The sequence below is a fragment of the Scomber japonicus genome, chromosome 5, assembly GCF_027409825.1.
Source record: "Scomber japonicus isolate fScoJap1 chromosome 5, fScoJap1.pri, whole genome shotgun sequence".
Lineage (NCBI taxonomy): Eukaryota > Metazoa > Chordata > Actinopteri > Scombriformes > Scombridae > Scomber > Scomber japonicus.
Window position 1 is genome coordinate 8644954 of NC_070582.1, and position 71425 is coordinate 8716378.

Here is a 71425-nt window from a genome sequence, read left to right on the forward strand (position 1 = left end):
TTTTTTTTTTAAGTCAACAACTTTCTATTCTTGAATTGTCAGCTCTGAAAAATACAAAATCAACAACTGGCAACAACTTTCTGTGTATGAGCCGTATGTACACATCCATCAGACCTGCCATGTGTACACATAAAACACACACTCATTGTGATTCCTCTCTCTCTCTCTCTCTCTCTCTCTCTCTCTCTCTCTCTCTCTCTCTCTCTCTCTCTCTCTCTCTCTCTCTCTCTCTCTCTCTCTCTGTCTCTCTCTCTCTCTCTTAAGGTGGAGCATCTGATCCAGGAGAGAGGCTGGGAGTTCATGTGGAACGAGAGGCTCGGTTACGTCCTCACCTGCCCCTCCAACCTGGGCACAGGACTCAGGGCCGGGGTCCACGTCAAACTGCCCCTGCTGAGCAAGGTAACAGAGGAGCTGTAATAAAATGAGCATAATTCCATATTCATACTTAATTATTATAAATATTTATAAGCTGTGGTGGATTTATTGCCCTGAAAAAGCATCAAAGTATTCTGCTCAGTCTGTTATTTAATCCCAGGAGAGGAAAAAAAAATAAAAACATGCAATGAAAAAATGCAACAAAATTAATATTTTCTTCAAATGATGATGCACCAGCAGCAATTTCAGCTTTGGTTTCTTATCATTTATACACTCACTACACTTAAACTATTACACTTGTATGAATGTCACTATATCCCAAAGAGGCTCTATTCTTTGAATCTACTTCAGTAACACTTTATACCACCAAATACTTTAACAATATTTAACTTTAGTAATATTTTCTGAATGTTTAATCATTTTCACTAGAAGAAAAATTATTTCTTAAGTGTTGATAGTAAAATTAAAATAAGCAAGATATTCCTTTATTAGTCCCACAGTGGGGAAATTTACGGTATTGCAGCAGCAAGTGGATAGCAAAAATAGAAAGAGCAAAGAATAAAGAACAATAAATAATAGGTGAGTACACAAGTAATTAAAACAGTCATTGTGAAAAATATAGTAAAAATATAGCAACATTATGCACAAGAGTAATATTGGTGTTAAAAATTGGCTGTGAATTTCAAAAGCACATATTGAGTAACAGTGATTGAAGTGCATCTCCCACATTCTTCCAGGATTCCCGTTTCAGTAAGATCCTGGACAACCTGCGCCTGCAGAAGCGCGGCACAGGCGGCGTGGACACCGCCGCTGTGGGCGGGACCTTCGACATCTCCAACCTGGACCGCCTGGGACACTCTGAGGTAGGAACACCTGAATGGAGAAGCACAGAAATTTAGATTGAGTGAACATAAATGGTGTAAGTGACTCTCTATGATTGATCGCCTGCTGATGTGCTTCCCTGGAGTTGGTAATTAGCCAATAGTACAAATACAGTGTGTGGAGTTATCAGTGAAAAGCCGGGCATTGTGGGAATACTGCAAGCCTGCCCAGCGAGTCCTCCCTGAGTAAATAAAACTATTAACTATGCCAACCTGTAAGCCCTTTTCCTTTGAGAAGCTCACATATGTCGAGGACCGAATGAAGGTAAAGCTGTTTGCTTTTTTCACAGCTGTGCACGAGGAGCAGAGACGGACAGTAATCTGTCTTTGTTATGTCCTCTGTCACGCCTGCTGCGTTAAACAGACTCACGCAGCACAATGCAGCCGTTCTCTATTGTAGTGAGTGTGTGTGATCATGTATGTTATTCAGATTACATAAAGAGCACAAACAAGTATTCACTGTTTCTGTGTCGAGTGCCAAGTACAAATTAGCAGATTGAGATTAACTCATCTGGTTTTCTTACAGTTACGTAATTTAGACATTTTGTTATCGACAGAACAGAAAGCTCGTTGTTTCTGTGCTGCAGAAACAAATCCTGGACTTTGACATTGAGACTGAATTTAGGTGTGCTCATGTGGAGCATTGCTGCAGTCTGACTCCTACACTCCCTCTTCTTGTTTTGAGCTTCTTTTTTTTTTGTAAACTGTGTGGGCTGCTCAGTTCTCCATCACTCAGACAGATGAGCACTCAGGAGAGGAGCAGTCTGAGGGTGGAGTCGAGTGGTTAAAAGATGGAGGGATGCGGAAAGTAAAGGAGGGGCTGCTGGAACAAAGTTCAGGAGGACAGTGATAAAAATGTTTTTCCTCTTCTGGACAACAAGAGCAAATACACTAAATATCATATGTGGATCTTATAAATGTTTCATGATGCTTTAACTCAATATTCAGCTTAAATTGAATACATTTTGATATCAAAAGCAACACACATCCTGTCTCAGGCTGTGTGTTTCTAAGATATTGCATACTGTTATCTGATCTGAGCTGGTTATTAATGTGTGTATGCATCTGAGTGTTTGATCTCATTTTCTATCACACACATCAACCTGAAACTGAATCCCTATTTTATAATCCAGACAGCTTTTAAGGATATAATTGTCTTCGTATATCAGGGTGTGACAGTGTTGCTAATGAAAGATATAAGATTATGTGCTTCTTCTACTGTTCAAATGTGCAACAAAAAAAATCCTGTTTCTTGTGACTTATATGTAGAAACTCTGCAACTGTAGTTCACAAACCTCACAGCTAACTCACCAGATGTTTTAGAGAGTGTTTTTTTTTTAACATAATGTTTAAAGAAGCCATTCCATACTGAGATTATCATCCTCTACACGCTGCTGCCTCCCAACTTGGCAGTCTGACAGTGTTTATATTTTTCCATCTCTTTAGCATCCATAGTTTGAAAGGTCAGGGTTTCTAAATGTCAGAGAAGGCAGATGGCTCAGTGTCTGCTGTACACTTCAAGACGGCTAAAAGATTGCATCATGAACATTTAAGTTCATGAAATATTCAAGTATTTTCTGCTTTTTATGTTCTGCTGATGACTGGAGAGCTAAAAATCTGACACGGTCTCGCCCCTCCAGGTCCAGCTGGTGCAGACAGTGGTCGATGGCGTCAACTACCTGGTCGAGTGCGAGAAGAGGCTGGAGAAAGGCCAGGACATCAAGGTGCCCGCTCCCATAAAGCAGTTCAAGTAGACACTGATCCCTGACCTCCTTTCACAACCCCTCTGGGCACACAAACACATGCACAACCCCCCCTCCCGCCTCCCTCTACCCACCCCTTCCTCCTCTTCCCCACTCTGTGCCCATCATTACGACAAAATATCTATGTCATCGCCTCGTTTCATTACTACCACTTATCTAATCATCCCTCCCTGCCCCACAATATGACTCTCTATAATATAATCAACCTATATTATACGCAGCTATCTGGCTAAACCCAGTCAGAGTCCTCAAGAATACTGCTTTGGGCTTAAGTGCGGTACGGATGCATTTGAAGGTTTTTATCTAACGACTGAAATTCAAACGATGGCAAACATTACTGTCGGCTGTCATAGTGGAGCAAAGATGGCCGCCAGTTTGCCCCCTCTTCGCTGCATGTCCCAAACAGTATCTATGTCTCTGCTCCCAAGGCACTATTCAGCCCAAATCCTCCTGCCGCATGTCCTATACTCAGCCTGCCCCCCCTCCCCCTCCCCCTTCCCCTTTCATTCCCGTGTGTTGATTGGTCATATTATCTGGTGCTTGTATAGTTCATCCATTTGTGCTTTTACTCACCATCGTGGATTGTGTGTACATAGTTTATTTTCGCCGTTTCGAGTGGATTCGAATGTGACTTAAATTACAGAAGACTGAAGAGACTCCAGAGGATTTTCGATACGTTTTCGATGACGCACAGGTGTCAAAATGTTATAACACACACTGGCCGGGCTGGGTTCTGTACTGTAAAAGCTCCTGAAGCAATATCATTCCAGCTCATCACTGAATGTCACACTGTTATGTCTTTTATTAAAGAGAATCATCTATTTAACAGTAACTCTTCCTCCTTTGTCTGTCTCACATTTGTCGATGGAGTTTATTAAGTTACCATGTATAATAATAATAATAATGATAATAGACTTTATTTCGATCAATCAGTCTTTATTTATATAGGCACCAAATCACTACAAAAGTCATCTCAATGCACTTTTCACACACAGAGCAGGTCTACACTGTACTCTAATTTAATTTATACAGACCCAACATTCCCACATGAGCAGCACTTGGCAACAGCAGCAAGAAAAAACTCCACTTTAATGGGAAGAAACCTCAAGCAGAACCGGACTCTAGGTGGGCGGCCATCTGGTTGAAAGGGGGGGGGGGGGGGGGGGGGGGGGTGAGAGGGACAGTAATGGCAACATTTTTGTAGAGCATCTTTCAAACAAGGGAAGTAGCTCAAAGTGGTTTACAGAGAAAAATAAAAAAAATACAATATAATGAAACAACAGCAAATAAACAAATAAAATAATCTGACATTTATTTAAAATAAGTTAAAATGACACTACTTAAATACGTTTTCAGCTGTTGTTTAAAAAGAACATTTTTAAGTCACATTCTCTGACATTAAAAAGTCATAAATGTACCATAAAAAAAGTTGGATATTCTCTGACATTATAAAGTTGCAAATTTACAAGAAAAAAAGTTGGAAAAAAGGTTTTATTCTGCCAAGCAGTCACATTGCATCACTTTGCAACACTGAGACGTTGCTTGTCGTGCATTATGCCTGCCATGGAAGAACTGATCAAAATGTACTTTTCACTTGGGTTTAGCGATAAGGAGATACTTGTGTCACCAACTGTTATAGACATCCATACTTACATAGGTTATAAAATAGAAACACAGGAGGGCCACACATTTATTACTCTTCATTTTTCTGACCACACGTCAATCTCTGCACATCTACATACACTCACTTCCTTCTACTGTGCTATCATCAATTTATTTCTCTTTATTTTGAAGGAGTAGAACGGAAGTGAGTGGATGTGGATGTGCAGAGATTGATGTGTGATCCACCCGAGTTTTTTCTTTTTGTTACTATACTTCCACTGCAGCACAACAGGGAAACACTGATGCTAAAAAAAAAGACTGTAAATGTGGCAGATATCCACTTGGCTAACTCTGAATGCAGAAGATAATCTTGCATTTTTGTATGTGGTTATGAACAGGAATGATGATTACAGTGAGGAAAACCTCTTTCTCCTGTTTTAAGGCAGTCTTGAAAAATTGTGTTTAATTCTTCGGTAATTAATTGGATTTTGCTCAAGCATGGAGCGCCAAGCTTGAAGTAAGTAACCATGGTGACCAAGCCTGAGGAGCATGATTGCGATCAGCGTGGTTGCAGAGCGTCATGTGACAATGTTTAGTCAGAGGAATAAAAAATAAAAAAAGTATGACGCTAGAAATGGCTGCAGGGCTGTGTTCTCGTTTTCACACTGAGCCTTAAAATCTGGAAAACGACCCAATTTCTTTAACTACAGATTTTTTTAGGATCCATTTATAAGGAAGTCCATAAAGGTATAAGTTAGTCTGATCACAAGAACAGCAAAAAAAAAAGGCAAAATTAATTTAATACATGTGAATAAGGGTGAATAAAAACTTTAAAATGTCTGTTTTCTGTTTGGAAAGCAAACGCTCAGATTTCAGTGTTTTCTCTACAGTTCAGGAAACAAATGCTTTGTCCCACTGGGAATGAATGAATGGGCATTTATTGTCTCCGGTGATGAAATGGACAACAATTTTTCCAGTGTTTTGGTCTGGATGTTGACAGGACAACAAGGCGCTCAGTGTTCAGTGAAGACGCAGCTGAGATGTGAAGTGTTGGTGTGGCAAGGCGTCAGGAATCCATCGCTGCTTCTCTCTCCTTCGACGATTTGGAGGAAGGTTTCTGACGTCCTGAATACAGACACACACATCCTACTTCCCTCCTCCCTTTAGAGCATGTCGCTGGCATAATGCTGCAGACCTCTCCTTTCCTCTCCTCCTCCTTGTTCCAGATATGGTTGAGGAGCAGGGTTGCTGTGGCAACTACTTCACAGTGGCAATTGGGGCTCTGATGGGGGAGGGTGATGGGAGCTTTGTGGGTAACAGAAAACAAATCTCTACAGTGCTGCAGAGCTGACAGCAGAATACCAAAAAGAAAGCAGGATCCTTGGATGAAATAGTGGGAAAATAGTGATGAAAATACTGTCAAACACAATATTTTGTAGAATATAACTGACTACATCCTTTAGTCCACAATATTTAGTGTAATGTGTATATGAGGTAGGCTAAGATGTCGCTGAGTTTCCATCCACTGACCTTGAAACAGTGCAGATGTTTTACAAATTGCTGTATGGTGCATTTAGGATATTCAACTGTTTCTGGACTCACACAGCTCTACTGACACTGACCGACAGTCCATCTTCTACTCGAGCAGATACTCTAACCTCATTTGATCCTTGAATGATTTCTGTCTAATTCTCGCATTTCTAACTCAGCGGTAAGTTTACAGTAAACGGTGGCTGGTCTGGAAGAAAAGCAGCTGAGCTTTAAAGGATTAGTGCAACTCACCAGTCAGCCGTGGGTATTCAGGTCTGAGCCACAGACACGAGGGCAGCTCCTGAAGTGTTACTGAAAGAGGCAGGTCTGTTTGGGAATCAAGGTCTGTACAAGTACGCCTCTTTGAACAAAAGCCCCTGTCAAATAAATAAATGTGAGGAAGACATGTTTTTACATTAAATAGTGGGGCTTCGGTGGAATTAAAGAGTCATGAAAGTTCATCATTTTAAACCTTTAACTTGTAGAATGTGATTTTCCTGCTCTGTGCTGTATCTGAGAAGCTTAACAGTGCAGGCAGATACTGTTCACTGAATGACCAATATACATTATTATAAAGTCCTCATACATGTTTAAATATCACACTATATGTTCTTTATATGCAAGTATATATTTCCAATGGCAAGTATCAACCGTGTTAGGTTCTACAGTAGACTGTAAAGGCATAGTATGTGATTTATAAATATAGAAAATACTGTATGACTGTAGATTTTCTCAATGCTGACACTAAAATAAATGAGGATTTATGTTCAAATAACTTTAAAATGAAACACAAAATCCATCTACACTCATTAAGGTGATCTGCTACTTAATAAAATTACTAATTTGAATGAATTAAATACTTTAAATACTTTTTTAAACTAACATCTGATTATGGAGAGTACAGAGATCTTGCAGTGTCTGTCAGATAGCGCTCTCTGGTGGTTCCTTAATACACCTGCAGCTCTGTGAAGGAGGAGGAGGTTTATCTCATATTGACTGTTACTGTCACTGAGCCTGAAGGGAGTTTCTTTATCATCTGTTCTGTCTGAATGTGATAAATAATATAAAATAACAAGAAAAAAATCCTGCTTGAGGTGCTTTCAGGGTAAAAAGTCCATCCACCTGAGCAGAGTCATTTCAATTTAACTGTTCATCATTTTCATGTTGTCACAAACCGGGCCAGTTAGTGGCAAAAAGGGAGTCCACACATGAAATAACGAATCAAAATTAATTTATTATTGAATCATTTTAACTTGAAAGTAAATAATGGTTAAATTATTTCAGTAGAAATTAGGCCATACTAAACAACTTAAATAAAAATAAACCAAAAGTATGTATGAAATGTTATGTTAAGGGTCAGTCATGTATGCCGTGTATGGATGAGTGGAGTATGGATGTGTGAAGTGTTGAATGCAGGAAGAAATATTACTTAGTTCCACATAGCTGGTGGAAAGCCTGAAAACAAGTTTCAGTCTGGAGGCAGCAAGAGTCTGAAGAAGTGGTCATACAGCCCTTAAATCCCCAGTTTCCCATACACCCACAGGTGAGGCAAAATGGCCCGACGACCTGTCCCAACCTCCACCCAGGGAAGTCATACAGCCAATGAGCAGACAGAGGGGCAGGCCGTCACAATATGTTTCAGTTTGTGGCCTTCATCAGGGTTATCCAAGACCACAAACTGAAACACGTTGGTCTATTAATAAAGTTCTCCCATACTACACGTGTTGCGAGAGCTTGGGCTTTCTTCTTCTAACCCTAACCCTAACCCCACTTCTCCATGCACCTTGGAAGTAGGTAACGTTGTGCCAGAAACCTCCATCCTGTGTCTTCATATGTTTTAAATCATGTCATCCATCTAAGAAATGTTCCCCTGATGGACCTTTTACCTGAATTTCATCCCAGGACATTAGAAATAGCAAAATATTCCAATTATTTAATAAGACAAGCAACCATAGCCTACGTAGATATCACATAATCATGATTAACCTTCACCTCAATTTTGTATTTATTTTACTGTTACTGTACATTTCCACTCCACTACATTTCAGAGGCTAATATTGTACTTCCTGTTTCACTACAGCAGCAGTTCTGCATATGGAAACACTTTGTTGATAAGAGAGGTCACTGACAGTCACTCAGATAGCTACTTTTTAGAGCTGTGGTGAGCATAAAAAGCAGAAGACTGAAAAAAATGGCCCGGTCTGATGAACTTTGATTTTTGCTGAGGCACATAGATGGTAGGCTCATAATTTGGTGTCAAAAGCACAAATCCACAGACCCAAACTGCTTCATATCGACAGTCCAGGCTGGTGGTGCTGGAATGTTCTCTTAGCTAACTTTTGGTCCCTTCAATCAATCATCGTTTGGACGTCAAAGCCTATCTGAGTATTGTTGCTGACCATCTGCTTCCCTAATGTTCACTTCCAGCGTGATAATGAACCATGTCACAAAGGAAACTGGTTTCACGGACATGACAATGAGTTCAGTGTACTTCAGTGGCCTCCCCAGTCACCAGATCTGAATCCAATAGAAAACCTTTGAGATGTGGTAGATCAGGGGATTTACAGCATGAATGTACAGCTGACAAACTGTATCAACATGGACCAGAATCTCAAAGGAAAGGGTCCAACATCTTGTGGAATCCATGCCACGAAGAAATAAAGCTGATTTAATAGCAAAGTGAGACCCTACCCAGTATTATTATGGTGTTTTTAACCCTTGTGTCGTCCTCCTGGGTCAAATTGACCCTGTCCATTTTTATTGTTCCTTCTTTCCTCCGTTCCTTCTTTCCTTCCTTCTCTCTTTCTTTCCTCCCTCCTTCCTTCTTCCCCCCCTTTCCTTCCTTACCTCCTTCTCTCTTTCTTTCCTCCCTCCTTCCTTCTTTCCTCCCTCCTTTCCTTCCTCCCTCCCTCCTTTCCTTCCTCCCTCTCTCCCTCCTTTCCTTCCTTACCTCCTTCTCTCTTTCTTTCCTCCCTCCTTCCTTCCTCCTTTCCTTCCTCCCTCCCTCCTTTCCTTTCTTACCTCCTTCTCTCTTTCTTTCCTCCCTCCTTTCCTTCCTCCCTCCCTCCTTTCCTTCCTTACCTCCTTCTCTCTTTCTTTCCTCCCTCCTTCCTTCTTTCCTCCCTCCTTTCCTTCCTCCCTCCCTCCCTCCTTTCCTTCCTTACCTCCTTCTCTCTTTCTTTCCTCCCTCCTTTCCTTCCTTACCTCCTTCTCTCTTTCTTTCCTCCCTCCTTTCCTCCCTCCTTTCCTTCCTTACCTCCTTCTCTCTTTCTTTCCTCCCTCCTTTCCTTCCTTCCTTCCTTCTTCCTCCCTCCCTTCCGTCCTTGACTCAAGGACAACAGGAGGGTTAATAGTGTTATACCCTTTACAACAGAGGGCCTTAAGTGAGTGAGTGGTGTATGTTCCCTTACAAATCCACAACTCTTCAAATTACCAAAACCAATGGACACTTGCCCAGGTGGAAATCCAGCCTTGCTTATATAGGACGAGGATTGTGCTTTCTTACGATCATCTCAACACACAATCATCTCTTGTGGCTGTAATAATAGTTTTTCTACCTGCTGTTTAGAAAAACCCTCACAGTCATTTTCTGATCCAGTTGCAAAACATCAACAGAGAAGATACACATAGCTGCCTTTTTACTGCAGGAAGTCTCCCTCGACTCAATTCCTCTACCTGTGTTTCCACCTCAGGGATCAGGGTCTAGATTACGTTCCAAAGAGATTGTTTTACCCCCCAAAAAATCCCTGCTTGACTGATTGTACTTTCCAAAAGGACAAGAATGAAAAGTTGCTGATTGGTTAAATATACACATGGCCACTGCTTCACCTTGTGTGTTGCGTCATTCATAAAACAAGGAAGTACTTTTATATTGATTTAGGACATTTTTCATTGTTTGTAACTTTATAAATAGAGCAAGGCATTAATGTTAGCTTCCTGACTGGTTTTATAAAAGAGCGAGAGAAAAAAGATAGAGAGTAGCAGTGATGGAGCAAGGAGATGGAGCGGCTGTAAAGAGAACAAAGACTAATAAGAGAAATAAAATGTTCTTTTCTGATTATTTCACAATGGTTAAGTTAAGTAGAAATAGATAACATATGTTTACCAGTGGAGACACACACACACACACACATGCAGCAATAAAAACAAAGAACAGGACAAACCTTAATACTGCATCTCTATATATATGCTGCTATCATTTTTAAATTCTTGATGAATCTAATTGGTATGATCTACCTGCTTCCTCAGATGTTGTGGAAACACAAACAAGACTGTATAACAGGGACGTTATAGTTGAGTCCATTAGATTAGTTCATCCAGGTCCAAAGTAGCTGGAACATTTGGTGGAAATTAGGCCTTTTGTTGGTGGATCAGGGAAAATTAACAGAGAAAAAAATGAATAAAAACAAATTCAGTGTTTGTTATATCACTGATGGGTCCAGCACACTAAATCCTGGAAGCTTAGTTTTTCCACAGAAGGTACGTGACACACAGAAACCTGCAGATCCACACGCTTAACCTTCCTTCTGTTATCTGAGCCACGGTTTTAGGATAATTACTTTAAGTGCTCTTGGGATTGATTTATCAGAAGAACTATCAGTTGTAAAAATTGTTGCCCATTGGCCAATACAGGGTTTGAATATTGTGGTTGGGGACTCATAACCACCAGACTGAGACCAGTATTGCTGACTCATGCTTACTGAGGTTTAATACCAACATGGATACTTTGTTGTTTCAGCCTCTGGGAATTACAATAACTTACCTTTGCACATAAAAATAAGGTTTATGGCTTTTGAATATTATGGCCTCTGGTAAACTTACAATATTAAATCCATAATAATGGTAACAATAATAATAATAATGGTAATAATTGTAATAATAATACATTTTATTACAGAATCAAAAACAATTAAAACAATAAAACCATACAGGATAAGTGAAAACACAATCAATAAAAGCAATGCAAAAAAGAAAATAGAAAATCGAAAAACAAAACAAATAAAAGAAAACAAACAAAAACAATCAAACATTAAAAGCAGATTTGCAATCCATCCAAATCCTGTTGTCCACGAGTCAAGGAAGGAAAGGAGGGAGGAAGAAGGAAGGAAAGGAGGGAGGAAGGAAGGAGGGAGGGAGGGAGGAAGGAAGAAGGAAGGAAAGGAGGGAAGGAAAGGGGGGAGGAAGGAAGGAAAGGAGGGAGGAAGGAGGAAGGAAAGGAGGGAGGAAAGAAAGAGAGAAGGAGGTAAAGAAGGAAAGGAGGGAGGGAGGAAGGAAAGAAGGAGGTAAGGAAGGAAAGGAGGGAGGGAGGAAGGAAGGGAGGAAAGAAGGAACAAGTCAAAACAGACAGGGTCAATTTGACCTAGGAGGACGACAGGAGGGTTAATTATGTGTATGTGAACATGTTTTGAGGATTCAGTTTTCAAGTTGTTATCATTCAAATTTCCATGTAACTTATAATCATTTGTTTATTAGATGTTGGACTTGAGTCATTTTACTGATGTTGATTTAGATATTTATTGTGTTGGTTGGTTGATGTTGCTCGTGGTCAGCTGGACTCTTTTTATACATCCTACATCACAGTGGAAAATAAGTCTCATAGTTTAATGTGTCATCCTTGACGTGGTGGACATGGGCTAGATGGTTTTAGTGATAATAACAATGGAGATGTTGGAATTAACCTTTGTGTACTTTTTCCTCTATTTAATGTTGTTTTAATTCACCACTGTACTTTTCTGTATTTGTAATTAGAGACTGATACCTGAGAGACAAATTGTGAAACAGACAAACAGGGATTGTCCTTAACTCACCAACGTGTAGGTGCAGGGCAGGAAGCTGAATCATCGTCTGTTATCCAATGAGAGAGAGACACATTGATGGTTTGATGGTCAGCCTCTAAGGAATGTTGTAATGCAGAACATGATAAACCTCAAACTCATGGACACAAATCAGTCAGAGGGATAACACAGATACTTTTACTTTAACACTTGAACTGCATTTTTCTTTTAATACTTGTTTTACTTGTTTAATGCATGTTTAGTTAAATCTGACTTTTCATGACAGAGTTCTGCTTGTACTGCAGTATTTTAACATTGTACTGATACTTTTACTGCAGAAATGGATCTAAATACTTCTCTCACCACTGTTTTACTGTAATGCTATATTGTATATATGAGACTTTATGTAAACTACCACCATGACTGTGTCCTTTTTTTAGAGCAACTTTACTTTTGTAAGTTATGTGATACTGTCTGAGTAATGTTTGACTATTGCATCAGTATAGTTGGTGTCTTATAAGTGTGTGTGGGATAGGGGGGGGGGCGGTCACAGTGTGTCCACACAGTCATTTAAAAGTAGATGTGAAGCTTATATGAGGTTTCAGTCTGAGTCTGAGTTAGTCATATCAAGTGGATATCTGTCACATTTACAGTCTTTTTTAGCATTCCCTCTTTGAGTTTGAGTGTCCTTGATGAACTGTGGAAGTATAGTAACACAAAGAGAGACTTTGGCTCTAAAACGTCTGTAAAAACACTGTTGAAAGATATCTACTTCATTTGTCTAGTTTGGACGGCCGAAGCTTCATATTAGCTACAAGTGAACTTTTAAATACATTTTTGTTTTTGCTTGTGGACTTTGGCCACCCATCACTGACATATGTAAGCTATTCCAACTTCTCACCTCTGGTGGGCGCTACGGAGCACTTTACACCAAAACTATTAGACACAGGAGCAACTCTTCCTCCTTGCTGTCAAACTTATGAACAGTTACCTCAGTCGCTGTGCAATAGCCCTGTAACACTACAAAACCTGCTGTATCTTCAAATGATATGTATTTATTTTAGTTTAAATCATAACATGTGCAAAGACAAATATACATTTCATTCAATAATGTATATTTGAGCTGATTTTATATACTGTGCATGTACTGTATGTATGTATATAAAGTAGTGTATGACTTTAAACATTTAATATTCATTTTAACATTCTTTGTTCACACCATTTGTACCCGATTTACGGTACAGTTTCACCTGTGTATAGACAATTGATGTTGTTTTCCACTTGTTTCTATAGGTATGCATGTATTTTTTCAGCCATTTGCTTGCACATAATAGTGATATGTTTATGTTTCATTATCTTTGTTTGACTTCTTGTCCATGTGTATCTTTCTGAAGATTGTTGTGTGTAAGCAAGCTGAACCGGAGTCAAATACCTTGTATGCATACTTGGCCTTTTAAACCTGCTTCTGATTACACTGTAAGTACATTAAGATTAGATCTTTTAAAAGTCAATATGAACAAGAGGAATGATCACAGCAAGAAATTTAATATATAATAATAATAATGGTAATCAGATTTCTACAGAGAGGACCCTAAGATAGATAGATCTCCCTCACTTCAAATCATACCCCACTTAACCTGAACTGCACTACCTACCTCACCCGAACCCTAACCCTCACCTTTCTCTGTTTTGTCTGTTCTACACTGTCTTCTATCTGTTTTGTTTCTTATTGTTGCCCAGAGAGGCACCTTCAAATAAAATGTATTATTATTATTATTATTAATGAATCCTGAGGGAGAGACAATAGTAATGACAGAACTATCCAAAGTACATTAGACCTGTTCAAATAAAAACCATTTGAAATCATTTTTAGGAAAAAAAAAATACAATAATAATTTACTTATTTTTAGGTTTGCTTAGTTTAAAATCGCCCCTGTATTTGAGCACCTGGCTGTTTGTTTTAAATCAAACCTTGCAAAAAAATCTTGAATCTATCCTTTAAAAAGCAGTGAAGTCAAAGAGCATCTGAGTGAGGAGTTTGATTTTTGTCAAACTTTGATTGGTCCAAACAGATGAGGGCTGGTGTGTGCTCGCTTCTCATTGTCTGATCGACTTTGAGTGACACGTGCGTTACACCAATGAGCGGCTGCCACACTGTGGTTAGGAGACGTCCTGCTCCCTGCTGCCTGCGTCTCTTTCTCTTTCTCTATCGGCTCGCCTGCATATTTTCTTGGCCCTGTCGTCCTCGGGGGTTGCGTGGAAGAGACACACAGATAGAGGGATAGAGAGGTAGAGAGAGAGGAGGGTTGCAACTGTCTCAAGCTCTGCAAGTTTAAACCCACTTTTCATCAGTTTAACCAAAACAAGAGGGATACTTTTATTCAACCCCAAGCCGCGGTGAGCCATGCTGAGGCTGATCTTTCTGGCCGCGCTCGCCGGCTTCTCTCAGGCCAGTGATGTGCTTGACTACACGGACGATGACTTCGATAGCAAGATTGGAGACCACGATATGGTTCTTGTGGAGTTTTTTGCACCATGGTGAGTCTTTTTGTCAATGTAGTATTTGAGTTATTTGGACGATAAAAAAAACGACGCTAGCTTGAATTGGCTGCTGACCAAAACGTTAAGTTAGCATTACTTAGCTGCAGTGAAGGATTTATTGCTTTAAAAGCGGCTGCAGTTTGATAATAAACATAAAATGATATAAACTTAACACTATTTGTCATATTTATTGTGTTTTTAACCCGCTGTTGTGTAATTTTTTCACTGGAAAGCACCTTTATGCACGAATGAGGTTAATATGAGGAAGTTGGGGGGCGTGTTCTTTTTCGTCGTTGTAACGCTCTGATTGGTCGGTCAAGTTTTGGTGTCCACCTCTGATTGGTCCGAGGGGAAGAGTGACGTAGTTTTTTCAATGTGCCAAACTTGAATGGAAGTGAACCAGGATGCTGCTGTAAAACCTTTCATCCTGTTCCTAAACTTGTGTTTTAAGGACATATTTCTACATTATTTTACATTGTTTGGAGTAATATGTATCTAATCAGCAGTCATACTTATTATAAGTGTTGTTTGAGTAACTAGGAGATGACTCAAATTTGAATTTCCTATACATTACACATCTTTTTTAATTTTACTGACTACATTTATAAAAGCAAACTTACCTTTTTTGTTTTCACAGTTCAATCCAACGACTGCATTAGATATTAATGCCTGTTTAAAATATGTATTTTGCCCCCCCTCTCCCCCCTTTCTTAGTTTATTTGTGTTTCTATTTTTATTTTACATTTCTTCTACAAACAGCAAGATCAATATTTTGATATTTGCATTTTTATATGTCACTAAAGGGGTGGAAAGTGAACACAAGAAGCTACAAGTCAGCTGTTTTGGTACTGAACTGTTTTGGGTTTTGTTTTTAATCAAATCTTTTATAATCAAGTTTTTTTTAAGCAGGAAATAAGATGCTCCACTCCAATTGGAAAATTTAATTTATAATAACTTATTTCAAAACTCCACTTATAGTCTTGTGCAAAACACAAACAACTCTATTGCCTATAGATAAGATATAAGATAAGATATTCTTTTATTAGTCCCACAATGGGGAAATTTACATTATTGCAGCAGCAAAGTGAAGAGCATCAATAAAAAGAATAAATAATAATAAATAAGTACAAAAGAAATAAAAACAATAGTAGTAAAAAATATAGTAATAGTAACACCATGTACATGAGTAATATTGGTGTTGAAAGATAATATAACTGAGTTTGATATTGTTATTGCACAGATTTAAAGTGGAATAAAAATATATATGCAAATACATAGATAACTTTATCAATCTCAATGGGAAATTAAAGCATTACAGCAGCCACTTGACATAAATCAAAACACCAAAGCAATGAGATATACAAATAATTATAAGCTGAGAAAAGTAAATCATTTCCCACTTAAGAGTTAAACTTACTCTGCAGTCAAAATGTATCTGCAGTGTCATATTTCACTGTAGGAAGTCGATATATCTCTTTTGAAGTTTTTTCTTTTTGCTGAACTGAAACCTGAACACAAAGCTGAAGTGTAACTTGTGCTCCATATCATCTGCCCTATAGGTGTGGCCATTGTAAACGGTTAGCACCTGAGTACGAGGCAGCAGCTACACGTCTGAAAGGCATCGTCTCTCTGGCCAAGGTATTGCATAATCCAGTTCATTTAACTTTGTCCACGTATGTGTAGTTTTCTGTACTGTGTCCTGTTGCACTCTGCACCTACTCAGATATGAACGATTCTCCTTTTGTTTTTTTTCCTTTCCTCTCAGGTTGACTGCACATCCAACAGCAACACTTGCAGCAAATATGGCGTCAGCGGTTACCCGACCCTGAAGATCTTTAGGGACGGAGAAGAAGCTGGTCCCTATGATGGTCCCAGAACTGCAGGTTTGTGATTTTTTTGTTTGTTACACATGTTAAAAAAATACCGCTCATGTCTTCATATTTAGATTAACACATGGTCATCTCTGTGTTTTATGACTCTTCTTCCTTCTCTGTCTCACTCTCTCTTTCTGTTGCTCTTCTGCTTTCCTCTTTGCTCTCTGTAGATGGGATCGTCAGCTTCCTTAAGAAGCAGGCTGGCCCCGCTTCTGTAGAGCTCAAGTCCGATGCAGAGTTGGCGAAATACACCGGAGACCACGACGCAAGTGTTGTCGGTGAGTTACTGATTTTTAAAATAATTTTCGGTCACTTCCTCCTCCTGCAGTGAAAGTAGCTGAGGTGCATGTTGTTAAACCTGAAATCAAAAAAATCTTTAATCATTATGAAAGTGCAGGAAGCTCCCTTGTAGCCACGTTGGCAGAATATCAACTGCATATCTTGTGATCTAGTTTTTTTGGCAGGTAGAGTCATTGAAGTTTGGAAACAATGACACAGAGGTTACTGCATCCTGATCTGAGCATGATTCATCTCTTTTTTTTCCCAGGATTCTTTGCTGATGAGAAGAGCACAGCACAGGCAGAGTTCCTGAAGGCAGCTAGCGCCCTGAGGGACAACTACCGCTTCGCCCACACCAACTCCGAGGCTCTGCTCCAGAGTCACGGCATCGACGGAGAGTGAGTGGCTCCTTTCTACATTTCACCTAATTAAAAAAAATCATCTTCCTCACATAAATGATGAGGTTAGTTCAGCAGATTCTTCCAAGTGCTTATTAAGTGACCTTTTCTTTTTTTTTTGTTGTTGGTTCACAGGGGAGTCGTCCTGTTCCGCCCAGCAAGACTCAACAACAAATTCGAGGACAGCTCCGTCAAATACAGCGAGGACAAATACACCAGCAATAAAATCAAGAAGTTCATCCAGGACAACATGTAAGTATTTGATTTTTCTCCACCCGTTGCCCGTCACTTCACGTTCAGTACTTCTTCCCCCCCCCCCCCCAAGCAGAGATGATGGATCATGACATTTAAGCAGCACAATACAGCTGCACAAGTTGCTCTAGTTGGCAGAGGTAACATCTTCTGTCCTGGTAACGGTACATATTTACAGGTCTGGCTCAGAGCCAACAGGACTTTGTGTAGGAGGTGACGAGTCTGCTCTGCTAACACATGCAGCTCTTGCTCAATGCTGGGAGTGTGGATGATGGTCATATGATCATTTTGGCTGTAATTGGTGATATTTTGAACATGTCATTAACAAATGCATTACGGTTTGGAGGCTACTTTGATAACTGTCTCTATTATGTTGAGTAGAAAGATCACACTTATGTGATTTACAGATTTTTCGGAGCATGATGAAGAGACAGACAGATACTGTCTCTCCTGATCATTGTAGTGGATCTGAATCATGTCAACTATCTTTGGAGTTGATCTGGCAGCACTATGGCAGCCATAAACTTAGTCATTTTTATATTTAGTGTACCAAAGTTCTCAACAAAAATATCACTTGGGTCTCTTGGTTGTAAGTGTGAAGTTAAGATTAGCATGCGGTTTCCTTTGTGTCTTTTCCCCACTCGTGCCCCACCCAATTTAAGTTCATTTAGTTTTATTAACACCTTCAAGTTCTGATTAAAAAAAAAAACGAAACTGTAAAAGTTCACAGTGTTTGTGCGCATGTCTCTGCATGTGGTTTACCAGCTTTCTCATCAACAGTCATGTGAGGAGAGTTTTCATGTCTGAAGTCTCCCAGTTAGTTTATGCTCGGCTGCATCTTGTTTTACTTTCCCTGCTCCACCCGTTTGTGTGTGTCATGTTCCAGTTCGTCTACATGATTCAACCAATCTGATTTTATGGAGATTGATCAGATATCAACCTATAAACAAACTTAAAGTTTTCACTTGTTGTTCTGTGGATTGTTTCACACTGTAACCCATTTTCTCTTCCTTTCCTCCCCTCAGCTTTGGAATCTGCCCCCATATGACAGACGACAACAAAGACCAGCTGAAGGGAAAAGATCTGCTGGTGGCTTATTACGATGTCGATTATGACAAAAATCCCAAGGGCTCCAACTACTGGAGGAACAGGTGAGTCACTCAAACCGCCCCACCCCCAAACCTCAGATTGTTGCTGTGGTTTTTATACCCATGGGACTCGCTGCGTCAGGCTCTAACAAACATAATAGGAATGAAAGCAACATTTGTCTTTCACTTTCTGTTCCTCATATACTGGAGTGAACTTTTTTCTGCTCTGCTTCTCTCATAGTCATAGTCCGCTTTACGTTACATAAATTAACCTTTTCATACCTTTTTTATGCTATTTTTTAAAAGGATGGGAGACATTTTTAAATAAACCAAACTTCACATTTTTCCAGGGTGATGAAGGTGGCTAAGAGCTTCCTGGATCAGGGCAAGAAGCTGAACTTCGCCGTAGCCAACAAGAACATGTTCGGACACGATCTGTCCGAGTTCGGCCTGGACGGCAGCTCGGGAGAACTGCCCGTGGTCGCCATCCGCACCGCCAAGGGAGACAAATTCGTCATGAGCGAGGAGTTCTCGTAAGTAGAAGTTGCTCGTTGACTTTAAAAGAAAGCTGGAATGAACAGAGGTTATAGTTCTACATAAGTGCCACGGTGTAGGAAGTTACTGTTAAGGGTTTTTAACTGTATGAGTGTGAGGTGCAGCTTCAGTTTTGCTTCCAGAAAAATGTTAAAATGTTGCATTATGTGACCCACAGCTGATGTGACAGGATGTAGATGATGTTTTTAGATGCTTAGCTGCACAGATCTGTAGATGAGATGAACACAAAAGCATTAAAACGTACACTAGTATAAAACCTGATGATGATGATTTTATAATTTCTCTGCTGATGACTTCAATGTCTCTTACATGTTTTTTCTTTTGTTCTTAAAAACAGTCGCGATGGAAAAGCTCTGGAGCGTTTCCTGCAGGACTACTTTGATGGCAAGTTGAAGCGTTACCTCAAATCTGAGCCCATCCCCGAGAACAACGACGGACCCGTCAAGGTGAGATGAAGTGAAACGTCACTCTGATGTTTTCATATCCAGAGGAAATGTTTTTGGGTGTTGCTCTTACTTTTTTTCCCACATATGCGTCCTGTTCACACTCACTTACGCTCCATAGTTCTACAGACTGAAATATTTGTGCATATTTATTCAAATCCTTCATAATTCTTCAGTTGAGTTTAGTATTAGTCATTGTAAAATCTATTTAGGAGTTAGACAGTTATATGTGGATTGGTTAGGAGTTGTAAAAGCAATTAATTGAATACTTTGACCAAAGTCTTGTGCTGTATATTCTCATCTTTCTGATTCTCCAGTGACTGGTTTAAATCATGCTAAAATGCTAACTGCTTGGTCTGATTGTTAAATAAGTGCACTAGAATTAAAATTACTAAAAAAAATATCAACTTAAGCAAGAAAACAAGCTCAAATCAGATGCAGTGTTTCTTTTACATCCCACACAAACTTCTCTGATTTCAAATGTAGTCAATTTTTTAACACGACTGTTAAAAGTCTTAGTGGCCCGTCTCCAGAGAAATAGTCAAAGTTCAGTAGAAGCTACTCATTAATCCACAGCGACTTGAACTTGTGATGTCCGTCTGTGTCGGCAGGTCTTGGTCGCCGAGAACTTCGACGCCATCGTCAACGACGACAGCAAAGACGCCCTGGTTGAGTTTTACGCTCCGTGGTGCGGACACTGCAAGAACCTGGAGCCCAAATACAACGAGCTGGGAGAAAAGGTGAGGGGACCAACTCTTTTCAACATTTAGATGATAATAGAGGTTATAAGAGTATTTTGGATTACCTTAACTAAAGAAGCAAAGTGTTAATTTAAAGCTTACAATAAGTGTGCAGTCAGTCGTTTGACTATTGTGGAGCTTGTTTGTACTTCCTCATGGAGGTGGAAGTCTCTAAGTTGGCAAACAGCTCACACTTTATTCTCCTTTGCTCTCTAAAGCTCGCCGGCGATCCCAACATCGTCATCGCCAAGATGGACGCCACAGCCAACGACGTGCCATCTCCATATGAAGTCAGCGGGTGAGTCGTGACTAAATGTAGTAACGTGTGGTCCCTCCGGGCCTCCAAGGTTATGTTTAGAGGAATTTATTACTTAGATAGATAAATATTTTGAATTGAAATATTACACTAAATATCATCAGAGTGCTTCAGTGGAGATTTGCTTTGATGCAGAGCGGATTTTAAATGTTTTCACTGGATTTATTCACTGAACTGCAGCAGCAGCACATCTGCTCTTAAAGCAGCCAAAAAAGGCTTCTTCATTTCTCAGCACTGGCTTCCTGCTGCTCGCATTAAGTTCAAGTCACAGGACACTGATAATAGATTTAATTAACCCTCACACACTGTTCATATTCAGACCATTCACAGTCTCCCTGCATCATTAGTGTCTCACTAGCAAAAATCACGAATAAGACATAAGTCACAGATAAACAGCTAGATTAATCCTTAATGAAGCTTTCAGAGAGTTTATTCTTCAGCTTTTATACAGAAAATGTGAAGAATGTAACAGTATTTTCTGAGTAAATTTGGATCAAACACTATAAAAACATTTATCAGCTGCACACAAATGTTTTTAAGAAAATGAAATATTTCCCTTGTTGTTTATTCTGGATCACATTAGGAGAGGTCATCAGATATCAGGCTAACAGTAGAAGATACTGAGGGTGTTTGTGGGTTAAAAGGAGGGGCTTTCGTCTCATATGATATACTAAGCACATGATATTTTTTTATTAATCTCAACCTTTTATTTTTACTTTTCCAGTTTCCCCACAATCTTCTTCGTTCCAGCCGGACGTAAGATGAACCCAAAGAAATACGAGGTCAGTATCGGCTCGAAAGATCAGTAAAACAAAGTTTATTTTTATGTTTGGACCCTCCTAAATCTCACCACCCCCTCTCTCTCTTTATCTCTCTCTCTGTCGTTCCAGGGAGGTCGCGAGGTGAGCGACTTCATCTCCTACCTGAAGAGGGAGGCGACCAACCCCTTGGTGGTGCAGGAGGAATCCAAGAAGAAGAAGAAGAAGAACGACAGGCCTGACAGGCCAGAGCTATAAATGCTCAAAATTTGGAACTCAGCTTCCCCCCCTGCCCCACCCCAGCCTGCAACAGGAGGAGGATTTGGGGGGCGGTTGGGGGGAGGGGATCCATGCAGAGAAAGAACTAAATTATATTCCACTCTCTTAGTGAACTACCGAATGCTCTGAAGCCAAGTCGAAAAAGACGCGGCCCTCCCTTTTTAGGTCCTCCGCCGCTCTGGGATTACTGTGGAAAGGAGTTGGAGGAGGAGAGGTGGTGGCCAGGGCCTGCCCGATGTTTAAAAACAAAAACAAATTTTTAGGGAAGGGGGGGAGGGGGCAAGCTTTTTGACAATTGAGATTTTTATTTCCCCTGGTCTGTCTACTACACCTCAGGCTGATGCACTTTGGTTTTGAGACCAGTCTCCAGTCGCCATCATCTGTCGCTTTTTTTTTGGTTTTGTTGTCATCACATCACAGGGGGGTTAATGGTTTATGGTGAATTCCTCTTTTTTTTTTTCCTTTTTTTTTTTGTCGTTTTTGTAACACGTCTTTGTTTTTGTACATTTGGAAGGATTGTGAAATAAAAAGGCCCACAAAACCAAAAACTGTATGATCTCATTCATGAAGTAAATTCTTTTATCACACCGTCATTATCGCACTTTATCTAACCCTTGCTAGCCTCAGTTTAAAACTTTAATTCAAAAATTTGCTAATTAAGATGTTCCTTTTTTATTTCAGTGAGAAATGATTGATTCCCCCTTGGGAGAAATTGAAATTGACAGCAGTAGAGTGAAAAAGAGAAGAAGCAGAAGGGTGAAAGTGTATTAATAAGTACAATCAACAATAAATAGGACAAGAATAGGATAAAATACTATATACAGTAAACTGGATCATTGTATAAATACATCTGCAGTAGTTCCTGAATTTTGATAATGTATGAGGCTGCAGCTAACAATGTTTTCTTTATGGATTAGTCTGTTTTTGAGTCACTGATAATTACTTTTGTTTATAAAATGTCAGAAAATAGTGAACAAAAACTAAAGAGTTTGAAAGATAATCAGATATAAAACAGGGACAAGCAGAAAATGTGTATATTTTAGAGGCTTCAACTTACAGCCATTTGAAATAGGGTGCAGATAATCCGAAATTCATGACTCACTAATTTTCTGTTTGACCAATTTAAATTTTTAGCATCATATAAAGATAGATATAGATCTTCATTGTCACTTTTAAAACATAATGAAAGTAGGTTTGTAGCTATTCAGCAATAAATAAATAAACAGACATAATAAATAAATTTGGACATTAAGAACAGCACAAAGTTGCTGCCTGTGGTGCTCGAGAGGTTACTGCTCTCCACAGTCTCTTTAGATCTTATTTGGGGGGGGGGGGGGGGGGGTTCTGTATCTCCTTGGGTGGGTGGAGTCAGCAGGTTTTCTTGCTCAGTCGACCCGTGTATATATCCTAAATTGGGTAATTTGGATGTTTGACGTTTACTGTCCTTTTATTATTTATTTCCTTTTTCTACACCACTAGTCTCAAACTCTGCTCCTGGAGAGCTCCTGCCCTGCATGCTTTAGCTATCTCCCCATTCTCCCCAACACACCTGAGTCTAATAATTAACTCGTTAGCAAACTTGAAGAGCTTCAGCTGCTTGATGAAGAGCTAATCATTAGAATCAGGTGTGTTAGAGTGAGGAGATTAACCTAAAAATATGCAGGGTAGGAGATCACTGCTTTAAAAGCTTTAACCTGCAGCCATTTGAAATCAGCTGCAGCAGGTAATCGAAAATTGGTGACAGCAAATTTACTGTCAATTGACTAATAAATGTAATTATTTTAACGAGGTCATATAAACTGGGTCAGGTGGATGATGACATTTACTGTCACTATTTAACCCTTACATACTGTACTTATTCAGGCATTTCAGAGTATCCCGTCATAATTAGTCTCTATACATAATTTTGGATTTGAATATCTCATCGGTCATTAATGAACTGGTGATTGATCCTTAATGAAGCTTTCAGAGAGCAGAAATAGTATTTTTTTTTAGTTTATATGCTTTTTGTTGATGGAGAACAAATATTTATAAGCACTCTATTTTTGAATGTTTTTTTTTTAAAGTAGATAAGAGTCAAACACAACAAAAACATGTATCAGCTGCACAAAAACATTTTTAGAAAGTTTAAATAAAATACTATAAATGTACTACTTTTAAGTCAATTTTCAATTTGAGTTGAACATCTTATTTCCTGTACAAACTTTCTTTCCTCCTTTACTGACATATAGAATACAAAATATCACAATATTCATCTTTCAGTTTGTAGAAAATAATGTATAGTAAAAGTAGAAAAACAACTAAACAAAGTAAGGGGAGTTACATAAAGATTTTAAACAGGTAATAATATTTTATACAGCCTTTGGATTACAGGAAAATGAACCTTAAAAGATTTGTAATGTATAGCTGATAATTCACCTTATTAAAAACGATCTAATCATTAAATTAAATTGTAGTGACACAGTGGTGCAGTTCCTCTCCAGGCCTGCAGGGGACGCCTCTGTTGGTATGTAACAGTTCAACACTTCCTCCTCATAGGTCTGAATCAGCCAATCAGAGAAGAGCTCTAACAAACACGTCCAGGCAAGTCTCAGAGAGTCCACGTGGTGCTTCAGACCAGCAGGTAATGTCCCAAAAATACTCAATATTTTCCTATTTCTGTTGTTTTCTTCTGATTTTTGACACTATTCATAAACAAGTTAGACTCTTAGCTTTTATGTGATGTGATGTTTTATTTAATGGAGGATGTTTAGTGTCTTTAGGGAGGCTTTATTCTGCTAGTATCGTTTTACTCAAACACCATGCTACAAAACCTCAATGGAAATATTGTGCATTTATAATTAATATGGTTTTTGACTGAGTTCAACACAATATACAACGTGGTCAACCACGTTTACTGGATCATTATGTGCCATTATTAAATTCGGCATACATTTAAAATCTGTAAAACAAGTATTTAGTAGAATAATTGTATGTTTTTATAATGACATTTGGTTCATCCCTGATGGCTGATGCTCATCTCGGCCTTTTCCAAATAAGGCACGTGTGTAGTTTAGCCAGCTATTGAGCTTTTTAGTTTGTTGTACACACAGTTAAACTTTTAAATTGACTACTAGAGTCTAATAATAATAATGACAAATAATCATTAGTAACGTTTTATGAGAAGTTTAATATCTAGCGACTATCAAAGGAACATTAAATTGACAGTATTTTGAATGGAGTTTGGTGCCTTTTGTGTTTTATTTTTCAAACACAAAAAAAACTGAATAATTCCCATCTGATGTTTCCCAGACTTTCATAATCGACTTTTAATATATTTATGAGTTATATAAGTTGACTGTTACGTGAATGAGATCAAGAAGAGACTCTTAACACAGTAACAGGAGAGTCTGTTGAAATGTGTTGCTGTCAATCACCTGGTGGTACACTCACAGGTATTTCTGCCTCTGCTGTCTAATCTTATCGGCTGTTATATAATAGAAATATGATATAGTATAGTATTTCTTAACATTGTACATAATGTCAGAGTCATTGTGTTTTATTTAGCTCGTGTTCTCATAATAAGGCTGAGCAACATCTATAATATATATTGTATATGAGACCAGATATCATAATAATGTGATAAGTTTAGTCTCTTCTTGATTTAAAAAGCTACATTATAGTAAAAATTATGTAAATTTTGTGAACTTCAAACTGTTGTAGCTGTTCTGTTATCTCTCTTTAAACTAATTAGTCATTATATCCACATTACTGATGATTATTTATCAAAATTGCATTGTGTAAATATTTTATGAAAGGCACCAATAGTCATTCCTGCAATATTGATATCAAGCTATTTAGTCATAAATTGAGATTTTATTTTATTTCTTTCATATTAACCAGCCATATCTCATAATAAATTGTATTTTTTGTGTATTACTCTAACATGACACACACACACACACACACACAGGGATGTTTGGTATCAAATCGGTAGGTAAAATAATCACAGTAAACACTATTATCACAATAATCATCAACGTCCTACTTTTCGGGCTAAAATAATAGTAAAATGACTTTTCGCCTTTTTATTTTCTCAGGATTTTATTCACTGGACAGTGATCTGTATGTTGCAGCTTTTTTGGAATCTGCATAAGAAATGAACAGTTAAAGATCTGTTTTAAAAAAAAAAAAGACCTAAATAAAAGCAGCTTATTAAAAGGTTAAGAGAAGAAGTCTCTTGCTCTATGTCTCTTAAATTCTACACACACCATTTATATATTTCCTGAGTAATAGATTGATTGATTTCAGGAGTGGATTACTTTGTTATTAGTGTTATCTGCTGTCTGTGTAAACTGACACATCTCTACAAACACATACAGTGAGCTAATCACTGTGGTTTTGTGGTGACTAAAGGTACAATACTATCTTATTTCAGAGTGAATGTTTAAGATTTAGACAAATAAACCTTTTAAAGTAGGGATCATTTACTGAATTTCTTTCCTAATATTAATTGTTTCATTTCCTTTTTAGAAATGACTACTAGGCAAGTTTCGTCGGTTTCTGATGGCTGAGGCGTCAAGAAGGAATAAAGTCTCTTCATGGGGGCTTCTCAGCAATTACCGATATTTGTGCAAAAAAAGGATGATGATGCGCGCCATGGAGAGCGCCAGAGCCAAGAAGAAACGTCAGCAGAGGATCACGATTGCTGACATGAAGAGGAAAAGAACCGACAGCCACAACGAACCGCTGGATACAAATAAACTGATCAAAAAGACGAAATCGGAAAACACCCTGAACTCTGAAAATAAGAGCGCTGACGTGTCGAAACCTGGACTTTGTGTTTCTAAAGTGGACCAGCACAGTCTGGTGGGCGCCCTCACAGACTGCTGGGAGGTGGACAGCGGGTTCTGCTCTGAGACCAGTCCTCCAGCCAGCGGCAGAAGTTCTCCGTGCCTCAGCTCGTGCCGGACCATGGTGGTGGCGTTGGACTGCGAGATGGTGGGGACGGGGCCCGGCGGGCGCTGCAGCGAGCTGGCCCGCTGCAGCATCCTGGATTACCATGGCAACGTCCTCTACGATAAGTACATTCGGCCGTGTCAGGTCGTCACAGACTTCAGGACTCGCTGGAGCGGCATCCGGAGGCATCACCTACGCAACGCCACGCCCTTCGCTCAAGCCAGAGAGGAGGTGAGGCCCACTTCACTTCATCTGCTGTTGTGTTTTCCACTTTCTCATTTTAAAACATTTTTGTCACACCATTTAGAAATAATATAATTGGTGTAAAGTGTGTTTAATCACGTGGATTGTAATCAAACTTTAAAATGAAGATCCATGTCATCTATTTATTCATGCATGACCTTCATCTTGAGCTGTTGTGGACCAGATTTGATTATTTTCATTATCTATTCATCTGTTCATTTTGATTTAAATTGATAAGTTGTTTGGTACATAAAAGGTCAGAAAATGGTGAAAAAGCCCAAGATGACATCATCAAATGTCTCATTTGTCTGCAATCCAAACATATTATCTACATAGAAAATACACAATTCAGTAGTTGAGAAAAAACAAACGGGTTTAAATTCAGTCAAACATTAAACTCAACTTCCTGCTCAAGTTTTATCTCCATTCTTATCTGCATCTGGTGCGTCCTCTGTCACGCAGGTCCTCGGTATACTGGAGGGCAAAGTGGTCGTGGGACACTCGATCTACAACGACTTTGACGCGTTGGACATGCTCCATCCAGTCCACATGGTCAGGGACACCAGCACCACACGCTTCCTCAGTCGGCTGGCGGGATTCCCCAGAGAACGTTGCCCCTCTCTCAAGATCCTCGCCAACAAGCTGCTGAACAGGAAGATACAGGTGAGACATCTTCAGCCCTTTACACATTGAATGTGTTTGTCTAGAAATTTAAAATTGTTTGGGCTTTTTTGTTTTTTTTTGTAGGCAGCTGTTCATTTAAATGAGCTTAAATGTTTATTTATCGACTTGCCGGTAACGGACCAAACATAATATTGGCAGTGGGTCAAGGAACTTAAAAACTGAAATTTTGTAACATAAACACACATAAAGAGTTTCTCAGTCTCTCAGAATAAAACAGCAGCATGACTTAAGCCATTTTAATCATTTTCCTGCAACAAAAAACGTCAGTAGTCATAAACTTTTGTTGAAAGTAGCATTAAGGTCAAGATGAAACAGCATTTCAAGATAACTGATTTGGGTATTGTGACATATTATGGAGTAAAGCAGGATGCAGGCAGGGCGTAACGTTGGGAGGAAACTCATTTGAATGTTGAAAAGTGGACGTTTCATCATTAATCTAATCTGTGGTTGATTGATGGGTGGATGTTTTGATATTTTATTGGTTCAAGCCTACATCAGTACACACAAGTCATATTTAGTTTTATAGAGAAAGAAAACATGATTAGATTTTGATTTAAAAATACAAATACACAAAAAAATGTCTTTGTACGTTTTGGGCCTTTGGGGTTTTTTTCATTCCTACTTTAAGTGTTTCCACTGCCTGTGTGGGTTTAAGAAAACAAATAAATAAAATGGGTAATATTACTAATAGACTAACTGATACAAAGTCATGGCCAATTTTATTGATTGACATCATAGTAACATATATGTTGGCTGAAAAGTACCAAAAAATTGCATTAGATCATTTTTAAAGATAGTTTAGTAGATAAATTAAAGTGTGCTCTAATGTAAAAAAATGTTTCACCATTGTTTGTCCACCAGAGAGCAGTGATATGTTTATATTTTAAACTGTGACTGTCCTGCTCAGTACATGTTAGTAAATAATAAAGTAGTTGGTAAATAATTAAATATGAAGTCTCTACCAAAAAATCTTTTTGTTACACCAGCTGATTGTTTGTTAACATTTATATTAAAGGTTGGAGTTTTCTCTGCCTGTGATTTTTGCTTTTTAATGGTTCATCATCCTTCTACACTGTTGGTTGGGCTGCTTTGGGAACAAAACTGAAGACAATCTGAAGACATAGTTACTAAAATGTATAATTACAGGCATATCTGTGTTTTTGTGTACCGTGTTGAGTATGTGAAGGCAGTTTGAGTCGTTGTGAAACACGCTAACCCCGTCTGCGTCTCTCTCTCTCTCCACTCAGGTTGGGAAGCAAGGTCACTGCTCGGTGGAGGACGCTCGAGCCGCCCTCGACCTCTACAAGCTGGTGGAGGGCGAGTGGGAGCAGGAGCTGCAGAACAGAATGAGAGACAACGAGGCGCCACACAAGCCCAGCTTCGCCGCCTCCAACCACTACATGCAGGACGAGTACTGGCCCAACGATGTCATAGCTGGCGGCCAATGAGAGGAGGGGGATTAATGACGTGTGAAATACCTCAACATGGTGACGTCCTCAGAAACCTTTTGATAACAAACAATGTGAGTTAAACACATTTGGACAGTGAATCAGCTGATCAAGGATATAAAAGGATTGTAATAAATAAGTGCTAATGTATTTTTGGGGTGTGTGATAAAATGTATCTGCATTATCTCATATGAGGAAATGTTCTGTATCACCATGGGGATAATAACTTTATTGCCTGAATTAAAACACTTGTTAACTTATTGAGTTTTAAACATGTTAAACATGGTTGGAGTTCTTAGCAGCATATTTTCTGCTGTGATAACAGATATTTACTTTCAGAGGTCAGTTGTTACAGACTTGATTATTATACTAAAGTATGAAAGGTGCTCTTAAGGTTGGGGGTTATTAACTTAAAGTATAATGTGTTTGGAGTATCTGCTCTAAACTTGAAAGGTGAAATTTAACTGATACCAGGTTAGGACGTGAGGCCGATTTTGGGCCACAGATGCAGCTATTTTGTGAAAATGAAACTTTATTGTTTTATTTTAATTTCTCTACTCAATCAAACAAACAAAACGCACACTTATCTGCAGTGAACACTCAAAACTGCTCAAGGTGCCTTCAACATGCAGCTGTTTTAAACAACCTGTTAAAAGTGTTGCTGTGACGTCCATGTACACGCAGCCATAGATGTATTATTATTATTATTATAACAGTGAACTGTGTGGGTGTATTTAAGAACTGTATCAGTGGTAGTTGATTACCTCTCATTGTAAGCTGCTCTTTAATGTCCTAATAAACCGGCATCATGTTAAAATAAAACCATTGGCAGTGTGACTTTTTTTTTTTTATTATTTTAAATGAAAGTGACAAATAGTATGAAAACATAAATATTTAGTGTTTTTCTTTAATGTTGTGTCTTTTATGTCACTCTGGTTTAACTTCAGTTCACCACTGTTGTATGTGTGATGCTGCTAACTGACTTGCTTGCAAAAGATTTTAATCTCAAAGTGACTTCCTGGTTAAATGAAAGTGAGAGGAAACTGAGTCAAAACAGTAACTGAGGGTTTTTGTACAAACTTAAAGACCATGAAAACCTTCTTAATATTAGCAATGGGATCATTTATGAACATAATATCCTTTTAAAGTCTAAAAAAATATCATTAATTTTAAATTATATTTTGGACAAGAGTTTTGATTTTTTTTTCTTTCTGTTTAATCTGAACTATCACTGGTTTGATGTAGGCAGGACCATTTTGGCAAAAGGTGATGTCACACTACCTTCCTGTCTCCCTGCACCAATCAGGAATAAGCAATATTTTAATTAAAATGATGGCGAGGCTGTGCGGTTGTTGACTTATGCTTTACTTATGCTGCAGCTTTTTCAATTAAAACTGATTCAACCATACTTGGAACAGTCCCGATGAAACCGATCAGATGGGTTTTGAGTTTTTTTTGTTTTTTTTTCTTGTACACTAAGCTGATTCTCTTAAATGCTGACACCTTTTAATCAGTGGAAAAGTGTGAAAGTATTGACAGGAATGTGTATTGAGAAACTCCACCTGAAACTATATCGTGTTTTTCTTTTCTCAAATGGGAAGCTGTTTATTTAGAGTTGTAAAAAGTCCTATTTTTATTACACATCATGTATATTTGTGTGTTTCACCTTAAGGGTCATACTAGCTGCAGTCGAATAATTCCCAACAACTATGGCGTCACTGTCGTCCTACTTGATCCACGGCCAGATCGGTATTAACAGAACAGCAGCAGCAGCATTAATGGATGAAGTAAAGGCTCTGTTAGTGTTGGGAAACGTTTCTGGATCATCGGTCACAAACACTGGATCAGGATGTGAAATCATCTAATGGTCGTTAAAGGCTACGAAATCCACCGCAGTAAAGATGGGCTGACCCAATATTCTCAGTTTAACGTTTAACGCTATAGCAATAGATATTTAGCACCATGAAGTGACTGAAACACATGCTGCCCAGTGTTAGGACTTCCCTTTCCCTCCACTAATCATGCAGTACAGTGAGCTGCAGGTGGAGCTGTACATTTTTCTACGCTCTGAGGCTCTTTAATGGCTTTGTCCCTGTGCCTCCGCCTCTTTCTTTCTTTCTTTCTTTCTTTCTCGCTCTGTAAAGCCTGAACTTGGCCCTACAGCTCAGGCTATAGAGAGAACAGAGAGTAGCATTGTTGGGCCAATCCATCTAATTTTGTTCCCCAAATCGCTTTATTACGCAGATGAGGCCTGATCTAGCAGATTACTGGTCGGCTGCCTGCGCCTTCATCGTTGCATCAGGAGGAAAACGTGTGTTGGTGACGTTAATGATTCCCAGGTCAGAGACGGGAAAATGGCTAACTTCCAAATAACTGACTGATTGGATGAGTCTATGTACATAAAGCCGCCTGGAGAGACATGTAAAGAGGAAACATGTACAGGACTTCAGTCTTAAATTGAACGGTCATCAAGGCTGGATCACCCAGCAGCCCCTAAAGCTCAGGTTTACTGCATATAGTTCTATATAGGTCTATGAAATCTGAATAATCACAAATGTGAGAAATTTGAAGCACTGAAGTAAAATAAATCCTCCATCTGGTCCTCTTCTTGGTATTAAAATATTGACCTGATTTGTCATTAAATTGTGTTTAACGGGTTATTTTCAATATGAATAGGTTTGATTATTATTTTCTTTACAAATCAGTTGATTGTTCAGTTTATGAAATGTCTGGAAACAGTGAAATATGCGGATCAATATTACCTGAAGCAAAGTTAAACATATTCAGATGATTAGCAGGCAGAAACCCAAATATGTTTACTATCATGAAAAACTACAAAAACTAGCAAATGTTCATTTTTGAGAAGCTACCAATACATTATTTGGTATCGTGCTGTAAAAAAAATCAAATATAATCTGTCAGTCAACTAATCATTTAATCATTTCAGCTCTAGAGGCTCATCTGGCCATGACTGTCACTGGGTGAAAACACACACACACACACACACACACACGAAAAAGACTGTTCCTGCTCACTGTTTTTGGTTTGTCCATTCTGGGCTGCTGTAGAAACACGGTGGTGCAACATGTCGGGCGCTGTGCTCCCTTTGTAGATATGAAGGGCTTATTGTGACGATTCTTATTTTCATGTCATTATACACTTATGAAAACATACTTGAATGAATATTATACTCCATTTCTGCCAAGTCTGTTCTCCTAGATGCCACTAAATTCTACACACTGCACCTTTAAACACGTGTTTGGTTGAAATACACAAAACTACAAAAAATACAATATAAAAATAAGGTGTAATATTATCCCAAACAAACTGGAAGACATATTGTTCAAATGAAATGAAATGTTGTTGCTTTAAGGAATTTGAAAAGGGAACAAATGAACCAACCTGGTAGCTGATTGGTTAACGTGCCTGCCACATAACTGCTATGTTTGGTTTCATCCCAGCCAAGGACGCTCGCTGCATACCATAACTATCTCTCTGCCCTTGTCTTCTGACTGCCTCTGCGATACAACAAAGATAAACATGTCACAAAAAGAAAAGGAACAAATTATGAAAACTTTTTACAATCAGCACTTTCAGGATGACACTCTTGGGTTATTAGAAACAGCAGTTACAATACAATGAATTAGTGAATGATTTGTATGTGTTGAGAAATGTATACGATGTGAATGGGCCCCATAAGTCTTATTTACACCCCTGCTGTGGGCTTGTATCACAATCTTTTACAAAACATTTATAAAGGAAAAGATTATACACATTTTGTTAGCATATTGAAAAGTGTCATTATAGGAAAATCATGAACATTAGATTACAGTACCGTGCTGTATTTACTACCTAGTGGCTCTTTGTTGATTTGTTTGCATGCACGTCTCTGTTGCTCAACTCAGATTAATCTAGAGATTTTTTACTCAACCTCACTCAGTTGATTAGACACACAGATCGAGTCCATGGCTCCTATGTGATGAATGACTTCCTATATTATATAAGCCTTTACTCTCCGCTCCTAATACACGCACACACACACACACACAGAGTGCACATAGTCCATTTTGCGGCCATCAAGGTGACAGCCACGTGCACGGTGCCGTTATGCTTGCTGTGCTGACATGTATGTGAGAACTAATCTGATCAGTTTAGGGTCCGTGTTTACTGATATAAATGAACCTAAGTCTAAATCCAAATACTTAGGGTGGAGGTGGAGGCGGTGCTTGTGTGTTTGTGTGTGTGTGTGTGTGTGTGTGTGTGTGTGTGTGTGTGTGTAGCTAATACATATTTATGAAAACAGAGGAAGTGTTGAGTATATGTTAAAGCTTTCCTCCTCAGTTAAACAGATTTATACTTTTTTAAAGATCTTATAGTATTTGTTGCATGTGGTGGAAGCTCAAGAGCTTACAAGAAACTACTATTAAGAAATTGCTAGGCTATTTAAGATTGTTTTATGTTTCAAAAATGAGAAAACTTTAATGCTGAATCTTCCTCCTCTAAACCAAAATATGCAGAATGTGACTAGAACGTTTATTATATTGTCTGTTGTTAAATTAATGAGGTATGTTTATGTCTGTTTGATGAGATATTGGCAGGAATTCATCACATTTGTAGTCACATATAACACTTGATTACACCCTTTAAAAGATGTATATTTGATATTAGTGATATTTCTGAATGTTACAGCAAGTTAAAGGATAGGTTCATGGATTTTTAAGTCTTAAAACAACAGTCAGACGCCCAAATGAACACTGAAACAGGATGTTCTTGCTGTAATAATTTAATTCCTCCTGTTCATAGTTACTATTAGAAGATCCCTAGATAATAATGCACTTACAATATAAGTGATGGGGGGGGGGGGGGGGGGAAACCACAGTCCCCGTTTTGAGCAAAAATATATTTAAAAGTTTATCTGAAGATGAGTAGTGTCAATAAAGTGGATGTTTGCCACAGTTACAAATCCCCCTTTTCTCTAAACAAGGTGTTTTACTGTTCAGCTTCCATGAAAACGGGGAATTTAGCACATATATTATCTTATGATGCAGCTGGATTCACAAGATCACCAGATCACATGAGAGTCCATCATGCTTCAAGTTATACGCCTGTAGCTTCCTCGTCATCCTAGACCTACTGGCAGCTTTGGGCTTGGTTTAGCTGTGACAACAGAGAGGAGAGATAGATGGTGATTGACAGATGATTCATCCAATCACCTGTGTGTATTACAAACAGTTTCTAGGGCCCCATGGACCCCAGGAAGAGTAGCTGTTGCCTGGGTAACAGCTTATGGGGATCCAAATAAACTAAAATAAACTAAACTAGGGATAACTTCTCATTCTGTCTAACAAGGCATCTTACCTCATTTTAGCTTCAATTAAACTTTAATGGATTTTTGCACAGAAGGAAGACTGGATTATGTCTCCCATCATTTAATAGTAGCCATGAGGTCATTGTGTATTCAGGCTGCTTTAAGACATACTTGTAAAATTCTGAACTTGTCATTTAAAGACTATCTAAATCAAGTTATTCCTATTGCCAGAGATAATAGCTACACTACAGTATTCCCTTTTATATAAGATAAGTGCTGATTCATGACGATGAATCAGCATGACGATATCAGAACCATACTGAACACCTTTCCACCATTATGCCTCTAAAAATGTGAAACAGACTGAATAAAGCTCCACCTCTCCTTCCACCCGACCCGAGTGTTTTCACGTTGCAGTAATGAAAACCGGGAATCAGCGATCACAATGGTCACTTTTCACTCCATCCAAGTCTCCGAGGAATGCCACCAAATCCCCTCCCTGTCGTCCCCTCCAATCCTGCCTGTTCCTCACTTAAACCGCCTCTTACCTAAAAGTGTGTATATATTACAACATTACATCATCCGAAATGTGTCCTAACCCTGCCTCTGTCATGTGAGCACCTTCACCATTGGCCAAACACCTTTCGCCGTCCCCTCTGCCCCCCCCCCCCCCCCCCCCCTTCCCACCCTCCACCCTCTACCACTTTTATGCTGATTGAAAAGAAAAAGAAATCTATTGGGTGTAATCTGTCGTGACGCCACTAATCCCAGAGCTACAAATTATAGGTCCCCTCCACCGTGCTCCACACAGACCCCTGTGACTCCCCACCAGCGACTTCACATCTGCCCCAGGTAAGGCTCGGCCTCCTCTGCTGAGGTGCTGCCTTTTTTTTCTGCCTCGGATGTTGCACGACTCTTAAACTCTGCAGCTTCTTTGGGTCCTACTGTTGTCCTTCATGCTGCTGATGGAGATGATTTTAACCAGGGACATTGATGCTGTGGCATGAATTGTTTTTTAAAATGTGGATATTTAACTGCTTTTGACTCCCAAACTGAATTTCTCTTTCTTGTATCTTGATGTATTTGAGTGTTAAATCTAATTATAAGCCTTGTTGGTCAAATCTTGCTCAGTAGGTGCATTATGGGACTAATTCTAGCTCCCACTGTGTCCAAAATTCCTAAAAATACAAGCACTCATGGTGCTGCTGCTCTAGATATTGAGTCTACAGAGAGGCATTTACAGTGTTATAGTAGTTAGAAACCTGTGTGATGCAGTGAACTTTAGGAATCAGCTGTCGAGATAGAGAGTAGCATGTGGAGGATGTTAGACTCTGTCCTGATTGATGACACTTGGAGAGCAGTCTAGCTTCAAAATTTCAATGTGTAGGAGACAGATGGACTGTTTATGTCTCCAAAGATACTCAATATGACACCTAAATGCATGAAACATTTGTTGGAGATCACATATTTCACCATAATTTTCACCTCAAGTGTGTTATATTATAAATTAAGTCAGGGCTGCAACTAACAATTATCTTAATTTTTAATCAATCTGCTCATTATTTGCTCAATTAATTATTTGGTCGATAAAATATAGTTAAAATCAGTGAAATCTGCCCATCAGAATGTCTTGAAGGCCAATATGATGTTTCAGATTGCTTGTTTTGTCCACCAATGTAAAAACCCAAAGATATTCAGTTTACTATTAAATATCTTGACAATTAAGAAGCTGTAAATGTATGTTTAATGTTTTTTGCTTGAGAAATTGTTGCTGATTCATTTCCTGACACAAATTTACTGAGAATGGAACAAGAAACCTACACTGCAAGTTTGATCTAGTTGAATATAAAAGGAGATTTAAGGGAATATTAAGGTTCATGTGGTTCTGTATAGATACTCAATTTATAGACACTTATTGAATTTATCAGCATGATACTCAAGAGTTAAACTTTAAGAAAACCTTGAGGGTGATCCTTTTGATTATAAAACCAATGGACTGTTGACCTTAAATGTCCTGATAAACCATCTAGGAATGGGGCAAGAGCTAAATATAGCACAATCAGAGTACCTTGTTATAGCAGAGAGAGGGTGGGATGGAAAGGGATTAATGTGGAGTACAGTACATCAGTAGTTTGCTTTTTTTTGTCAGGAGTCGTGAGAATCACAAGTTCCTGTTTGTTTCCCCTCCAGACTGAACAGAGCTGATATTAAAGAGCAGAAGACATGGCTGTTGTTGTAAGTACACACACTTTTTACTTATTTAAAACTGTTTTGGATCAATTGTAAAAAAAAGAGAAAACTGATCAATGCCGATATTTGACATACGTTTCTTCTAACCGAGCTCTAGCAGCATCATCTGTGATTTAAATAGTACTCCTCTCACAACTTTCTCCAAGACAAACACCCATTCATCTTTCTGTAAACTGGACTCAGCCACAGCTCAACATTTCTCAAGACCAAAGCTCATTGTTACGGATGCCGTAAACAGTTGCTAATCCCTGCTTCAGGTCTACTTGTAGTCGTTACTGTGCATTTGCAGGCTTTACTGGACTCATGTGAGAGAGATTAACCGAACACTGAAGCCCATTGATTATGTTCCTGTACTGTTTGGTAGCCAAGCATTTTATCTGTGTGGATTAGACTCGTTTTTAAACTTCACACTGCATAACCAAGTCTTGTGAGAGAATTATATTGACACAGAAATGCGTTTAAAGCAACATGCACATATTACAAGCGTGAGAGCAGAAGGAGGAGGAGTCAATCTGCAGAAATAAATGAGTGTGCATGGTTTAGGTGTATAACCATCAAAAAACACCTGCTGTGAGATGATAAATAGGAGTTTTTCAGAAATATTGACATGCAATATTAATGATCGAGCCTTCCCATTTCTGAGGGTCACTGACCGGTGAGCCAACACCCTTAACATCGAGGTCCTGGAACTGGCACAGCTGCATGGACTTAATCCATTATTAATGATATTAATTATACACCACAGCCTTTCCTGCCGTGATAAACTCTCCACTGTGGAAATAGTCTATTGAGGTGTGGCCAGTGGTGCAACAGCCTGCTGAAAGGTTTCAACTCACATTGAGCAACAAGAATTAGTCACTGCTGCTTTACTCTGACTTATTAAAACTAGGACTCACAGCTGTTCTTAGTTATAGTTTGTAAGGCTGACTGTCAAACCTCAATACTTTTATTGGAATCTTATGATATCGGCATTGAATGTCTGATCAGATTTATAGCATTTTCTATTAATTAATCAGATATTTAAACCATAATTCTGCCAACTTTAGACTTTATCAAATTATTATAATATAGCTGCTTATGTTTAGACATAATTCAACATCTAAGCGTGTTTGCTTATTTTGTTAAATGAATAAAAACACATTTATATTTTTTAAGTAAAGTATTAGAAAGTACTGATTCACTATCTTTATTTAATCTCACGTATTAAATAATTGATGTTAAGTATCAAAAAAGTTTTATATTCTTATATTTAGATTAGTTTTGTTCTATGTAGTCATATTATTTTCTGTAATATTGTGTAATTGTAACATTTTTTAGGCGGAGGCTTTAAATAAACCCTGTTTTCTGCCTCTCCATGCACTGTATATTATCTTTCATTGTTTTGTGTAAATTGTGAACTTGTGCAAAATAAACTTAAGTAATCTAATTTAAGATGACACCCACGTTTTGTGGCTTGAAAGTTGAAGTTGACATGGTAGAGCTTGTAGCAATGGTGCTGCTAATTGTTGGTATGTCAACTAGTGCGTAAATAAAATGAAGTGTATTTACACAGGACTAAAGCAAGCTAGTGAGAGGATTTTGAGTGGAATTTGTACCTTATTAACTGGACTTAAGCGTAAAATGTTTGCGCTGTGTGGTGCCCTGAAAATCCTACAAGGCATTTATTTGTCTTTTCTCTTGAGATGAAGTGCTTGTAAACTGACTCATGATAAAGCTGTTCTGGATGTTTCATTAATGCTGACCGCTGACCGCTGACCTCTGACCTCTCTCTCTCTATCTCTCTATCTCTCTCTCTCTCCCTGCAGAGTGGAACTTACCGTATGGTGTCCGAGGAGGAGCAGGCTCTCAGGGCCAAGCTTGAGCGTCTCACCGTCAAGGACCACGGGCCGGTGTTTGGACCCTGTGCCAGCCTCCCAGACCACACCAAGCAGAAGGTAGCTAGACCTGCTCTCACATGACCAAGTCAGGAAAGGAAACACAAAACATAATTATGTTCAAGAGTCTAATCACTGTGCTATGCTACCTATGATCTTTTAAATTACATATAAACATAGGATAAAAATAGAAATTAAACAAGTTAAGGGTCTCATTATTTTTGAAGTGTTATTGTGCAATTTCAGCACACACATTCCTGCTAAATGGCTAACTGTAGCTAGTAAACCGCATTTACTGGCTACAGTTTTTTCACTCAAGCATTGAACTAGTTCAGTTTAGAGAAACTAGTTTGTAGTTCCACTCCTCTACATTTCAGAGGGAAGTATTGTACTTTATACTCCACTACATTTATCTTTTTAGTTATAGTTTTAGTTTCTTTTCAGATCAAAATTATGTTGCATTATTCAAGATTAAACCAGCAGTTCCCAAATTCACATGAAATCTGTGTCTTTTCATGTCATGTTTCAGATGTCTGCAAGTTGTTTGCTCCTGTTAACTTTGTTTAAATACATAAAACCCAAATAATTATAACCCAAATATTTCATTAGACACAAATGATGATCTGGAAAACTGATCCAAATGTATGCATCAGACTTTATTTTATCTATTAAAAATAGTCAATTTAACACAGTCATAACAAGTACTTTTCCTTTCAGTAGGTTGAGTAAATATAGCTGCTATAACTTTTAAATGCAGGACATGTAAAGGAGTATTTTAACACTGTGGTATTTCTACTTTTGCTTAATCAAAGGCTCTGAGTACATCTCCCACCACTGGATAGCGATGTCAAACAGCTGTACTTCTCTGTGTATTTCACATCATCACATTCACCCTGCACATTCTTACAATCAATAAACACAATTTTTCAATTTTCTTTTTGACAGTATGTACATAAAAAAGGTATAAAACCAAAACTTAAGTACCTGTGTTTCTATGTGAGCTGTTAACGGTCTGGTGTGGCTCCTCTTACAGGCCAAGGATGAGCTGAACGAGACAGATGAGAAGCGTGTGTCTGCTGTGAAGGAGCTGCGAGGAATCATTAAGGAGAAGGCAGATGCAGGAGATGAACTGGCCAAGGGGGTGCAGGACACCTTTGGGGAGAAACCAGACGGTATGCTGGTCCGCTTCATCCGCGCCAGGAAGTACGACGTGCCCCGAGCCTTCGAGCTTATGAAGGGTACGTCCTGTAACTGACAGTTTTAAGAAGCAGATCCTGATATTCTGACAGCATTTTTCCTCCTCTGTACATGAAAGCTGTAATTATGGTGCCATTTTTTTAAAGAAAGCATCAAGCTCTTTTTAATACATGTATCTAGTTTAAATGGAAGCAGCTGTAAAGAAGTGAATGAGGGATTTTCATATTTTTCTTTTGAGAAAATCTGTCAATCTTTGGTGTCTGATATTTTGCATATGATCTAACAGATAAACAGCAGATCATTTACAAGTCAAAATAATATATGAAAAGGCTTCAAATGATGCAGTCATGCAGTCCTTTTGCAAAGATACACTAATGTGCCAAAAATAATGAACTTTATCAGTTTTATGTCAACTTTTCACAGTGATTTTTATGTTCACATCAGACATTTCATTGACAGCGTGTAAAATCCTTTGAAACAGTGTTTAGATCATCATGAGACACTGAAACACAACCTGATTTCATACTTTTAGATGCACTGGCTTCTCCTGAAGACAGCGAGATCTCACCTAGATATGATAAATACTAAAATTTGGCCATTAAATTGTCCATTAATATACAAATGTCAAAAAATTTAAATGCAAACCATGATTTCTTGGCTGCTAGAGGAACCTTTATCATATGGGCAGTGGCTGACAGGACCAGTCAATACGTCTCCAGATCTACAGCTGAGTATGACCTTTGAATCTGTTCCCGTGTCTCTGTCCAGGCTATGTGCGTTTCAGGAAGGATTACCCCGAGCTGTTTGAGAATCTGACCCCGGAGGCTGTACGCAGCACCATCGAGGCCGGTTACCCCGGCATCCTGCAGAGCAGAGACAAATACGGCCGCGTGGTGCTTCTCTTCAACATCGAGAACTGGGACTACGAGGAGATCACCTTCGATGAGGTAACCACATCTTACAATACTCAGTTTTCATTTAAACGGACACAAGTTTTTTTTTATCTTCTTTGTTCTCAAATTTTCATATCACCCTATGTGTGTGTGTGTGTGTGTGTGTGTGTGTGTTTAGATCCTGCGTGCCTACTGTGTGATCCTGGAGAAGCTGCTGGAGAACGAGGAGACTCAGATCAACGGCTTCTGCATCATTGAGAACTTCAAAGGCTTCACCATGCAGCAGGCGTCAGGAATCAAACCCACCGAGCTCAAGAAGATGGTGGACATGTTGCAGGTGGGGAGAAACAAACTCTTGCCTTAGACTAGTTGGTTACTGCAGACAGATTAGAGGATGGGGGAGAAAAATCTGTTAAGTAGTAGAAAAAAATCTCAATACTGAACTCGACATTTTAGGCTTCACTTACTTCCTGCAGGACTCTTCTTCACTGGATGTTTTTCTTCTTTTTTTTGTCTCATTCTTTCTTTCCAAACCAGGATTCGTTCCCTGCTCGTTTCAAAGCTGTGCACTTCATCCACCAGCCCTGGTACTTCACCACCACCTACAATGTGGTCAAACCACTCATGAAGGGCAAACTGCTAGAGAGAGTGAGTTACAGAGATTTAATTCAATAAGAATAATGGCATTGTGACTACTGCTGCTCCTGCCTACAGCCTCATTAAGTCTAATTACAGCAATGTTAGAAAAAACTACAAAGGAAAGAAAACTCTATACTTTGGTTTGGGTGCATGACTTTTATAATACAATTGAGAAAATGCACTTAAACATGAATCTAACGGACGTTACTAGACTCATTCCTGGTATTGTAACTACACTAATGCTTTTATGTTTTTCAGTTTTGGATTTAATTCACAGATGCAAAGTGCTTTATAGGGAAAAATTAGCACAATACATATATATATATAAATATATGTACATATATAAATAAAATCAGGCCACCAAAAGTACCCAGTGATAAGATAATATATATAGTACCAGTCAAATGTTAGGATGCTTTTCTTCTTGAAAGCTACTGTAAATGAAATGAAAGCTGTAACATAATCAAATGGAATAGATAAAACATTTTTAAAAGGCTTTTAGGTGATTTAAAAGAAGCTGAGGCTTATCTTTAGACTAGTGTAACAGTACTTCTTATTTTTGGAGCTTGGGGCTGTTTTATTATTAGTAGAGCTCACTGTAGGCTGCTGACTTTAATACCCATAATACACCAAATACCACTTTAAAATTAGGTTCATGGTGTGTTTTAGCAGTGAATGGTTAATCTGTTTTCTCTGTGTAACAGTGGGTTTATTGAGGCTTCACACCTCAGGGTATTATAAACACCCGCTTAAATTAAATGACCACTTATGTACAAAGGAAATAAATGGGTGCTGGAAATTCCTCCCTGTCTGTAATCCCTCTAACTGCTGCTGTGTTTGCTCTAGGTGTTCGTCCACGGAGATGAGCTGGACAACTACTACAAGGAGTTTGACGCCGACATCCTTCCTGCTGAGTTTGACGGAAAAGCTCCCAAGTACGACGGCAAGGCCACAGCAGCCAAGCTGTTCGACTAAACCCTCTCCCTCCCTCTGCCAACGAGGCTGAGAGCCATTATACATTACAAATCCCATAGTCTGTGGAGACTCAAACCCCAAATCTAGCTGTGTGGTTGTAGATCAAACAGGAACAAGGCAGTCTCACTTCCTGTCAGTCATTTCGACACTTTACTGTATTCTGTAAAAGCCACTTGGTTGACACTTTGGCTCCTTACAGCTTCTCAGATTTAACTGTGATGCCCAAAGCCCATTAAATACCGAAGGCAATGGCAGGTTTAAACATTACAGACTACACATGCTTTAAATAAAAGTAAATTAGCCTTAAAATAAAGATTTTAAGACTAATTTCCTTCCTTATAAACAATCTTTAATTTCATTTCATACCAGTTTAGTGTGAAAATCAGCCTTTCTAGTCTTAAAATTGGCTTGAAATAAGCAATTTATCACAGTGAACATTTAAGTGTCATTTTCGATCAGCAAAGCAATTTTGGGCAGAAGCTGCTATGACGCTTCCTTGTTGATGCGTTCAAATACACTCTGACATTCAGGATTTAAGAGTTTGCTGCCAAACAGCAACCCACATTAACACAAAAAGGCCAAATTTGTTTCACAACACCCACGATTGCCTATTGTTTCTTGTCAGATTTGTGATTTCATTGCATTTTAACAGCTGATTCACACATTTTGGATCTTAAGAGTTCCCTGGAATGGATAAGGAGTGACTTTTTAAAGAGTGCATGCTCACAACTGCAAGAAACAATTAAATAAAGGTGTTGAAATGTTCACAGCGATCAATTAGCCACCAAGTCTCTGCAAGTTGATTTTCACACTAAACTTAGTAGAGAGCCAGTGTCTGCCTGTAAGGTAGTATTTAATGTAAAGCGTGATATTTAAGTCTTTTAAATGGTATTACATGACGGAAAAACAGTAAAGCGTTTATTCAAAACCCACATTCAGATTCCCCGTCTCTCCTCTGTTAAGTTATGCTTATTTTGGACCGTACTGTACTTCACCCACACAGCTTGTTTGAACACTGGCTGGTCCCAGCTCTCTCAGTTTCCACTCACTTGCCCCCCACACCCCCTCTGTCTCTCCTTGAAGTACAAGGCTGATATTCCAACAAGTGCCTGTCTCTCATGTGTTTTTTAGATTGTTCTTCAATATGAATATTATGAAGTTTGACCCAATGTGCTACCTGATGCACCAATAAGAATGTCAATAAATGTACAATAAACTGTATATAAATGTACATTGTTGTCTTTGCATTGATTTAAACATAAAGGGGGAAAAAAAGAAGGAAATCTTGGAAATGGAGGTTGTATGTATGTGAAAAATATTTATTATTAGGTGAGTTCAAATAAGATGACTGTGTAACACATTAAAGCAAAAACACTCGGATTAGACCATAAATCTCACACTCATACGCAAATACATATTATAGTGCCATACAGTACAGTTTCAACTGTAAAGACAGTAAAGTGCAGGCAAAACGGTCCATTTCTCAACATATTGCACAAACAGCAGCAGGTTGCACCGCGCTTTTAAAAGGGCAGATTAACAATTTAAAGGACCAGTGTGTAAGATTTAGGGGGATCAATCAGCACAAATGGAATATAATAATCATAAGCATGTTTTCATTACTGTATAATCACAGAATGAGCCCTTTATATCTGCATAGGGAGCGCGTCCTCTTCCACGTAGGTCGCCGTGTTACACCATCATGTTTCTACTGTAGCCCAGAATGGACAAACTAAGCTTTTTTTGTTTTTTGCAAGGACATCGCAGCTTCTCCTACAAGCTTGTAAGGGAGGGGTGAGGGTGAGGTATCATTACGGTTCCCACCCAGCAGTGGGATCCATAATAACGCAAAGGGGAGGGGTATTCAGTTGGCTGCAATCTGCAACAGTGTCGCTGAGATGCCACTAAATCCTACACACTGGTCCTTTCATTACTATTACATCTTTTTAAATGAAATAAGACTTGCATGTAAAGATAATGAACAAAAGTGAATCATTAACAGTTAATTTGAAGCTTTAAGTTGTTTGTAGAGTCCACGGCATTTACATGAACACCACAGAACATATTCAATATTGCGGTGAAAGAGGTCCAAACCGCAAAACAAAGTTTCAGACCTTTATCCCCATTTATAACTGAAATACACCGTGAAACACAACAGAGAGAAGATTTGTGTGCCTTCATTTAATTTTTGTGTTTTTCTGTGCAGGAAATCTTTCAGTCTGAATTCTCCTCGCTGTATTTATTGTATTACACAGGCAAACCCACCTATTAGGTAAGAGGCGGCAAGCAGCTTAAAATAAACCCCCCAAAAACCCTCAGTAACTTATGAAACTCGTAAAAAAAAAAGTTCCAAGTGTTCAAAGTGTTGACTGATATCAGATCTCGACTGTATATGAGCCGCCTTTTTTTTTTTTTAAGAATAAAGCATTGGCCATAATCCAGCAGATCAAACATTAAAGTTTTTGAGCACTTTTTGAGTACCATTGTAAAATAATACACCATAAAGACCAGTCAGTGTGTAAAATGAAATGGATTTTTCATTTTAAAACATTTCCTGTTTGTGCCCCAGTTGTACTTTCCTCTCTTGTGTTTGCAAACATTTTTTGACCTTAATCTATCCTGAACAGCTCTTTAAGTTTTCCAGTATCTCCTGTCCTGGATGGTAGACTTCAAAATCCAACATTTAAGGGATTGAAGCACCTGGTGGCAGGAGCATCACAGTAATAATCGCTGTTACATGCTGGTTTTTAAGGTTTGTGGAGAAATGAATGGAATGGGACAAAAAGTAGGAATGGGAAAAGCTCACCAAAAGCAGTGCAGTTAAGTTAAGTTAAAGCTAGTTTGCATGAAGCCCCCATATTCCCATTTAACAACACAGAAATAACTGCTACAAAAATATTAAATAATAATAATAAAAAAAAAATCATGTCCGTATTTTTTAAACATCCTTAAACCTCTACCTGACACCCTGATTGCTGTATTTCAAAGGTCAGCAGCAACGATGCAGGCTGATGGTCCGCTGCTCATAATGGAAATGTAAAGAAAAAAATCTGTTAACGTGGTGAACAAAATGACTGCTAAACCATACATCCAAAAACAAAACTGTTTAAGAAAACATGACTCTCTTAATAGAAATAGACAGCATCATGTCAAAGAATACGCAACATAAAAGAAGAAGACCATTAGAGACCATTAAAACGTCATGTTGACATCGTATAAAAGCTGGAAATCCTTTAAACCTGTAAACCTTTTGAAGACTCCCGTTTATATTAAGGCACTTGCATATAGTGGTAGTAAATATTGTTTTTTTTAGGGAGCAAAAAATGTATATACTTTAATGTATTAATCCACTTTAAGGCTATCTGGTGCTGATTTATAAGTACCTGAGTATTTGGGAAACCTCTCAGTGGTGATTTATGTGGGGGAAATTTCACCTTTCTCTTCTTTCTAAAACACAGGAACAGGTCATAGTTATCCATTAGTATTATTTTATGTCACCCTAACAACAGTCCAAACGAGACGAGAGACGCAACAGCTGCCAAAAACCAGCAGATGGCGAAATGTGACTCATCACAAAAGAGGAAGGAACAATTGACTCTGAGGTAACGTTACACCCTCAGATATTAATAAGTCTGTCATTTGTAATTTACATTTTTGTGCCCCCTACTTCTCCTTTAAATTTAGTTTTTTTACATTTCCAACATGTATCAGAATGACTCAAGTGTAAGGCCGTTAGTGCTGAAGAAGAAGAAGGAGAAGAAGAGCAGAAGAGCAGCAGCATGCCCGTGTGTGTTTTGATATGTTGTTTTTTCGTCTCCAGTCGTGTGTGTACGTGTTACCCGCTGAGCGTTGCCCCTGTGCTCTGCAGGCGAGAGTTTGTGTCCTGTTGGCTGCTCCTCTGGCAGTCCAGCCTGTTCTTCTCCCAGTGACAGATGGCGTCTGTGTACTGGACTATAAACTTGTCTATCCAGGTGAGGGGCTGCGGAAACAGTACGTCACCCTCGAAGAAGCCCAGGTGGCCTCCGTGTTGGGTCAGGGCAAATATCACGTTAGGCATTTTCTCTGGAGAGGAAGACAGAGAGACAGAATTTATTTTTATTTATTTTTGTTCTGTAAAAGCATGACTCACATCTACTTCAATGCTGGTTCAGTTATGCATCTAAATGACTTCTGACACAGATTAACGTATTGGTTGACCAGTGATAACAGATTAAAAAATGGGGCTGGTGGAGTCGCTGATCAAGTACAAATTTATCAATATAGGTGGATATTTTGGCCAATAAATAACTAAAATATAAAATCATTTTCACCTTAACACATAATTCCTGATAGAAACTGCCTCTAATATCATCTAAAATACATATAAATGCCACTCCTTACGGGCGTATTTAAAGGAGCAGTTAGTGATTTTTAACCACTAAGGTGCAGAAATCCTCCAGTATTAAGTACTCCAGTACAAAGAAACACAGACCTGAGACATAATTGGCTTATCTAGTTGCCCAAGGTGTTAGCAAACATTTGCCTATTCACACATACAGCAAACACAGGACAACACAAATATTCTGTTGGAGTCGCCTGAAAAGTCAAATATTTACTCTATCAACAGACCAAAAGCATCGCCTTTATTCAACTACCTGCTAATTACGACTGTATCTAGCGCTGTGCAGCTGACGTAAATTCTGCTTATCTGAGTTTGTTTGATGGAAACTGTTGCTCAAGGTTTTTTTTTTTTTTTTATATACAGAGCGATAAGAGTAAATTCAACCATCTGTGTAGAAAATTGTAGAGTTCAAAGTTAGGAGTTAATTATTTAAGGTGAAGCTTAATGGCCATATTATATAACACAGTCAATAGTGTATATACTGTTATCAAATGTTTAGCTAAATGGAGTGCTATTAAAAAGGAGACATATGCAAATCTCCATTTACATATGTTGCTCCGGTCTCTTTAAATTTACCTTCCTGAAGAATAAATTCTGTTCTGATCAGAAGCTGCTCCTCGGCAGACTTCCACCAAACCAAACCAAACAACAGTAGGAGGATTTCACTGCTTTTCTCCTTCTTCCTTACTCAAAATATGAACTTCCTAAACACATCTGTACGTGCCTAAGCCTGAGTCTGATCTGAAATATGTGGGCAGATAAAACAAACAACCTCAGCATCAAAGGCTACAGAACAGACATCCATTTGTGGGCATGAGCGAACACACTGATGTCAGTTTGAGTTGAGGACATAGAGGTAACTTTGTAGAGAAGGTGTGCACAGCTGGTTGAAGTCCTGGCTTTTGACTTGAAGGTGGCATTTCTTATATGTTGACTTTAGGTTTAGGTAACTTTTACATGTTTAAGATAAATATCCAACATCATAACAGCATAGAAATAAAAGAAAAATGTGTCAAATGTATATTATGACTAATGACCAACTCCTCACTTCTCACGGCTGATGACTTAAAACTCAAATTGTGAATTTCAAGAAAAGTCAACGGTGAGCACAGAGCACATTTCAGTGTGAGGGGGCGCTATCTGGCACTATAACAAAAACAGGTAGTGTACCTTTAACAATTAATGAAGTACAGCAGACACATGTTCAGTGTTACTGCTGTGTAAGGTCATAAAACACCAAAATTACCATGGTTACAGATACTGCACTTATAAATAACAAATGTTTGGGGAACAGTTTATAGTGTTTTAGTGCTTAAACCAAAGCACCAAACAATCATCATTATTTAAGCATTTATAAAGTATGGCCATACTAACAGTACACTGTATGCCTGTCAGATGCTGAATACTCAGTCCTTTGGTTTTTTGTTTAATCTCCAGTCAATTACTAATTAGAGACTCCCTCATTGTGTTGATGTGCCGGTATTAAAAGTGGACGTATCGTCAAAATGAAAAACTGGGAAGTCAGCGGTGAAGATGTTCAGTTCAAGGCTACTTTCCCTTTCTGTTGTTCTAAAACCATTTTCACACCCTTAAACCCCAACCACTCTTTCTAAATGAACACCCACACACACAAGTTGCTCCCGTTCAACTAGAAAAGTATTTCAGCTTTCTACTAGGCACCGAAACCAGCACTGTGTCCTTTACTTTAATCTGAAGTGTTGTATAATGTTGCACAATGTCACCCAATCTCAAAATCTCCCACATCTATTCTTAGAAAGGCCAAATTTTCAGGAACTAAAGCCTGAGGCAAGACTTCTTTTGTTCAGTGGATTTTAAATGGGTTTCCTTCTGTTTGTCTTTACAGGGAAGTGTTATCATTTATTTTAGTTAAAAAAAAAACAAAAAAACAAAGCTGGAGATGATTTAAAAAATGCATTAATGAAAACTATTTAATCCAAATCTGCATCACAGTTGAATTGCTGTGAATAATAAAGAGAAAACGTAATGGAAAAAAAAAAGTCTAATCTTTGTAATCCATGTTACTGTATCTTCAAGTGGAGGGCGAGTCTCAGATTTCACTTGTCAAGGTGGAAGTCATAACACACAGTAATTTACACACTCTGGGGTCAGTGCATGTAACCACTGAGGCAACACACACACACACACACAGCTCTATATATATAATCCAACAGCTCAGGCGGATCACATGGCCCTGAAAAATTCAACAAGACTGTCTGGGCTGGGTGGTGTTGAGCAGAGAGCTGCGACAAGACTTTATCAACACTTAAGACTCCGGTGTCTGACTCCACAGGGAGAGGAGGGACAACACTTCATTCAGTCTAAAATAGGGTTGATTGTTTCACTGTGCGGGCAAAGTTTTATGGTTGTAGTCATCGGTTTCTAGGAAACACTCAAAATTATGCACAACAAACTAAATATGAGCCATTTAAACCTCTTAGTAAGAGTTTAGTCACTGACCACATAGTGCTGCATTAATAGCTGCAGAAAAGGAGGGAATACTATTATATTCATGCATTTAATAAGGTTTTATAAGGTTCTTTTTAAAACAAAAATTTGACCATATCCAGGTTTCTGGGATTCCTGAACATTCCCGAAATCATCTGGGATTTCTCTTCCTATACAGTCCCTGATACTGAAAATGTGAGTTGTACAATCATAACAGGATTTAAATCCATAAGTCCCATTTAATATTACTGTATTTAAACATCCACAACATTATTAAGGCTACAGCAATACATAATAGCTGTAGTAATGGCCACCATTGTATACTTCTAATTAACTACCAATAACAATCAATGATAAGTGAATCTTGTCCATTGACACAAACCTGAGAGTGTGCGTGGAATAGACAGCAGTGACTGATGTATTAGTGGGTCGTCGGAGGAGTTTACCAGCAGGAGAGGCACAGTGACCTGAGAGAGACAAAATCACAGTTTGTTTGTGAGTAACCGAGGAAGGTCTACTTATACACTGTGACATTTTTAGGACCAGCAGCAGTATTATTAGCAGGAGGTGTTTTAGTAGAAGCAGCAGTATTAGTAAGAGTGGTGGCAGGTCAGGTAACTTCAGCAGTAGCAATAGTGAAGGCAGTATTTATTGTTCATGTCATTCATTCATTCAGTCATTCATTGAGGAATAGTTTAACATTTTAGGATCTTTGCTTATTCTGCTTCTTTCCAGGAGTCTCATGTCTGTGCTAAAGCTAGAACCAGCATGCGATTACTTTAGCTTAACATAAAAAATGGAAACAGAGGCAAATAAGTAGCTGGCTCTGTGCAAACATAGAAATACACCTCCCAGCACTTCTAAAGCTCACAATATTTTACATACCATTTGTTTGGTCTGTACACAAACAGTAATACAACGGACGACGTGTGGTTTAGCAACAGAAACAAGGTGGTTGCCAGGCAACCAGTGGGGTTGCTGTGCAGAAGTACAGTAAATAAGGAAATTACACCTCACAAGTTCCTGTAAACTCACATATTTTCATTCTTACTTATTTTTGCTGTAAGTATGTATTATAAAATCATGTAAATCAGTGGCTGTTAGAGGTTTTGATACGGGCAGATTGTTTTCCACTCTGGAGACACCCAATCTAGCTGTTTCCTTCTGCTTCTCCAGTATTTACGCTAAGCAAGGTCAATAACCTTCCAGTTTTAACTCCATGATAAAAACACACGCAAACATGAGAGTAGTGTTTATAAAAAAGCATGAATAAGCATATTTCGACAAAGTGAACTACTCCCTTAACTTTAACCACACAAGAGCTGGGACGCCAAGGCTGAAACACTAACTTAAAGACATTTACAACACCAGCTGTATAATGAGTCACCATCATAGTAGTTATACAAGTAAAATTACACTGACATTACAGTAGCAGTAGTAGAGGAAGTAGTCGTTTTAACTATAGTGGTAGTAAGCAGCAGCAGTATAAGTATGAATATCAGTCCTGATGGTTGTAAAAGTAGAAAATTAGAAGAAAAGTTGATGGGTGGTAGTACCAGTAAAATATGTAGTACTGTAGTAGTATTACCAGCAGTAGTATTAGAAGGGGATGCTTTAAAAGTAGGTTAGTCAGTCTAGTATTACTATAGAGGCAAAAGTATAATAGTGGTACCAGCAGAAGTAGCAGAACAAATAGTACACATTGTAAAAGTAACGGTATTGGGAAACAGTTGTGTTGACTTTAGCAGTAGTGCTAGATTATTTAATGACTTAACTTCATTCACAGTAAATGGCATAAATGTAAATGGCTGAAAATTAAAAAAAACACACAAAACAATAACTAAAGTAGCAGCCGTTGTACTGAGAGTAGCAGTCATAGCTGTGATAATAAGCAGATATACAATTAGTAGTAATTAGTAGTATTTGCCGAAGCAGTAGAAGTAGCAGTACAAAACATATAGCAGTAGTAATGGTATTAGTGTTAGAATCAATAGTAGTTTAAATGCCAATACTACATAAATCCTTGTAGTAAAAGTGATAGTAATACTAACACATAAAAGTAGTACTGTAGTCATATGAGCAGCAGCAGTCGATGTAAAAAGTAACACTGGTGGAGTCAGTGGTACTAATATACCGTCAGTCACACCCTAAAAGTTTCTGTAGTAAACATCTAAACACTTGTTACTCACTTTGTGGATGTAGTGCACACAGCTCTCCTTCTCGTAGTACTCCTTCACCGAGTCGTAGCCGTGGAATTTTCTGCGGGGGGTGAAATCGTGACAGTAATATTAGTAACAGATATGATGCCAGTGAAGCCATTAAAAGCCCCATAAAATCCAAATTTAACAAGCTTTCACCTCATGATGCTGTCGTCAATCTGCATCAGAGACGTGGCCGCGTACAGTCTGCTAAATTCATCGTCACCAATGTTGCTGGAGTTCATGCTGAGCAAACTGTTCCTGTTGAAGAGAATAATAAATAAAAGATTAGAGGAATATTAGATGATATTGAGACGAATCAGGGCAGGAAGCTAAATATTTGTTTCTGAGACTTTTTGTAATGGACTGTAACCTCTTAATTATGGCTGATTCATTTTTTTCAACATTTGGCTGACATCTATGAATGAGTTCTTGTCTCTACTGGACAGATGCACCAATGGATGTCTATCTTGGTGTGTCAACAACTTACAATTGCAAAAATGAATGTGGAGTAAATACTTAATGTATCTTAAATAAAGCAAACTTCAAGCTAAGTACTGTTGTTTTCAGACCACACGCCAGAATCCAAAGCAAGGTTACTGTTTAGAGTTCATAAATGATTCATATTTGACCGAACTGAAACAGAGAAGAGGAACTTCTTTGGCAGCTCTTTGATGAATGACTATAAACCTGAACTGTTAATCTGTAACCGTAGAAACTGTTGTGTTGTTGTGTTTCTCCACCTGTGTGACAGGATGAGCTTCTTCATGTTGTCTGCCAACACAAAGTTGTACAGTCTCCGGCACTGGTCCCACTGAAGGAAAGTTTCCTGGGCCCTAGACAAAACACACACACACACACACACACACACACACACACACACACACACAGACGTATTAATGTGGAAATACCCCTCTGAACACTTCTCTTACAACCTTTTAGTGCACATATTTTATTCAACAGTGTACAAAAAGAAAATATGGGAGATTATACTAATTAAGAAAAGCTATTGACATCAAATTAATTATTTAATATTATCATCTCCATTCATTAAACAAACAAAGGTTTTGACTGACAGTAGTATCTCAAACTGAAGAACCAGCCATGTATCTTTATTTATGCATTTCACTAACCTGAGGGCGCTGTATCCCTGGCAGACGCTGGCACAGCACAGCACTCTGTCCTGGTTGGATCGGTTCTCACCCAGGAACTTGCACACGATGTTTCCTCCCAGACTGAAGCCCACGACCACCAGCAGAGTGTCGGGGAGAGTTCGCTTGATGCAGTTCACCATGGCTGCAAACTCCCAGGTACAACCTTAACAAAAAAGAGACACTTTGTAGTAGTGCTAATAAAAATTGAAGTTGAAATATGCATGTTGGCCTTTTTTTAAATGATGCTTCCACCTTGTCTAATGTAGATCTCATGATATTTGTATATAAACCCTTTAATTTCTTGACACGACTCCTAAAGCATGAAATTAGTTTTACTCAGCATGTTTCTATGGTTAAAGTTTGTCTCCGTTTTCAGTCAGATTTAAACCTTTTTTAAAAAATTTATTTCACTTCTCTGGAATTAATGCTTTGCCAATTTCGCAAACCTCACAGGATGCATGCTGGAAAACTCTACATTTATTTAGAATTTGTAATTAAGCAGCACATAAACTTAACCAAAATCAAAATGCAATGATGTAAACTTCACAATCACATTTTTCTGGATACAGCATGCAATCATGTGTTTGTGTTGATGGGTTTTTTTTGTCAGTCACAGAGCATCACGTGTAATCCCTTCTTACCATAGGTGAACATGCGGGGGGAGGTGAGCTCCACGTTGGGCAAGGCTCCCAGGTGGTTGAGGACAGCACAGCGGTATCCCTGCCGCTGAGAGTGATCCACAAAGGTCCGAATGTAGTTCTTCTCGCTATGGTTACCGATCCCAGGGCAGATTACCATGGTTATGTCATCTGACATGCACACAGAGAAACGCATGAGGGAATACATGCACAAACATACAAAGTAGGATCGTTTGTGTGCGTGAAAATGGATGCCATGTGATGTTGTGTTGATTAAATTGCATGCCATTCTCCCTCATGGGAGTCGATTAGCTGCGTTCCTGCTCTTGCATAGTATGAGCTGCTTGTTATATGAGGTTGATGTACTCACGATCCAAACACATAGCACATAAAACTCAAGAGGATAGACACAAAAATAAAGGCAGTTTAACTAAAAAATAATCTGTCAATTCTTTTTATAGAAAATTAAACGTTTTAAATTCTAAAATAAAAACCAGCTGCTATGATGTTTAAATGGAGACAGACTGCTGTTTGCCTCTGACCTCCTGTGCTGTGTTCTCCGAGTGCTTCAAAGAGGTCAAAGGACGCTGTGGCCCCGTCCTGCATTGGGAGAAACTTGCGGACCCCGCAGGGCGTTGGAGTGTTGACACGTCCCATCTTGCCATACAGAGCTGTCTGAAGATGACCGCTCTTCCCCCACAGCAAGGGAGGAATGTATCTGTCGAGAAGGAGGAGTACCAAATTACACAACAACCCTTTAAAATCCACCCTGAAGACGCTTTCGGTACAGTCTTAGCAAAGATTATCAACACTCACACACGGACAAATACAACTCCAAACCTAAGACGGTGACAGACAAGGCCAAAGGCCGCAATTTAACTGACTAGCTCAGGCAGCTGAGATGGATTTGAACACACTGAGCTTGAGTGGATTCATTACTTGTCACTTAGTTTTTAGCCATACCAGCTGAATAGCACTAGAGAGAGTAGTCAGAAGCCTGTTTGGTTGGTTTGTCCACCACTTTGTACAAATATCCAGACAGTGAATTGTACTGTAGTAACTACGGTGACCCCTTTCGTACCTTTATCATGTCCAAATCTGAATTTGTCAAATACTTTTGTTTATGACCAAATACCTGCATACCAAAGGTAATCCCATGTACTGTTCTTTGTGTTTAGTACAAATGTTAGCATGGTAAACTACTGACGTTGAGCAATGAGCTCAAACTGCCAACCTCACAGAGTTTCTTGCATGGCTGCAGAGTCTTATTATTGATAAGTTCTGATCTATGACGTTCATTTTCATCTTGTAACTCAAGTCATCTTCTTCCCGTGTGTATGTAATGAGTGGATCACAAGCCAATCAGATAGTAAGTTGCAAAATGTAGGGTAGCTTTGTAAAAACGTACAACCCATATCTGAAGCGATTAGTCTCGGTCTAGTGCCCACAAGTCCAAGTCCACTTCTGGCTCAGTCATGTTCAAATCCAACCAACAGCAACAAATGTGAACTAGCAGGAGAGCTGCATCTTCATTTTGCATTGTTATTGTGTATTATCTCTTAAGGGTGAGGTTTTAAGATAAGCCCAGAGTGGGTGTCTACCTCACCTGCACATGTGTTTTATTTTTATTTTACTATTTTTTTCTGACTTCTATTTTACATATGTGCAAATAAAACAATAACTGTTGGTATATCATTTGTTTAGATATATCTTATTCTTTTGGATGGCAGTGACTAAATGCATGAATATTTAGGGGGAATAAGTGACAGGAAATGGTATACACGGGTGGGGGGTGTTGGGGGGGGGGGGGGGGGCACAGCTCTCACTAGACCACAAAGAGAGTAACACACTACTGCTGGCAGAACAGGAAACACACAAACTGGTATATTCATCATTGCTTTAAACAGCTAATTCAATAAACTACGAGGCAAACAGAAACTACTGTATGGAAAATCTGTTTTCTGGGTCTGTGTAAGATCACTAATGGCAACTGGGGGAAAAAAAGGACACTGGAAAATTTTAAAACTAACTGGATCTTTCTGACATTCACCAAAAACAGTTAAATCAACGGGAGTCCCAGTTCAACTCAGGTCATGTCTGAACCACTGGGCTCGTGGTTAAGTCTCAGAGATTAAATCTGAGTTATTATTAAAATTTATGTCAAATCCACAGTCCTCAAGTCTAAATCTGAGAAACCAATTCAAGTTAATCTTCTTCTTTAATGAAAATGCACAACAGTCTTCATCTGTCTCTCCATGGCATGACAATCTCACTTCCTGGCACTATGGGCTCGAAGCTCTGTTACACCCTCATGTTAATTGTTTATAGGGTAGAAGTCTGTAATTAGGATTATACTGTTAACTCACCAAATCATCAGGTATACTCATATCTTACTTAATTTAGACCCAGTTACCAGTTCAAGTTCAAATGCAAGTCATTCCCATGTCAGTCTAAGTTTCATCACTTGTATTTAAAAGGAGTAAACACTGATAAATGCTCTCTCACTCTCTGGTCAGCAACGGGCAGGCTTTGAAGAGGTAGCGGCTGAGCGGTGTGTCCTGGTAGCTGATCTCCGGCGACGCTGTGGTACTCTTCAGGTTCAGACAGCGGACGATGACGTAGAGCACGGTAGCCACGGCTGCCAGCTTCACGCCGTCAAACATGGCTGGCAGCTCCGAGCTCAAGGTGTGGATGTGTCCGTCATCGAGGGTGGCCATTGTAGGGAGTGGGAGGGAGTCGACCTAGGTGCAGTTAAGAGAGCGTTTAACTTGCTGTAGATGATTCATAAGCTTACAGAGGGTGGAGTGTTACTTAGAGAGTTAAATGAGTCATGGGTGAGCCTGAAAAAATGACTCATAAAAATGGAATTAGACCAATAAGTTTGCCAGTTCTTCCATTTTAGACTTTTTCCTGAACTATCAGATTAGTTATCCACAGCTGCTTTTACATAACAACAGCTACACAAAATAAACTGTAAAACTGTACTTACTTCACTTTTTATTGATCTCTGGTTGTTAATCTGTGTCTGAACTGGTGATGCAAGTTACTACATGGGCTACAAAAGGATTGTGCTTTCCTTTTATATTAAATCTCTGAGCAGGAGTTAAAGTCCACTGAATTCACAAAGTGCAGTGAGCATACACAAGATCTCCTCTTGAAGTTTTCTCTTTATTAAATCAATTGAAATAAGTCTACTTGAGGCTCTGCTTTTCTCTTCATGTGCACTGCAATCTGCTCTCTCTTTCGACAGCTGCTAGTCCTCATAAAGTCTGTATTCTGACGTCAGTTTTGAGTTTTTGTTTTTTCCTGTTAGTTTGTGTCTGGGTGAATATCTGACCTTCTGCAGCAAACTTTCAATTTCTGGCTCCCACCACGATAAATACGATCTCTTGATGTATTGGTCACTAGAAACACACAATTCATAAAACAATGGGTTCCCAATTTTTCAAGTTTGTCTCAAAACAATAGTCGTGCCCAAATGCAAACTGAAACAAGTTCTTCTTGTTGTGACCTTCCATCTAAATGAGTCAAAAAGAGTAGGTATCTTCCCATGTTACAGTCTTTTTAGTTCCAAAGTTCCTCTTTTAGTTACTGTACGTCCACCGCAGCTCAACAGGGGAAACACTGATGCTAGGAGGAAGACTGTAAATGTGTCAGATGTCCACTTGATATGACTAACTCAGACTACCTCATAAAAGCTTCAGGTCAACTTTTAAACACATTTCTGCACTGTGGATCCCATCACAGTCATTGAAAACACATGTGTAGAGGGGTCAGTATGAACAGAAGGCATGTTGACATTAGCAAAAACCTGTTTCAGTAGTATGTCCATATGAATGCTGAAACAGGTTTTTGCTCTGAGTTGTGTTGTGACATACTTGAAAGCTTGTTAACATGTCATTTAAACCTTTCAGGAGAGTTTGCCGCAGTTTTACCAAGAAGGCATTGATTTTAGTGATTTGAATTTTTTTTTTAAACTTACCTTTCTGTCTCACTCTGAAGAAAGTGGAGAAGTTTCAGTCCCTCCTTGATAGAGCTGGAGTGTGATACTCCTCTTTCAGAGCTGGAAAACAAACTTAGCTGACTTTAAAAACTTTATGTTAAATGTTTAAAAAAAAGCGACATAAAAAAAAGCATCATGTTACTGGCACATAACAGAGTGTCTGCCGTGCTTCTGTAAACTTCAATTAGAGTCACAACTACTCCTGTCGGCTCCTGTTCTCCACTTCTTTACTCTCTTTTGTTTTGTCACTCAGGTAAAACTGTTCCTACTGCAGGCCCAAGTGAAGCTGAGAGCTCCAACAAACACTAAAACCACAATGACTTCACACAAACTACGTACATTTTTTTAAAGAGAGTTTACAGAGACTATTTGCTGTCCTACCATCGTGTTTTGTGGAGGCTGTGCCAGAGTCTGGTCGGATCCTCCCGTGTCTGTGTGAACACCGTCTGTTTACTGCGGAGCTGTGACTGACCAGCAGAGCTCAGGACGCATTCACGTGTCGTCACAAAGCTCCGACATTTGGGCACTACAGTGGTGAACACTTCAACACGACTAAAACAAAAACATATTGTAGTAGTTTATTTCTCTCTTTTAAAAAAAACATTAATTCAGCTTTTTAATTATATCCACTTGTATTCAACTAGTTATATAATCTATAAATTAAATCGTCTGAGTTTGATTTGATTGTAATACCGGAATATTCGACAGTAAAGAAAGGCAGCAAAAAGAAAAAGAAAAAAAAAAGAAAAAAAATGGTGTAGTTCACTTCCTACTAAAAAAACAACCAAAAAAACAGTAACCTATTTTTCTTGTCACTCCCAGCTGCGGTTTTCTTAGTCATATCCACGTCCGCCCTTTTGAAGCTATTAACCTGTAGTCTCACATTTTAGAACAGCACTTAAATGTCACACCAGTATCATGTACACTTTCAAATTATTGTAAAAGAAATAATCTCTCACAATAATCAACACCTTGGCTATTATATCACTGATTAAATTCACACAAACTTGCTATAAGGGACACTCACTTCCTACACAACTAGCCTGTTTTACATATAAATATCATAGCTATATATTGTAGGAGTATGAAAATTAACCATTTAACATATAGGGAGGAAACTTTTTTAATGGTAAGTGGCAATAAAATAAGACAGATTTCTATTTGGTTGTTTGGATGTTTTAAAGTGTCTGTCATTCTTATAAACTGCAATTACAAAAGAAGCTATTTCATGGTATTTAATTTCAGTTTCTGGTGCAGTCTGACTTTCTGTCATTGAGTATTTTTACCACTGGGTGGCGCCATGCACCAACAGGATTGATGATGATGAGTGACAATTAAATTCACTTATGCCCTTATGGTATTTTTTAACTGATATTTATGTGGTATCACTCCAAAATTAATTCTATGATTATTATAGTATGTGCATGTCCAGTTACACTATATTTATGAGATTATATGACATTATATTCTATACTCATCATCCCATTCCCACTTTCCACTGCAGAGTGATGTGTCAAGCACTCTATTATTATTAATAACCAAATATGCACTTTTAAAATATGCACTTTAGTTGAAGCAGTTATAGTTGTTACCATTTTAACTATTTATTGTTTCATTTTGCCCCACTGTGTTGAATTGTACTTAATTTTAAACACCAGGAACAAATGTTTCCACTTTGTTTCATACACATTATCCACAATTGTAAAGCCACCTAAATATATTCAAATTTCACACACATTGCCACAACATTGTAGATCATGAAGTGAAAAGCATGGAGGAAGGGAGTGTGACAATTTTTTGAACTGCTGTAGCTTAATTTACTCCAAATAAGGAGATGAAGCCACAGTATTTGCTCATTTTAAAACAACACAGTAAGGTGAAAGAAAAAGTTAAAACAGAGGTACCGATGCGTAGAAACATCAGAAACAACACACTGTAAAAGAATATTTGATTTTAATTGAAATAGATTGTTTGCCATCCAATCAATCCAGGACTTTCTGTATATACACTGTTTATCCTTTTTCACTTTCAGATATACCAGAGAGCCTTTTTATGTTGCTGCACTTACTTGAATGAATCCAAACCAACTTTCACTTCTTTATCATTGATGGTGTTACTAAGTGTGACTCCTCAATCTTATTTCCACATAGGAGACAGAAGTGAAAGCGGGGTGGGTAAAACTACACCTAGTTTCAAATCAATTGAGTAATACACACCAGTTACACCCAACTAAAAGTGAGTGTTATTCCCCTTTACGTGCCATACAGTTTCACAAGGTTTAAATTTACAGGATTAAGCAACACTCCACATCAAGGATTAGGATCAAACAGGATTCTGTCGCATTGAATATAGCATCTAATGATCATTTTGTAATAATTAACCCATTCCCCTGGCCTGGCCTCAGTGAAGGTCAGTCATGAGATGAAGCTTTGTCTGATAGAAGAGGAACATCAGAGGACAGTGCCAGTGTGGAGTCTCACCACATTTGACAGCTGTTTCACGTCAACCAGCCCGCAATGCACATGACTTTTCTGATCTGTTCTTATAGTGTCACGACTGTACGGATCAAGCAGTTTAGGGATTTTGCTGACGCTCTTTTTCTGAGCAGAAGGGGAAAAAAGAGAGAAAAGAAACCAAAAGCAGATTAAATATCTTTGCTGAAGCACTTCAACATGATGGAAGCATTGGCATTTTGGGATCATATCTGTCACACTTCAACTACAGGATGGGGAAAATCTCTCTAAAACCCTACATGCTATCCACATCAACTTTGACACATTTTCTAAACTTAGTCTTGCATTTTTCTGGCTTATGGTGGTTGTTACCTACTGCTATGTGGACAGGCCAATTTATATGATGCCTTCTAGACTGATTATACTGTTAAATAAATGTCTGCCTGGGTTTCTGGGAAGTGTATAAAGATAGACATAAAAGTGATTAAAGGAAAATGCTGCAGCTGCACACTGCCTCTAATGCTGCAGTATGTTTCATTCATTTCTTTTGTGTGTGTGTGTGTGTGTGTGTTTGGGGGTCGGGAGAGGGGAAGAGGGGTGGGGGGGTGTATTATTATTGTATGTCTTTATTAGATAGATTATAGACAGGAAATGAGGGGGAGAGAGGGAGAGAAAGATGGGGAACAACGTGCAACAAATGTCCCCAGTTGAACTCCAGCTGAGGACACTGCAGCTCATGGTCTAATAATTCTAATTTCATCCACTGATTTTTGAATATAAATGTGATTCATGGTTTAAAAAAATGCTCATGATCTTTTACTATAGATATGAGTTAGTAAAGATTGGCAGTGGAAGGATAGTAAGATACATTTGTTGCTCCAGAACAGCCTAAAAACTGTAAATTTTCAGTTGTTGCTTATAAATGTTCTAAGGACACGATCCAGTTCAGACTTATCCGAAGAGTTTTAGTAATAGTTCCATAAACGCAGCAAATCAAGACCATATGGGACGTATCAACCGCATCCGTTCATACAAAGATCTAATTTAAACCACCCTCTTAATAATAAATCATTTTTGATATGTGCATAAACTAAAGAAGCTTTGACTCTTTTAGTTTCCAAGCAAATCACTGCTTGACACATACCTGTAATGACCTTCTGCATTTACATTTAAGTGGAATTTAAAGAACAGAAAGAACACTTAACACTTCTCAGATGTATTTTTCCTGCTAATGTGAAACATGCACTTTGGTTTCTTTTTCATTTCTATGTTCCTCATTTCGTCAAGTAGGCGTTGAAGTCAGGTACTCCTTCCCATGGTGATACAGTATATTCACTCTCTTTGACCCTGTGCTGTTCATCAAACTGATGAGTGGGAATATAACAGGAACTTGGTATTCCTCCATAGCTTAAAATCTGACTTTGATGTGAAAAGGTCATCTGAGGAAAGGATTTTTTTCTTCTTCTTTTTTATTCTGGCATTGGAGAATGAGAAATATAGTTTTCACACAGGCACGGTTTTGGGACTCAGAACCATAATTTTCATCACGTTTTTTCGCACATACCAAAACAAACCGAGCAAGGAGGAGATGTGATAAGAACAGACCATCAAAGTGCAGCAGCTTTCCTCTCTTTTGTATTTGAGCTAGTCGCCAAGCATGAGATCACTTGTTACTAGGCTACAGAAGGGTAAATTTTACCCTGCCAATCAAAGTGTGTAGTGAGTTCATTACAGAATGTCGTTGCTGCTGCTGTAGATTTTTCTTTCCCAGTGTAAGCCGCAGAGAAAGAAATGCAAAGACCACAGCCGGAAAGATACTCCTCTGGCCAATAAGCAGGCAACCCATACTCTTAAAGTTGACATTCAATTGACTATGGTTATATTTTGCCTGCTCTATGTCTCCTAAATTTGGAGCAGAATGTAAAATGTAATGCTATATTCATCCATGCAAGAGAAAAAGAAGGAAGAGGTGAAAGACTGAAAGATGAAAAAGGGCCGGGTTCTCTTGGACGGTAGTCTCAGATTTACATCCATTAAAAACAATTCTTTGCCTCACACCCACTCCCTCTGAGAACACAAAAATCAACCCTGACCCACTGCTGGATCTCGCCTCAAGAAACGCCCACAGATGAACCTTTTTGCTTGCCACAATAAAACATTGGCCTTAATCTGCATTTCAGAGGAGGATTTCATGCATGGGGCCATCATGGGAATTTCCCCCAGAACTACTGAAGAAAAGACTAACAACACATTTGCCATACAGGCTCGAACAGGGAATTACGTTACAGATCAAAGATGCATTGATTTACCCAGTTACTTGTCTGTTTGATTAAGCAGGGATGGATTTCAATGGTAATCAGCTACTTAACCAGAAGAAAAGTATGAAGGTCTGTTTCAGGCGTTCGTACACCTTGGGAACATTCAGTGTGTGGACCCTACTTTTGCATTTCATAATAACAAACCTAACATGTGCTACATGTGCCACCTTACGCAATAATTTCACTCTTTAGCCAGATTTTTCACCATGGTCTGATTTACCTATTAAGAAGGACCTGTGGCAAATCAATGGAGCCTCTCATCTGTCACTTATTGTGTAAAGTGCAGAGCGAGGCCAAGAAACCAACCAGCACTACCAGCTTTGTGTTGAAGCTTTTTAATCACGTAACGCACGCTGTTCCGTCTACGGAACGGGACGGATGTTAGGAGGTAGTCACAAGTTCTTCTGAATGTTTTAAACACCAACCCTTAAACATATATATTCATGCCGTACATCGTTGGAAAGCTTAGATTGTCCTGATTCATTCAAGACCACTCACAAATTATATGGTTGCTCACAGCCGTAATAGTATTAGCGATTAGCTGGGCTAGCCCCTGAGCTAAGTAAGAAAAGCTATAATGCCTACATACCTTCAAAGTCTTCCCTTTATCCACAACGATCATCTTATGACTCAGGACTTTCTGTACAGCTCGCCAAGTATCCATTCTTGCGAAATATGAAATCCATTTCCATAAAACCGGAATATTTTCCTCAATATGTCCATGTATTTAGTCCAACACGTAATGTAATAACACAAATAACAAACCATATACGGTCCGTTTACGTCATTTCCTGACCTGCACGTCCATCTCAGAGTACACGTGACTAGATGTTTACGACCGTGAGCCTCTCCTCCTTTTGACGACACCACACACCAGCCAATCGGTGTTTAGGATTAGGCAGTACATGCCATAGACATATAAATATAATATATGTCTATGGTACATGCCTCCAAAGCCAATGAGGACATGTGACCGACAACAATGACGACATGGCTTTGATTGACTGCTGTTCTAGCCTATGGAAATATTCGGTGAAATGAAGTTGATAACCTTTTAGCCAATAGTCTGAGGTTTCCAACGGTGTATCAAACTAAGCTATGACGTTTGGCTGTCCATAAACAAACTCCAAGCGTAACCGGCGTGCGCCCTGTGCGTAAAAGAGATGAACCATATATCATTTACGCACTCGGCATTTTGGTACACGGTTGGTTCTTCTTCGACTTGACATATGACTTATAGCAAAATAAACAGATAGATAGATAGATATGGCCAAACAAAAAAATATGGTTATATGTAATAATAATACTAATAATAATATGGCGTCAGCTTTCATTAGAGACCAAGATTTTGATTGTAGGCAAAGGGGATATGAAGTTATAGGTGTTTGATTGCGGTTATACAGCTTTGGTAACTAAGTGTCCATTTGGAGTCTCCAAAAAGGACCTGAGGAAAACGCATGGACATACCTGTTGAAAAATAATTCAGAAAAATTCATCTTTTGGTCTTTTGACTCCAAATTTGGACTGCATGAAGCCAAGACATGTGGCTGTGGCCTCATTGTGTCTATATCCTGCTGAGAGGTCCCTGAATGTCTGTACACATGTCATTGTAAAGGCAAACCTATGGGCGAGTAAACAACCCCATCATTGTAACCTCTGCCACTCTTTGTCAGTAAGTCACAGAATCACACAGACACTTTTACAAGAATCCTGAGAGTGTTTCCTTTCCAATGATACCAACCAGACACATCTCTGAGTCTCAAACTATGTGGGATCTGTGCTGCTCACAACTTGGGCATGTTGTTTAGGCTAACAGCATAAAAAACAGGGGCGTGTGTTAATTGGTTAAGGCATTTTGGTTTAATGCAACTAAATTTAATGTTTGTTTAAAAACATCATTTTTTACACAGGGCCCGTCTAGACTAGGCCACACAATCAAGCAGCAATGCAGGATGAAACCTACGTTGATTAAATGGTGCAAATTCCTAAACATTTTCAATTAGTTACAACAAATTGAAACACACTTGGGGTTATGCTGGTAGTTCAGCACTATGAAAGTGTGTTTTGCATGTGATAAAGTCAGATAGGTCTATTGATGCAGATACTTCACATGTAAACAAAAATCACCTAATGAACAAGAGTTTTTCAGACAGCTTAAGACATTAATGTCACATATTATTAATAAAGTACAGAAATGTAACACAAACATTTATCAGATTTGAAACACTCCAGCACCTTTATACCTGTACAATCTAATAAAAAGTGTTCCTAATATTTTAGCGCCCTCATGTACGTTAATGGGGTGGACAATATATTTGGAATATTTTTCAATATAATGCACTACAGTAAACATCTACCACCTGCTACAAACTCAATAACAAACATAAAGTAACACAAACTGAAAAGGTATAAGCTTCTTATAAGTCAAATATGATGGCAGGAAAGGATACAGTTTTTTTTTTTTTTTTTTTGGGGGGGGGGGTGTTTCTCATGGGTTTTACATTAATGATCTCCTCCAGGCATATATTACATGCTTGGAACAATAATGTGCATCTGATATAGTTTTTCCACAAAAAAAGGTTCAATTGCCATGTTAAAATCCTTAAAATGGCTTTCACTGCAACTCCCTTAATAAGACTTCCCGAATCTAGATGTTTAACTGCTGGATAGCAGATGTTTCCTCATTCACTGTAAAGTCCATTCACAGTGTATGTGCACCAGAGGCTTCAGGTTTCCATATCACACTTGTGTTAGTTTCATATTGGGCCACGGCTGGCTTCCAAAGTAGTTGTGATGTCACAAATCATGCTTGTAGGTGGACTCTTTAAAATTAGATTTCCAGTGAGCACAGAGGAACTTTCCACTTCCAGCTGCAGATGAATGTGAAAACATCATGGCCGGATCTACTGTACAGGAAATCTGGGGCCCTCCACGATGGGAGAAAAAAAAGAAGTGCTTTTGTTTTTGGTCAGGCTCCATAGAAATATGACAAAAGGCTCATTCTTTTGATATTGGTAGATGTCGTCGCTGTCAGAAACAAAGCCAACACTGTATGTCCAAAAAAGTTGCAAAGGTTTCCACCTGACAGCAGTGTTATCCACTAAAATAAAAGTTCAAGAAGAATAAGTGTCATGATTGACCGTTTTAGCTGTTTGATAGCTGTAAAAGTGATTATTGGTTAGCAGCCCACAATGCATTATGCTGTATCAACCAGTGTGGGGAAAATGATCAACTAGTGAAATGAGGATAGGTTTCACTTATTACTCCCTGGTACTAATACAGCGTTGAAAAACATCCTCTGCGCATACATCATTCTGAAACATATTACCCCATGGAAAAAATTAATTAAGTCATAAGGCTGGACAATATAATATTGATACTGTGATATGAGATTAGATATCATCTTAGATATTGGATATTGTAATATCATGATATTGCATAAGTGTTGTCATTTCCTGGTTTTAAAGGCTGCATTACAGTGAAGCGATGTCATTTTCTGAACTTAGGAGACAGTTGTAGCTAATCATTATATCCACATTACTGATGATTATTTATCAAAACTCTCATGATGTAAATATTTTGTGAAAACACTTAATGATCCCTGCTATATTGTTCCAATACCAATATTGACGTATTTGATCAAAAATATCGCAATATTTGATTTTATCCATATCACCCAGCTGTAGTCATAGGTCAAATATGACTGCAAATTAATTGTTGTGTATTTTCTGACCATTTGTCTTTGTGTTCTGTTAAATGTTGTCAAGTCAAGATTTATTTGTAAAGCACATTTAAAAACGACCTCAGTCGACCAAAGTGATGTACAGTTATTAAAATAGAATATAATTATGTACAACTATAATAATAAATAAAAATAATAAAAGGAATAGTAAGAACTCAATTTAAATTGTTGTGTTTTGACCCTCAGAGCCACTGTAGTTTTACATTAAAGATAAATTAATCAAGACAGGCAGCTCATTAACCATCAACGCCTCTTTAGTTGCCATGGTAATTTACTCCTTTCTTGGATTTTTTTTACAGTGCGTGTTCTTTTTGTCATTAACGGTAGAGAGGGCGTGGGGGGCGTGGTTACAATCAAATGCCACGTCGTGATTGGTTGAGAGCTGACGCGCACGTGCTCCTGCTGCTAGGAGTTTAAAGCCTCACAACAAGCTCGAGCCACATTCAGAAGCTCCAACGTCCAGAGTGCCGCTGACGTCCTCTGGCGTCCCGTCGTACGTTTAACTAACAAATAACAAACAGCTCCGTATCAAGTAAAAAAAAAAACAACAAATCTGACAAAAAAAACAAAACAGCAGCAATGAAGGAGGAGGCGCGCTTTTTTCTCTGCCTGCAACTTTTGACGGCTTGTCTGGTGTTTGCACAAAACGGTAAGTTACCTCTTTGTGTTTGTTTACATTTAAAACCGCAGCCGTTGACGTCCCCGTACAGCTGATGACGTGACGAGCGTGTGCTTTTTAAGTTAAGTTGGTAAAAGTTGTCCTCTCTCTTTCTCTCTCTCTCTCTCTCTCTCTCTCTCTCTCTCTCTGTGGAAATCTTATTTTCTTCCTCTCTGGAAATGTCTTGTTTTATTCGGAAAGTATGTTCGGTATGTGGTTATTTAATCTCAGCCCTTTTGGCAAAAGTGGCACCGTCAATTCATCATCACCAAGGTATCGAGAGGCGGTGGAGCTCCATGGAGTTTAGGTGCACAAGTTCAAGCGATCCTTGAGTTAAGCGGACAGGACGTGTGGGAATGTAAGATATGAGACGCTGCTTTGGCTCTGAAGCTGCAAGATTAGATTGTTTGCATGTTTAAGGCCACTTCCACATCTCATAAATCCAGAAAAATAGTCATTTAACAGCGATATTATCTGCATGTTTTTCAGGGGGTTTTTTTGTAGGCCAGCATGTGTGGTTACAGATTCAATACCTAGCGGCAATTTTTGTGCACAATGCCCCCCCCCCCTTTTTATGGGGCACACAGGCTGGCTATTATACTTCTCCCATGTAAAACCTTATGCCACTGGCGTTTGGTATTGTTTGCATGTGTATGCATCAAACACATTTAGGCCGATGGACAAAAGGTGGGAAAAAATGGCCTGATTCCCGTTGCCTTTTATTTTCTGCTTCACATGGCACATAAGTGTTTTCCTTGGTATGATGGTGTATTTTCCAAATGTGAAAAAAAAATGTTCCCCGTTCCACTCTTTGAACATTAACAAAGAGGTGAATTCATAACTTTGGTTTGGTGCTGTGTGTGTGTGTGTGTGTGTAAAAGACAGATGTATGTCAGCAGCAGATGAAACATTTTGACTTTTGACTTATTTATTTATGTGAGCCTGACAGTCAACCTTTGACATTTCCCTCCCAGGCTTCAGTGATCAATACTCAGTAGCAAAGGGCAGGCATATATATGTTCGATCCTTTTTTATAGATTTGTTTTAAAACGTGCAGGAAAGCATGCCAAATAGTTACCTAAAGCACAAGATCATATATTCGTCATCATCGTATTCAGTTAACGTGATCTGAATATGATTTAATTACATCTGAATGCAGGATTAAGTCTATTTTCAAAAAAGCCGCCCTCATCCATTTCACTGAATCCTATTAAATGTATTTGCTCATGCTTTTGTTTTGCATGTGGCTTTATTAGGGGGGCGACAGGGGATGTATAAAACAGGACCTTTGAACCAGGAAGCTAACCAGGTCCATGTAATTGTTTTACAGCTATCAATGACTGGCCCCAAAATTGATGACTACCACACAAAAAACTAATCTGCTCAACTCAGATTTAGACTGTGTTTTCCAGTCCCGGTGATGTAACGTCCTTACATAAACCTGCGTGTCTGTGAAAGTCTGCTAAATCCTTTCCTGATGCATCACTTACATTAATATTTTACTTACTCCCTTATTTGAATTGAGATTGCAAAAAAAAACAAAAGAAAAGAAAGAGAAGCGGCACATCCCAGAGGCGCAGGGGGGACGGTCCAGTTGTGGAGAATAGGTGTGGCTGCACCGACCACAACGTTGAGTCACTTTTCCGGATGCGGCCGCCAACACAGACATGCCAATGAACTTCCACCCACAACAGCGCTCACTGGGACCTCTCCATGCTGTCAGGGAACGGATAGGGGGGGAGGTAGGGGGAGCAGGACTTGTTGCTGCTGTGTCATGCAAAATGTTTACAGTGCAGAATAAGAGCTGAGGGGAGTCTTTTTTTCTTTAATCTTTTTTCTCTCTTGTGTTTTACCTGATTAAGGTTTGATTCAGCAGGTCTCCGTGAGCTGCTGAGTAGGAAGGAAAGAGAGGGAAAGAGAGAGAGAGAAGTGGAAAATGGTGTTCTGTGTCAGGGCTGAGGCAGAGTCTCTTTTCTCACAACAAGACCACTTAGGGCAGCTGACTGAACCAGGGCTAAATATAGCCTGACGCTGGGCCAATGGCAGGGCACGAGCGCTTGTGTGTGTGTGTGTGTGTGTGTGTGTGTGTAATTTGTGGAGGTAGGGCAGGTAATTATGAGCTTTTTTTAACTTGAAATTAGTGCAGATTTGTCTCAGGGGCTTAATTGCCAATATATCACGCAGTTATCTTATCTTACAATATGTCAAATATCACACAAGGAAAACAGGAATTTAATTTGTTGCCAAGGCGATGGATTATCTTCCTTGACCACAGTTACACTGCAAGAGTCAAATCATGCAGTGACTTTTTTTTGTTTTTTTCATGTTTTATCCAAGGATTAATGGGGCTGTTTGATGGTTGAATTAGATTTTTTCATCTGCTTATTTTTTCTGACTAATGTATCCCACAGTTTCCCTCATTACTGAATCTCTGCTGGAGATCAAACTGTTGGCTTTAGTTTCCTATAAACGGGAGAGTGTTTTAAAATACTTTCTATAATGGGAAGATTAGACCCCACTGTAACCAAACCAAGGAGTGGATTAGAGCTGAAACGATCAGACTATTAATAGATTAGTTTAGTCAGTTGTCAGAAATAATACGTTTTCAAGCAAATAAAGACCACAAATTCACGTTTCTTATAATAAAATGTGATTTATGTGCAGCTTTTATTCATGTTTGCTTGTAGTGTACAGGGGCGGAGCTAAGGGGTGGCTTTTAGCTTCGAATGTTTTCTTAAAAGCCCCAAATAGGTATATTTTAAAATAAATCTGGTTGAAGTGACTGAACAGTGACTTCAACCAGCTGCTGACTGAATCTGAGTGTTATTAAGAGTGAAACTTTTGAAGACATTTCCGACAAATTTTGACAGTTCAGAGACTTAAAAAAGGTCATAAATCCCTCCAAAATGTCACATTTAGACACGAATAACTTCAGGAACACCATTAAAAAAAATGCATGATGTCATTTGTTATCTTTTAAATTTTTCACATTTGGAGATTTATGTAAGAAAATTGGATGGTGATCACTTCTGTTCTGGAAATTGCTCAAAACAGAGGAAAGCCAAACATCCTCTGAATGAGTGAAATGCAATTTAAAAAAGTAATGATCAATATCAAATATAATATAAATGTAAAATTTTGTTGCTTTTTTTCCCCTTAGTCCTTGATCTCTTCAACTCCTAAATCTGCCCCTGGTTGTGTGTGACAATAAACAGAATATGTTTTAGGTTTTGGACATTTGAATTGTTGGCATTTTTTCCACTATTATCCAATGTTTAGAGAAGCGATTAATCAATTAATCAAGAAAATAGCTGTCGGATTAATCAATAATGTAAGTAATCCTCAGCTGAGTTCTGGTGTCACTAATTTTGTGTGTGTGTGTTTCTCTATCGGGTCTCGCCTCCAGGCTGCCTTCCTCTCTCTCTCTCTCTCTCTCTCTCTCTCGAGTGCTGATGATGACTTTATTATAACTTCTCCCATCGACTCCCTTCAGGATACGAGAGAATCTCTCCCCCTCCTCCTCCCCCCTCCTTCCTCTTCCTACTTCTGAATTTTGAACAGCTTCCTTTTAATCAATGTTTCATCACAATATGGAGTGGATCTTCTAATTTTGGTGGCTCGCTTTTATTAGCATCTGTCGTCCCACTTTCCAATCTGCCACGCTGAATATTTTACACGCTGTCATGTGAGCTTCAACAGCCGAGCCAGAGGAGAGAGTCAGTGGTATCCAAGCAGAAGAAGAAAATGTATTATCAGAAGTATTGATCACTTATTGGCAGTATTGATAACTTATTGACATAATATTTATACACAGTACAGGTTCTGTACTGTAGGCTGCTGTCGTTGTTGTTTTGGCACTAATTCGAGGCTTTTATTTCAGTTACAGTACGCTCAGAGAAAAGGTTGTTGTCTTGTTGATGATGCGTGACGCTCGTGTGTATTTTTAGCAGCTGGCCCTCTTTTTGTTTTTTCTGCTTTTTCATTTTTTTTTGTTTTTTTAGAGCAGCAGCAGATGGCTTCGCTGCTCTGGAGTAACACCCACAGATAACAGAAAGCTCACCTGCAGCTGGAGTCCCTCTGCTCATGTTAGCGTTGGAAAGGCTCAGGTTATTTAACCTCCATACACACATGTTTATCTTTTCTTTTAAGGGGTGTAGTGGATTTTTAGAGGGAGATAGAAGGTTGATAGTGTGAGTAACATAAAAGTGGTGTACATCATCTGAAAACGGGGGAACCTGAAGATTAATTTGAGATGCAGCTGAGCACTGTGTGTTAAGTTTTTGTTTTTTTTGTTAGTTAGTTATGAATCTTCAAATCAATCAAATTTTAGTATGACACCTATTCAAATTTTGAATGTTTAGAGACTCAATAAAGACTCAAAAATCCCTCCACAATGCCATATTTAGACACAAATACCTTTAGGAACACCATTAAAAAAAATCATGCTGTCATTTGTTATCTTTCATTTTCCAATAAAATTGGATGGTGAGCACTTCTGGAAATTGCTTACTGTCAATATATAGAGGAAAGCCAAACATCCTCTGAATGCAGCAGGTTTGTGGTTGTAAAGTTTATACAGTGAGGTCAAGTTTTTTTAATGATCTCACTACAATGAAATGTGGAGACTAACATCATCACACGAGTACAGTGGCTCGTTGAATCTACAAGATTCTCAGCTTTCCAGTCATACCCAATTTATGCAATGCCAAGACTTTTTGTTACCTCAGCATGCAGAAACATTCAAATACATTTTTATTGTAGGTGAAAAAAAGCACATTTAAATGGCTTAAGATTATAATAAAGTGGGCCTGTCTGTAAAGGGGAGAGTTGTGGGTCCCCATTGAAACAATTTTCATGCAGCCTTTATTTATAATCTTTCCACATTTGAAAGTGGCCTGAATCGGATTTGGAAGTGTCAGATTCAATGCAACTTGTGCTATTCACATTGTCAGAAACAAATCAGATATGGGTCACATTTGAGCCAACAAATCGGATTCAGGTCACTTTTAACTGCGGTGTGAACGTAGCCTTATTCTCTTTCTATTATGATTTTTTTTATCCTCTGAGGTTTTTTTATGTGTAAAACTTTCCTCAAGCTGAGAAAAGCAATCTACATCATCACAGTGTAAAGTCTGCGGGCCATCGGTCTTGATAAATCCACTTCCTGTCCCACATATCCAGGTCTCCATATGCTTTCAGGACTCAGTGATGCAATGTGGCCACGGCAGGTCAACAGAAAGTGGATCTCAAACCTTATTATTATGCTTCAGCACGTCCAGTTTTAACAAGGACTGGGAGTGTGTGTGTGTGTGTGTGTGTGTGTGTGTGTGAGAGACGCAGGCTTCTCTTCTCGGCTCTCTGAGTACACAGAGTTCCCACGCTCGCCCGCGTATACACTCCAGCATGCCAGTGTATGCGTGACAGAGCAGAGGGCAGAGAGCGTTTACTGTTTTCAAGCCTCGTGACACGTCAGATATAAGTCCTGACGTAACCACACACACACACACACACACACAC

The 71425-nt window shown here is 38.7% G+C and overlaps 6 protein-coding genes across 7 annotated transcripts in view; 5 read left to right on the forward strand and 1 right to left on the reverse strand.

Annotated features, from left to right (window-relative positions):
- The window catches only part of ckmt1 (creatine kinase, mitochondrial 1), a 15424-nt gene extending 11916 nt beyond the window's left edge, over nucleotides 1-3508 (forward strand). The window contains exons 7-9 of the mRNA XM_053318548.1: nucleotides 265-399; nucleotides 1113-1238; nucleotides 2897-3508. Of these exons, the coding sequence (XP_053174523.1) occupies nucleotides 265-399; nucleotides 1113-1238; nucleotides 2897-3010 (375 nt within the window). The 3' untranslated portion in view covers nucleotides 3011-3508. The remainder of the gene's footprint in view (nucleotides 1-264; nucleotides 400-1112; nucleotides 1239-2896) is intronic.
- A 10608-nt stretch (nucleotides 3509-14116) lies between these two features.
- On the forward strand, nucleotides 14117-21996 carry pdia3 (protein disulfide isomerase family A, member 3). The gene is made up of 13 exons (XM_053318761.1): nucleotides 14117-14463; nucleotides 16026-16104; nucleotides 16232-16349; nucleotides 16511-16618; nucleotides 16888-17017; nucleotides 17153-17269; nucleotides 18295-18420; nucleotides 18708-18890; nucleotides 19250-19358; nucleotides 19967-20095; nucleotides 20314-20393; nucleotides 21136-21193; nucleotides 21302-21996. Exons 1-13 carry the CDS (start codon nucleotides 14330-14332, stop codon nucleotides 21425-21427), a joined length of 1497 nt encoding a protein of 498 aa, XP_053174736.1. The 5' UTR covers nucleotides 14117-14329; the 3' UTR covers nucleotides 21428-21996.
- Nucleotides 21997-24030: 2034 nt separating this feature from the next.
- isg20 (interferon stimulated exonuclease gene) lies at nucleotides 24031-29583 on the forward strand. Its single transcript, XM_053319209.1, has 4 exons — nucleotides 24031-24071; nucleotides 25961-26617; nucleotides 27092-27292; nucleotides 28561-29583. Exons 2-4 carry the CDS (start codon nucleotides 25994-25996, stop codon nucleotides 28759-28761), a joined length of 1026 nt encoding a protein of 341 aa, XP_053175184.1. The 5' UTR covers nucleotides 24031-24071; nucleotides 25961-25993; the 3' UTR covers nucleotides 28762-29583.
- Nucleotides 29584-38115: 8532 nt separating this feature from the next.
- On the forward strand, nucleotides 38116-41897 carry rlbp1b (retinaldehyde binding protein 1b; the record flags this gene model as incomplete). Its single annotated transcript, XM_053319498.1, has 6 exons — nucleotides 38116-38253; nucleotides 39227-39431; nucleotides 40159-40337; nucleotides 40462-40620; nucleotides 40821-40931; nucleotides 41769-41897. Coding segments are annotated over 6 exons (921 nt in total), but the record flags the coding sequence as incomplete, so codon positions are not given.
- A 2939-nt stretch (nucleotides 41898-44836) lies between these two features.
- LOC128358634 (monoacylglycerol lipase ABHD2-like) lies at nucleotides 44837-57184 on the reverse strand. Of its 2 annotated transcripts, XM_053318966.1 has the most exons (11): nucleotides 57119-57184; nucleotides 56717-56797; nucleotides 55240-55475; nucleotides 53277-53452; nucleotides 52738-52905; nucleotides 52076-52259; nucleotides 51686-51778; nucleotides 51102-51203; nucleotides 50934-51003; nucleotides 49127-49211; nucleotides 44837-45959 (listed from the first exon to the last, which is right to left on the reverse strand). In XM_053318966.1, the coding sequence occupies exons 3-11, from the start codon at nucleotides 55449-55451 to the stop codon at nucleotides 45733-45735; spliced, it is 1317 nt and encodes a 438-aa protein (XP_053174941.1). In that variant the 5' UTR covers nucleotides 55452-55475; nucleotides 56717-56797; nucleotides 57119-57184; the 3' UTR covers nucleotides 44837-45732. The 2 variants fall into 2 exon arrangements, with proteins under 2 accessions (XP_053174941.1, XP_053174942.1); XM_053318967.1 differs by lacking the exons at nucleotides 56717-56797; nucleotides 57119-57184 and adding an exon at nucleotides 56072-56091.
- Nucleotides 57185-65823: 8639 nt separating this feature from the next.
- LOC128359551 (lactadherin-like) overlaps nucleotides 65824-71425 on the forward strand; it is a 25534-nt gene continuing 19932 nt past the window's right edge. The window contains exon 1 of the mRNA XM_053320046.1: nucleotides 65824-65899. Coding sequence (XP_053176021.1) covers nucleotides 65830-65899 — 70 coding nt within the window. The 5' untranslated portion in view covers nucleotides 65824-65829. The remainder of the gene's footprint in view (nucleotides 65900-71425) is intronic.

Excerpts from the sequence above, each read along its gene's own strand:
- LOC128358634 (XM_053318966.1), bottom strand. The coding sequence starts at position 55,451 with ATGGCCACCCTCGATGACGGACACATCCACACCTTGAGCTCGGAGCTG. Across the intron at positions 51,004-51,101 it reads ATTGACGACAGCATCATGAG|AAAATTCCACGGCTACGACT; the intron begins GTGAAAGCTTGT and ends CACCCCCCGCAG. Across the intron at positions 45,960-49,126 it reads TATTCCACGCACACTCTCAG|AGAAAATGCCTAACGTGATA; the intron begins GTTTGTGTCAAT and ends CTTCCTCTCCAG.
- isg20 (XM_053319209.1), top strand. The coding sequence starts at position 25,994 with ATGGCTGAGGCGTCAAGAAGGAATAAAGTCTCTTCATGGGGGCTTCTC. Across the intron at positions 26,618-27,091 it reads TCGCTCAAGCCAGAGAGGAG|GTCCTCGGTATACTGGAGGG; the intron begins GTGAGGCCCACT and ends TCTGTCACGCAG. Across the intron at positions 27,293-28,560 it reads TGCTGAACAGGAAGATACAG|GTTGGGAAGCAAGGTCACTG; the intron begins GTGAGACATCTT and ends CTCTCCACTCAG.
- pdia3 (XM_053318761.1), top strand. The coding sequence starts at position 14,330 with ATGCTGAGGCTGATCTTTCTGGCCGCGCTCGCCGGCTTCTCTCAGGCC. Across the intron at positions 17,270-18,294 it reads AAGTTCATCCAGGACAACAT|CTTTGGAATCTGCCCCCATA; the intron begins GTAAGTATTTGA and ends TCCTCCCCTCAG. Across the intron at positions 18,421-18,707 it reads TCCAACTACTGGAGGAACAG|GGTGATGAAGGTGGCTAAGA; the intron begins GTGAGTCACTCA and ends ACATTTTTCCAG.